The sequence below is a fragment of the Oncorhynchus tshawytscha genome, linkage group LG16 (assembly GCF_018296145.1).
Source record: "Oncorhynchus tshawytscha isolate Ot180627B linkage group LG16, Otsh_v2.0, whole genome shotgun sequence".
Lineage (NCBI taxonomy): Eukaryota > Metazoa > Chordata > Actinopteri > Salmoniformes > Salmonidae > Oncorhynchus > Oncorhynchus tshawytscha.
The window spans coordinates 20,798,409-20,858,804 of NC_056444.1; the positions used below are offsets into that span (position 1 = coordinate 20,798,409).

General features: G+C 43.4%; 3 protein-coding genes and 1 long non-coding RNA gene across 4 annotated transcripts in view; 3 read left to right on the top strand and 1 right to left on the bottom strand.

Moving 5' to 3' along the window:
* Window positions 1–581: 581 nt before the first annotated feature.
* LOC112234915 (chondrolectin) lies at window positions 582–15,511 on the top strand. The gene is made up of 8 exons (XM_024403232.2): window positions 582–1,065; window positions 9,038–9,213; window positions 9,377–9,570; window positions 9,674–9,831; window positions 10,427–10,477; window positions 10,609–10,695; window positions 10,883–10,979; window positions 13,841–15,511. Exons 1-8 carry the CDS (start codon window positions 966–968, stop codon window positions 13,923–13,925), a joined length of 948 nt encoding a protein of 315 aa, XP_024259000.1. The 5' UTR covers window positions 582–965; the 3' UTR covers window positions 13,926–15,511.
* On the bottom strand, window positions 15,511–29,786 carry abcc13 (ATP-binding cassette, sub-family C (CFTR/MRP), member 13). The gene is made up of 20 exons (XM_042298948.1): window positions 29,328–29,786; window positions 28,836–28,894; window positions 28,390–28,710; window positions 27,952–28,129; window positions 27,552–27,806; window positions 27,401–27,466; window positions 27,112–27,249; window positions 26,217–26,363; window positions 25,970–26,030; window positions 25,527–25,587; window positions 24,645–24,705; window positions 24,274–24,493; window positions 23,982–24,136; window positions 23,725–23,880; window positions 21,834–22,024; window positions 21,506–21,728; window positions 18,021–18,152; window positions 17,592–17,917; window positions 16,994–17,188; window positions 15,511–16,846 (listed from the first exon to the last, which is right to left on the bottom strand). The coding sequence occupies exons 1-20, from the start codon at window positions 29,364–29,366 to the stop codon at window positions 16,720–16,722; spliced, it is 3,111 nt and encodes a 1,036-aa protein (XP_042154882.1). The 5' UTR covers window positions 29,367–29,786; the 3' UTR covers window positions 15,511–16,719.
* A 15,396-nt stretch (window positions 29,787–45,182) lies between these two features.
* On the top strand, window positions 45,183–47,367 carry LOC121839547. The gene is made up of 4 exons (XR_006078995.1): window positions 45,183–45,350; window positions 45,731–45,829; window positions 45,931–46,057; window positions 46,238–47,367. It is a non-coding gene; the product is annotated as an uncharacterized LOC121839547 (long non-coding RNA).
* A 5,912-nt stretch (window positions 47,368–53,279) lies between these two features.
* plcxd2 (phosphatidylinositol-specific phospholipase C, X domain containing 2) overlaps window positions 53,280–60,396 on the top strand; it is a 9,432-nt gene continuing 2,315 nt past the window's right edge. Inside the window, exons 1-4 of the mRNA XM_042298949.1 lie at window positions 53,280–53,400; window positions 55,425–55,561; window positions 55,653–55,772; window positions 55,886–56,095. Coding sequence (XP_042154883.1) covers window positions 53,298–53,400; window positions 55,425–55,561; window positions 55,653–55,772; window positions 55,886–56,095 — 570 coding nt within the window. The 5' untranslated portion in view covers window positions 53,280–53,297. The remainder of the gene's footprint in view (window positions 53,401–55,424; window positions 55,562–55,652; window positions 55,773–55,885; window positions 56,096–60,396) is intronic.

Consider the following 60,396-nt stretch of genomic DNA (forward strand, 5'->3'; position numbering starts at 1 on the left):
AAATAACTAGGGCTTTACAATGATGGTGTAAACCTGGAGACGTTGGGTTGAAATCTTCCTAGAAGTGACAGGAATGACTGAGGGACATGTCAAAATGCTGAATTTATTCATATAAAAACAAATCTGATTTATATAATTACCCATGTGGTCTATATTAAAGCATCATTCATTTAATATGCAGGCTTTTAAAATTCAATATGGGTGCACAATTTCTAATTAAAGGGACAAAAAAGGCACTCATTTAATGGAACAACCCATTTACCTCTGGTCTCAGGCCTGGCATGCTCTGGTCTCTGGCCTGGCATATTAGTATGCGTTTTTATTTTATTACTCTCCCAAGGCTCTGGTGTTTAGAGATAGTTTCCATCTATTTTGATTGGATTTAACAGTTCAAAGGGGGGGGGGGCTTAATCCTAATATTAGTTTATAGTTTGACACATTTGCTTAAAGTGTTCATGCAATTATATTCCATCTAATCTCAAGCATGCTATCAATGGATTTCGCACATATAGATTGGGGAGGGGTGCGTGGCACGTGTCACGAGGCTAATTAAAAAGTCGGTGGGGCGCGAGGTGACAGCTGTGTGTGGTCGATCAGTTGCAGAGGGACTCAGCAACGAGAGAAGGAAAGGGAAGGGGATCAATAAACGCGCCTGTGGGAGCCACTTTCGCTGTTTCACTGTCTCTGGTGGGCTGTCTTCACGAGGCGAGCCCCCGTTTTTAGAACATTTTCCGGTCCTCGAGCGCGTGAGGGTGCCGGTACGAATCCCATTAGAGCATCTCGCTCACTGAAAAGTAAAAACCGGAAATTTGGGTGGAAACCATGACAACAGCAGAGACCGGAGACTGAGAGCAGAGTCGCAGTCAACAAACTGGCAGTAGACCGGTGAACTCTGATGTGAGAGAAGGAGCTTTTTTATTTTTACAATACCATTTTTATTTCAAAGCTCTTTTTCTCTGTCAAGTATGAAATCATCGAAGAAGAGCGCGGAGCAGAATATCCTGAGAGTTCTATGCGGAGTGATGGTCATGGCCTCCAGCGGTCACGGCGCAAGAGTTGTCAGTGGTAAGTTGATGATGTGATAACTTTTACGGTCAGTTTTTCACATATTGGTCCACTTTCAATGATCGTATAAAACAAATAAGCGTTATATAATAATAACATTTGAATATTGGTTGTATTTCTGTTATCTTCAAGATAAGAATAATCAAATAATAATTCCTTAACCATTCTCATCAAACAATAATCTCAACCATAAACTACCAGTAAAATGTTACCTTTTGTGACTAGGTTAAAGTTATAGGCCTATGGCTCATCATCATCATCATCATCATCATAACCACCACCACCATCATCATCATCATTAAAATTTGATGGACATTTGTGAATTTTGTTAGGATTGGAAAATATAAATCAATCTATAAGATTAGGTTATCTGAGACAAAAAAACATTTTCTCCACATGGAATCATGTTTTCTATTCCTTCATGTCAAAAATGTAATTACATGTTAACTGCTTCAGTTGAGCTTTTATTGCCTTGCTACAGTTACAGATGATGAGGTGTGTCACATGTGTGCATGTGCTTGCTTTCATACATGTGTATGAATGTGTGTGAGCCTGTTAGAGTTTGTTTACCCTGGAAACTGGATTTATTGGTTTTATTGACTGTAAAGATTGAGTCTATTTTTTTGTTCCTTCCCTCTGTGACTAAATGTAGGAATATCTATGATTTACATCAGACTGCTATTCTACATGTGTCAGGGCCATCGGTGTCATAGGGCAGGCAGCTGACTTAATATGTTTGCATTCAAATCTGTTACATACTGTAGAGAGAGAGCGAAGAGAGAGAGAGAGAGTTTTAAAGTTGACAGATGACAGATGGAGAGAGTGAGGGGAGAGTGGACAACTTTTATTTCATTAGTGGTGAGATATGCCCCTCTTTAACCTAAAATGTCTTTACTATGTGATTTAGTCTAAATAAACTGAAAAAGTGGCACAGAGGAGGGAGAAGACAGTGACAGAGGGAGAATCAGTGAGAGAGAGGGGTTGATGTTCCAAGATATAGGGAAAGTGCAGAGGATGAAAAGGGGATGGGGGATGAAGGAGAGAAACAGAGGAAGAGGTGAAGGCAGGTAAAGGAAGAGGTGAAGGCGGTGAAGGAAGAGGTGAAGGAGGAGGTGAAGGAAGAGGTGAAGGAGGAGGTGAAGGAGGAGGTGAAGGAGGAGGTGAAGGAGGAGGTGAAGGACGAGGTGAAGGAAGAGGTGAAGGAGGAGGTGAAGGAGGAGGTGAAGGAGGAGGTGAAGGAAGAGGTGAAGGAAGAGGTGAAGGAAGAGGTGAAGGAAGAGGTGAAGGAAGAGGTGAAGGAGGAGGTGAAGGAAGCGGTGAAGGAAGAGGTGAAGGAGGAGGTGAAGGAGGGGGTGAAGGAGGAGGTGAAGGAAAAGGTGAAGGAGGAGGTGAAGGAAGAGGTGAAGGAGGAGGTGAAAGAAGGGGTGAAGGAGGAGGTGAAGGAAGAGGTGAAGGAGGAGGTGAAGGAAGAGGAGGCTGTTAGAGGAAAAGAAAGGGAAGAACTGATGAAAATGTGGATCTGAGGAATCAGAGCAGAGGAGGCCGGATAGAGGGAACAAATGAATGAAGGAGAGAGAGAGAGAGGAAGAAAGAAAGGGAGAAAGGAAAACGATGACGCTTTGGGTTGAGAAGAATAATTTTGAGGTATCAGAACAGGAAGATGAGGCAGGATGGATGGAGGGAATGAACAAAGAGAGGAAGAAAGAGAGAAAGGAGGTGAAAATGCTGAGTCTGTTGGTCGTCTGTGCGCCACGGTACCATTACTGGGTTCCAAAGTGATGATAGTGCAGATCTGATCTAGACCAGGCAGCCAATCATTTAAAGTACCTCCTGGCCACACTGCTAATGTTATTATTAGGCCTCTTTAACTGCCTGTGTATTAATCACTGGTATTATTCACTGATGCACGCATGCATGCATCACACTCACACTCACACACACACACACACACACACACACACACACACACACACACACACACACACACACACACACACACACACACACACACACACACACACACACACACACACACACACAGACACACACACACACACATTCGTGTACACACACACATGGTTTTTATGAGTCAGTCCAGAATCTTGGCCAGATCCTCCACTTTTCACCTACTTAACTGCCATCATAGAGCACAGCTTTATAATGCTGGATATTGTGTGCTGCATGTGTGAGATTATATTCGTGTGTATGTGTGTACCTGTGTGCGTGCATACTTGTGAAAGTACACATGTCTACTCTGTGTTTGTGGGTGTGTCTACTCTGTGTTTGTGTATAAGTACAGTACAGCATGACTGCTGCTTACTGTAAATGTCATATCAGTGTGTGAACACATCCAGTAAAAGTCTGTTTGTGAGCGGTAACAAGGCTGTTCTAGAAGTGGGCCTCCAGCCTACAGTGTGATCAGCAGCCCTGTTACTACAGTCAGTTAGCTAGAGACACTTCCTGATTGACAGAGGATATTGACCACACTAGGAAAGTTTGATGGTAAATTCTAAGGGACTGAGAGGATGCGAATGCGATGACCACATCCTTTTGGCGGGAAGCCAAGAGTCGTTAAGGGTGTGTGTGTGGGAGGGGGTCGAGGGATTGTGTACAACTGATAAGTTCAATGGAGATGTTTGCATTCACTGAAGACCTTCAAACCGCTTCTTAAGATCAACAGAGAGTCACTGAGGTGTAGTTATCACTAATATGAACTGATTTATAGATTGATAAATCAGTTGTTTGGTGAGGTGGTTGATTGACAGGTGTGTTGGTTGATTTGTGGACTGGTTGATTGACAGGTGGGTTGGTTAATTTGTGGACTGGTTGATGGATGTACTGACCGGCGGAGGGGCTGATTGGGTGTAGATACAGTAGTATGGTGGATTTAATGATCACTGATTAGATGATGGATGGTTTGTCAGATAGATGGAGGGAGGAAAAGACAAACACAGCCACGGCCACAGGAATGAGAAGAGAGTTCAAGGAAGTAACTTGATTTTGAAACGGTGGTGGCACCATTACTTGATGGCATTGGCTGTATTACTGGCATACTGAACTGAAAATCTCACGTAAATTACTACCATATATGTTACGTAGTCTGTCCACATTAGATTACCGGCATACAGTAGATGCTTAAATTGACTCCTATTGCATACAACTGACACAGATGGATTTGACATAATTGTTCATTGATTAATTAATCAAACCTTATGTAAATTGTCTACTTACAATTAGGGCTGTGACGGTGATGGAATTTAGTATGACGGTAATTGGTCAGCCAAGTGACTGCGGTCACTGTAATAATCGTTTGAATATACTTATTTTTTGAAGACGCACATTTTCGGCTCTCCTCCAAGTCCTGACTGCATGTGCTGCCATAGGAATAGAAGGAACGGAACGGGCGTCCCCATTCGAGTCAGTGATAGCATAGTGAGTGGACTGGTGGCCATTGCGTTGAGCAGAGTAGGAAGTAAAAGCAGGAAGAAAAAGCAGGAAGTGTACCCATCAATATGTGCTGTGATTTGTTGATTCAACTCAAGTAACATTACAAAAAATACATTCTATGGCCTGTGCCACATACGTTAACATCATCTGAATAAACATTCTAGGGCTGTTGCGGTGACAGTATTACCACCACGCCAGCGGTCATGAGTCATGACGGCAGTCAAATTCCATGTGACCGTTTAGTCACGGTAATTTGGCTTCTCCAAGCTCTGATGCTGCTGAAGGTCTTTTATAGCCTATCAAACTTGCTAACTGCCTGGTACTCAGCACTCTATTATCCTTCTAATCACTCGGGCATATACCTGGCTGAAATGAAAATAAACCACAGAAAAAGCATCCTCCATTCACTATTTAAATGCTTATATGACATGTATTTTTCCCCCTTCCCGTTTTGAGACAGGTGCATGATAATGGTCCATTCTAAATCTCTGCTGTTTCCTGAAGTCCACAATCATCTCCTTAGTTTTGTTGACGTTGAGTGTGAGGTTATTTTCCTGACACCACACTTATTTTCCTACCACTGTTGTGTCGTCCGCAAACTTGATGATTGAGTTTGAGGCGTGCATGGCCACGCAGTCGTGGGTGAACAGGGAGTACAGGAGAGGGCTCAGAACGCACCCTTGTGGGGCCCCAGTGTTGAGGATCAGCGGGGAGGAGATGTTGTTGCCTACCCTCACCACCTGGGGCGGCCCGTCAGGAAGTTCAGAACCCAGTTGCACAGGGCGGGGTCGAGACCCAGGGTCTCGAGCTTGATGACGAGCTTGGAGGGTACTATGGTGTTGAATGCCGAGCTGTAGTCGATGAACAGCATTCTCACATAGGTATTCCTCTTGTCCAGATGGGTTAGGGCAGTGTGCAGTGTGGTTGAGATTGCATCGTCTGTGGACCTATTTGGGCGGTAAGCAAATTGGAGTGGGTCAAGGGTGTCAGGTAGGGTGGAGGTGATATGGTCCTTGACTAGTCTCTCAAAGCACTTCATGATGACGGATGTGAGTGCTACGGGCGGTAGTCGTTTAGCTCAGTTACCTTAGCTTTCTTGGGAACAGGAACAATGGTGGCCCTCTTGAAGCATGTGGGAACAGCAGACTGGTATAGGGATTGATTGAATATGTCCGTAAACACACCGGCCAGCTGGTCTGCGCATGCTCTGAGGGCGCGGCTGGGGATGCCGTCTGGGCCTGCAGCCTTGCGAGGGTTAACACGTTTAAATGTCTTACTCACTTCGGCTGCAGTGAAGGAGAGACCGCATGTTTTCGTTGCAGGCTGTGTCAGTGGCACTGTATTGTCCTCAAAGCGGGCAAAAAGTTATTTAGTCTGCCTGGGAGCAAGACATCCTGGTCCGTGACTGGGCTGGGTTTCTTCCTGTAGTCCGTGATTGACTGTAGACCCTGCCACATGCCTCTTGTGTCTGAGCCGTTGAATTGAGATTCTACTTTGTCTCTGTACTGGCGCTTAGCTTGTTTGATAGCCTTGCGGAGGGAATAGCTGCACTGTTTGTATTCAGTCATGTTACCAGACACCTTGCCCTGATTAAAAGCAGTGGTTCGTGCCTTCAGTTTCACACGAATGCTGCCATCAATCCAAGGTTTCTGGTTAGGGAATGTTTTAATCGTTGCTATGGGAACGACATCTTCAACGCACGTTCTAATGAACTCGCACACCGAATCAGCGTATTCGTCAATGTTGTTGTCTGACGCAATACGAAACATCTCCCAGTCCACGTGATGGAAGCAGTCTTGGAGTGTGGAGTCAGCTTGGTCGGACCAGCGTTGGACAGACCTCAGCTTGGGAGCTTCTTGTTTTAGTTTCTGTCTGTAGGCAGGGATCAACAAAATGGAGTCGTGGTCAGCTTTTCCGAAAGGGGGGCGGGGCAGGGCCTTATATGTGTCGCGGAAGTTAGAGTAACAATGATCCTGGGTCTTTCCACCCCTGGTTGCGCAATCGATATGCTGATAAAATTTAGGGAGTCTTGTTTTCAGATTATCCTTGTTAAAATCCCCAGCTACAATGAATGCAGCCTCCGGATAAATCAAAACTAATTTCACACATATACTATTTAATATATGTGTATATAGTATATTATTTAGTATATATTAAAACAAGAATAGTCTGATGGGTGACAATATTAGCCTATCACTTGTGAATGATGCCCAGTTTGTGTGCAGTAAGACAAAAAACAGTGCATCACCCCCCTATATGTTTTGTTTGTGTATTTAAAATGTTTTACCCCCTTTTTCTCCCCAATTTCGTGGCATCCAATTGTTAGTAGTTACTGTCTTGTCTCATCGCTACAACTCCCGTACGACCTCCAAAACACAACCCAACCAAGCCGCACTGCTTCTTAACACCGTGTGCATCCAACCCGGAAGCCAGCCGCACCAATGTGTCGGAGGAAACACCGTACACCTGGCCAACTGGTCAGCGTGCACTGTGCCTTGCCTGCCACAGGAGTCGCTAGTGCGCAATGAGACAAGGATATCCCTACCGGCCAAACCCTCCCTAACCCTTGACGACGCTGGGCCAATTTTGCGTTGCCCCATAGACCTCCCGGTCGCGGCCGGCTGCGTCAGAGCCTGGGCTCGAATCCAGAGTCTCTGGTGGCTCAGCTAGCACTGTGATGCAGTGCCTTAGAACGGGCGTCACCCAGGAGGTCAGGCCTATATGTTTTGAAAAGGTTTGTATCACAACTAAAGTGGCCAAACAACTTCTTAAAATTAAGCACATTAATCCGCTTTACAAGGGGCGTGAGTTTCAAGTTTGGGGAAGATCATTTTCACCATAAAAATACATCTTTATAATAAAAGCCTTACATGCATAATCGCATTTGCGGTCACTTTTGAGATTTGTGTTTTCCCGCTAATTGATTGCATTTTGGAACATTTGAGCTTTCCTGTATGCACATTGCTGCATTTATAATCTGAAGAAATAGCCTCATAGTTTATGAACATTTTAAGCTAATAGTTCTGATCCGTTGCATCAGCCTCATTGCTTTTAAAATGTTTTTTGATGCTAGTGATTGTATTAATTTGGGATCTCTCCCATCCCACAACTGTCCCAGACTATGCTTGGAATATTTATTTCTCGCACAGAATAGAATAGGTCAACTCTTTGTACTACGGTGGATAGTAGATTGACATAGGCTAGTGCTTTTGGTGTCTGTTAGGCCTACTCATCTTGTTGGCTGACAAAGGAAATGTGGACAGTTCTTCCAATATCTTCAATATGCGCCTCGGAATTGGCCAAAAAAACGCACACATGTGCGTCTTCACTTGTAGCCCGTGAGAAGGACCCGATCATGTGATGGGCATTGGCTAATAAGAATAAGAATCTCAGACAGCCATGTGAGTGAGAGCTGCTTCGGAGCACGCAGCCGGGAGAAGGGAATTATAATTATTAGATTTGGCCCAAGGGCACAATGGCTACTGGCCGCAAAAGGCATATATTTTTTTAGGGGGCATTACGGCCAAGCAAACGGGATGCAGCCGGGAAATTCTAGGCATTATCAAGTGTTTGTCTAAATGTGAATGAGAGACTGATGAAGTGTGTACAGGCTGCACAAAAAAAACAAAGCAAAGCTCATGCCTTTCATGCAACTTTTTTCAAATCATCATTAGAGTCACATCATGCAGCCTTAGAATGTATTCAAATCTAAACATATAGCCCAGCGTAACTCTAAATTAAGCAGATAGGAGAACCTGTTTCTTTTTTAACTGCTCCACAAAGAATAGCCGCATGTGTGCACTCCCTCAAATCCTTTGGAGAAAATATTATTTTTATTTTATTCAGCTATTGTATTCTTCGTACTATAAAATAATATAAAACAATGCCACGGAATTCTAAGCAAATCTTGTTTACTAAATGAACTAGTGTAGCCCACAGCCATATGGCATAGCCAGATTAGGGCCTAACATAAGGACAACTCAGAGTATGCTATTCTGTTAATCTGAAATAGACTACATTTTCTTAATGTCTTATTTTTTTTAGACCTGTCTAAAATAAGTCATGGATTTATTGTGATGGTGTAGGCTATTTTAAATGGATTTATTATACTTTTTTTTTTAAATGTAGATGTTCCAACGGTCTGCATCAGTGGCTTGTAGGCTTGTAGGCATGGAAGTAAGGAGATGCTAAATGTATTTATGTCAATTACCTTGAGACCGGCAGTTATTTGCTTGACAATCACCGGCTAACAAAGTTTCATGACCGTCACAGCCTTATAACATTCCCATGAAAATTTTTGCATCACAATACCAGGCAGCAATTTCGAGTGTAACCATGATTTTACCAGTCAATTAGCCAGAGGTTCCAAGACCCTTCTATTCATTATATTTCTATGTGTGCTGCTGATGCAGGGGGGGGTGGCATTCCGATCTTCATCCATAACCGTCGGTTACATGGTTAGAAGGTAATTGTGCGAGCCCTACATGCAATCAATGGATAGATTGATGATCTCATTTGCCTCCAGGTCAGACGGTGTGTCAGGGAGGGGAGGAGCATCCATGCTATAAGATCGCCTACTTCCGGGAAATGACCAGCCGGATTGCATTCAGCGAGGCCAGAAAGGCATGTGAGATGGACGGAGGGTCGTTGTTGAGTGTAGAGAGCGCTGCGGAGCAGAGACACATAGAACACCTGCTACAGGTCAGTGTGTGTGTGTGTGTGTGTGTGTGTGCGTTTGCACTAGTGTGTGTGACAGTACAAACAACAACACCAAAAACACCTCAAAGTGCTCCAATCATGAACTTGCTAATATATTTCTTATTTACTTATAATATACTTACAATATATATATTATTTCTTACAGGAGCTTCGGACCTCCTCAACAGGAGCAGGGACAGAAACTGGGGAAGGAGCAGGTACCGGTAATGGAGGAATAGCAGACGGTGATTTCTGGATCGGGCTGATGAGGACAGAAGGAGAACACACACAGGAAAATGGCGGCTTCGCCTCCTGTCCTGACCTCTACCTCTGGACTGATGGGAGTGTGTCCCAATTCAGGTGTGTATGTTTCACACAGCAACTGTTACTTTGGTGAGGCTTTTGTGTATGTCTGTGTTTTAATTTGAATATGTGTATTATTGTGTGTGATTGTGTGTGTTAGGAACTGGTATTTTGACGAGCCGTCGTGCGGAGGGGAGGCGTGTGTAGTGATGTACCACCAGCCTACAGCGCTCCACGGGCTGGGCGGGGCCTACATGTACCAGTGGAATGATGACAGGTGCAACATGAAGCACAACTTCATCTGCAAGTACGAACCAGGTACGTAGCATCACACAGGTACACAGCATCACACAGGTACGCAGCATCACACAGGTACTCAGCATCACACAGGTACGCAGCATCACACAGTTACACAGCATCACACAGGTAATCAGCATCACACAGGTAGGCAGCATCACACAGGTACGCAGCATCACACGGGTACGCAGGATCACACAGGTACACAGCATCACACAGGTACGCAGCATCACACAGGTACTCAGCATCACACAGGTACGCAGCATCACACAGGTAATCAGCATCACACAGGTACGCAGCATCACACAGGTACGCAGCATCACACAGGTACGCAGCATCACACAGGTACGCAGCATCACACAGGTACACAAATGTCACGGCAGATGAGATGAGTTCTGTGTGTTTTGTGGAGTGTTCTATACGTTTCCCTTTTAAAAGGTTGTTATATATATATATTTTTAAATTATTATTATTATTATGTATGTATTTTTTTCTCCCAATTTTGTGATATCCAATTGCGATCCAATTGTGTTTTAGCCTGGTAAAACATTACACTAACAGAAATGCATATCAGTTTTGTTTAATCAAGTTTTTTCTAATTCTGATGTTGATCCAGAGAGCCGTCTGGGGAAGGAGCAGGGGGACAGGCCTGGAGCTCGTGACCCAGGTGAGGAGGCACACACTGGGGCATAGCCTGGCCACATCAGCCCCACTCCTGGAGGTCAGCATGGTTGACTGCATGAGGGTATCAGTTAGTACATCTCTTTTTGATTTAGTATCTTTGTGTGTCCGTCCCAGATGTGGCGGTGGTGCAGGCAGATGAGGTCAAACAATCCGGACCAAGTGAGGACGACGCCCCACACGTAGTCATAGCTGGATCCTCAGGTGAGAGGTGGAGGTGAGACAGGTGGAGGTGAGACAGGGAGTTGAGACAAGTAAATGGTATGGCAGGACACCAGAAAGTGAGACGTGGTGTAGCGATGATATGGAATGTAAGACAGTGTTTAAATAGAGTGTAATTACTGAAATAGCCTCTCTGGAGCTCCATCTCTGCTCTATCCTCCTTCTATAGGTATGCTGCTGGTTTATGTAATCATCCCCACCATCCCTCTGCTGCTGCTCATCCTGGTGGCTTCTGGGACTTGCTGTTTCCAGATGTTTAGTAAGAGGTGAGACACGACATACCACTGCAACAACAAAAACTACAACTCCCTATGTTTACAACACAACTGAACACACTAAGTCCCCGGAGTCCCCAGTACTGCCTTACTGATAACAACTTCACTAAAATATCAATCTATGATCCTCATACAAACCAATCGTATAATATTCTCTTATACTGTATACTCCTCTTTCTCTCATTTTCAATCACACTTACACTCCCATCAACTCTCTTTTTTAAATTCCTTGAATTGGCATACTCAAAATTAATCAGAGAAACAGCTCAATCTCTGAACCCTACCCCCCCTGTTCATCCACTAATGGATGGGTCCAGTCCCCCCGTCCCTGTGCTGTGATGGATGGGTCTGGGCTGTAATTGTTTGGTAAGAACAGTGCTTACTCAGTCATAATCACTGGCATAACACAAGGACGCCTTGTTAGCAAAGAGTCATTTAGCATAACAGCCCTGGCCACTGGCTCAGCCCTCTGTCATTAATTATTATTGTGATTGTGTGTAGGCGATGTGTGTGTGTGTGCGTGTGTTACCCTACTCTGGCAACAGATAGGGTAACAAAGTCTATGATTACTGGGTCGATAGCTGGGCCCGTCGATGGTGTTCCTACAATAACCAAAGTGCAACTCCAGCACATTGTATGCCAACCAACCTCCCTACCCCACTACTGTGACTTTACATCTCCTATATAGACACTCCCAGCTCTCCTCTGCCTTGATTGGGCAGCAACTTATTTTTTTATTATTTATCCAGTTTAGTATCGCTGTCCGTCTGATTTGATGTGTATTTAAAAGTGGTGTAAAGTACTTGAAGTAAAAGTACTTGAAAGAACTACTTCAGTCATTTTTGGGGGTATCTGTACTTTACTATTTATATTTTTGCCAACTTAATTTTTTTACTTCACTACATCCAAATGTTGAATTTTTTTTACACCCAAAAGTACTTACATTTTGAATGCTTAGAAGGACAGGACAATTGTCTAATTGACACACTTATCAAGAGAACTTCCTTGGTCATCCCTACTTCCTTGGTCATCCCTACTTCCTTGGTCATCCCTACTTCCTTGGTCATCCCTACTTCCTTGGTCATCCCTACTGCCTCTGATCTGGCGGACTCATTAAACACAAACGCTCATTAAACACAATTCTTCATTTGCAAATTAATGTCTGAGTGTTGGAGTGTGCCTCTGGCCATCTGTAAATGATGTCTGAGTGTTGGAGTGTGCCTCTGGCTGTCTGTAAATTAATGTCTGAGTGTTGGAGTGATCCCCTGGCCATCTGTAAATGATGTCTGAGTGTTGGAGTGTGCCTCTGGCCATCTGTAAATGATGTCTGAGTGTTGGAGTGTTCCTCTGGCTGTCTGTAAATGATGTCTGAGTGTTGGAGTGATCCCTGGCCATCTGTAAATGATGTCTGAGTGTTGGAGTGTGCCTCTGGCTATCTGTAAATGATGTCTGAGTGTTGGAGTGTGCCTCTGGCTATCTGTAAATGATGTCTGAGTGTTGGAGTGTGCCTCTGGCCATCTGTAAATGATGTCTGAGTGTTGGAGTGTGCCTCTGGCTGTCTGTAAATTAATGTCTGAGTGTTGGAGTGATCCCCTGGCCATCTGTAAATGATGTCTGAGTGTTGGAGTGTGCCTCTGGCTATCTGTAAATGATGTCTGAGTGTTGGAGTGTGCCTCTGGCTATCTGTAAATGATGTCTGAGTGTTGGAGTGTGCCTCTGGCTATCTGTAAATGATGTCTGAGTGTTGGAGTGTGCCTCTGGCTATCTGTAAATGATGTCTGAGTGATGGAGTGTTCCTCTGGCTATCTGTAAATGATGTCTGAGTGATGGAGTGTTCCTCTGGCTATCTGTAAATGATGTCTGAGTGTTGGAGTGTTCCTCTGGCTATCTGTAAATGATGTCTGAGTGTTGGAGTGTTCCCCTGGCTATCTGTAAATGATGTCTGAGTGTTGGAGTGTGCCTCTGGCTATCCGTAAATTAAAACAAGAAAATTGTGCTGTCTTGTTTGCTTAATATAAGGAATTTGAATTGATTTATACTTTTACTTTTGATACTTATGTATATTTTAGCAATTACATTTACATTTGATACTTAAGTATATTTAAACCAAATACTTTAGATTTTTACTCAAGTAGTATTTTACTGGGTGACTTTCACTTTTACTTGAGTCATTTTCTTTTAAGGTGTCTTTACTTTTACTCAACTATGACAATTGGGTACTTTTTCCACCAGTGGTTTTTAACATATTTCCGATATCTGGGGAACTGAGAGGGAATCTACACGCCTCTGACTCCTGCCCGCCGCAGTAGAATTCTTCCTGAAACAATCCCAAAGCCCTAACACGGCTAGAAGGGATCAAGTCAAAAGTTGAAATGTTTTGCATTTAACCTAATTCTCCTAACCTGCTACATTAAATTCTCCTAACCTGCTATGTTAATTATTCTAACCTGCTTCGTTAATTATTCTAACCTGCTCCGTAAATGTTTCTAACCTGCTACAAAAAAGTCCAATCTGATGTTAATCTGATTTGACGCTAGGGTCATGGCCCTTCTAGCCATGACCCTAGCACGTGCGAGGTCTCTCCTTTACAACAGGCGACACACTTGAACTTACAACACAACAAACGCGATCGGAGGAAATATGAGTTATGAGGAGTTATGAGTAGGCAAGGATCCAGAGTTTTATCGCTGGGTATGGCTGGCACAGAAGTGTTTGTGTGAGCAACAGCTCTCGTGTTTAACACACACACGTACACACAGTCTTGTTTTACGATTCATCTGTGGTTCTACTGTTCTAATTTAGTTTTGTTCTACTATTGTTCATTCTGTTTCCATTGTTTTTATTTCATAAAGCAAACCACGGACCAAAACCAGTGTTAACCACCAATCAACGCTCTGGATCTCCAAGACACCCAAGACAGACAGCATGGAAGTATGAATGGCAGGTTACATCACAAACAAGATAAACAGATTAGGCAGAAGTAACTGAATGTTACCTCTCTTTCCCTCATACTATCCTTGTTCCAAATACATCTTACTATCCACCTCAACCAATGACCTGCTCTCCTCTTCTGCATTTCCTTTGTTCAATTTGTTCATGTCTCCACCACTGTTTAGTTTTTCCTTATTTCCTTTCTCCTCCCCTCCACCCCTCCTGTCCTGTCCTCCTGTTAATGTGTTCCTGCAAACAAAAATGAAACGACTTAATGGATAATTTGGCAATCCTCGTCTGATATCTGATATCAAGGTAAACCTACTGCTGCTGATATCAAGGTATACCTGCTGCTGTTGCCAGGGAGTTTCTGCTGGAATCCCAGTGTCTGTACGCATGTGTGAGTGTGAGCATGCTACCTTGTGTGTACACTAATGTGTGTGTGTGTGTGTTACACTAATTGGTTCCAAACAGAGGAAGTAATTAACTATCAGTAATTAAGGGTGGTGCGAGGGGGACCCTGATAAAACAAGGAATTGAACCATCCCCTGTGACCAGGAATAGGGTCAGAGCCACTTAACACATCACACAGATTCACTCCTGAAGAGCAGCACACAGCGAGGCGTAAGAGAGGAGGGAGAGCGGGGAGGGGAGGGAGTGGGGGAAAAGAGGAACATTTAAGGGAAAGTGAATAAAAGATAAAAAGAGAGAGGGAAAGAGGCAGGGAGGGGGAAAATAGGGAAATAGGACTTTAAAATGGAAATTGAAGTGTGTTGTTTGATCTGCTTCCCGTTGTTCAGGGTTTAGTACTAGCTTAACTCTCTGTTCTCTCACCGGGGAGCTATGTCTCAGACAGATCAGTCAGCTAAATGACTTTCCTAAATGTCCTGAAAAAAAAAACGATTTCCATGATCCAATCTAATTGAATGCCAGTAAATATCTCATGGATGAAACAGTCAGTATTTATCCAATATTTATCACCGCCTGATATGAATACTGTAAGTGCAGTTTTGTGCATGTTACATGGTCTACAATGTTATATTTTATATTCCGTATAAGCATTGTCTAATGTGAGAGATTATCCACCTGGCTAAATATTGATACATGCCATACATCTCAACTTATCCTCCGATGTCCCATGTTATTGCTTTTATATGATGGAATATATGAGTGTACTCCATGTGTTTTCTTTCAAAGGCAAACACACGTGTAGCACGCTCAACCATTGAACAAGGTCTTAATAAGGGATTTGTGTATATTTCAGTGTGTATGTGTTGGATGGAGTGTTGTACATTATACATTAGGTTCTAGAGGTTCTAGAAACACATACAGTAGATCAGTGGTACATATATGAGACTAGGTTCTGGTGATGGTGTGGTACGTTTTGGAGCCTGTGTGTGAATGTGTTGTTAAGAAGTGGCGTGTTTTGTACTCAGCGTTGTGATGCAGTCACTGTCCTGCTAGCATGTCTACCCACAGCCAGAGATGAAAACAGAGTTTATAAAGAGCCTTGTAGAAACTGAAAGATACCTTTTTCACCCATATCTGGTTTTGTGATGAGATAACTCAATAAAAAAGCTTTATGTGATTCATTGACGTCTGTGTTTATTGTGCATTTTCGATGATGAGACATGACACGCACGCACACACTGAAGAGTGTGTGTGGGTTACCCCAGTCAGTTATCAGTCGTACTTTGTTAAAGTGATTAGCCTGCCAATTAAACTTATCAGTCCTGTGCTTCAACAAGAGCACACACACACGGAGGTTCTGGTAATTATAGATATGAGTAATCACTGCATTTTAAAGCTCAGGGTAGAATTAAGAAAATAGAACCTTCAACATTTGATGTTCATTAGAAACACACACACACACACACCGATGATCAGTTACAATTGATCATGTATCATCAGAATGAGTTCAAAAGGACACAATACATTTTGTATACATTGTACAGATTTTGTATGGCCAGTACTGGCCAAGCCTGAATGTACCCGTAACAGTAGATACAGAGCTGGACAGATAATCCTGGTCAATAAAAGCCCTCTTCAATCAGAACAGATTTATGCCTAACCGGGAGCGAGAGATCAAACAAATTAAGAGAAGGGCAGTTGGGAGAGGGAGAGAGAGACAGAGAGAGAGACAGAGAGAGAGACAGAGAGAGAGAGAGAAATGAAAGATAAATTAAGAGAAGGGGGTTGGAAGAGAGACACAGAGAGAGAGTCTGTAGTCCAGGCAGTAGTTTGATGTGCTGGTGTCAGTCATTGAGATAAACTTGCTGTATGTATTGAGTGCTGTGCTTACTGTGCTGTATTTGTTGTACTTTTAGTATTGATCCTGTATCACCACATAGTCTGAGTACACTTAAAGCCCTGGCCACAGTCCATGCGGTTCCTCTATAACTCAGTTTCACATTGACCATATTGCAAAAGCATCACAGTCACGGCAACCAGATAGCCCCATTGAGCCAAGATGGACGCTGCTGGTAGAGGATGAGGTAAGTAACCTCATCACAATGTATAGCCCTTTAGGATCCTCTTACGAGGGGCACTTAACACATGGTAATATAATAATATGGTCATTTAGCAGATGCTTTTATCCAGAGTGTCACACAACTCTGGTGTTATTACTCTGGTGTTGAAACCCACAACTCTGGTGTTATTACTCTGGTGTTATTACTCTGGTGTTGAAACCCCATGCTTCAAACAACTGAGCAAACTCAAACAGCTAGTCCAGCATCATTATGATCATGGGTAAAATGATCCTAGTTCTGTTCCTAATACCAACTTCCACCCTCATTCTTCACTCTTCTTCTGTGTCTTGGTTTCTATGTGTCTCAGAGAGCAGCTGGGAGAACAGTGCCTCCCCCCGGAGGAGAGCAGAGGCGCAGTCAAACTCAGCCACACGTCCCCCATCTAACACCAACACCCTGGAGAGGCAGGGAGAGAAGGAGGGGGAAAGAGAAATACGACTGGTCAAGCATATGGAAAAAAGTGAGCAACATTAATCTCTTCTTATAAGATGAAATGACAGAACACAAATCCCACAGAGGAACACAGATCTCAGTAACCTTCACCTGTCAGTGTGTGTGACGTTCCCAGGGTTCTGTGTTAGATACAGCCCGGTGCAGTGGGAGAAGTGTGTGTGTATGATGCTCTGGAGCAGCCTCTCAGTGTGGACGTCTACAGGGGGAACAGGGTCCTCCACTACCAGGACAACACAGCCCTTCAACAGGGCACGACACACGCACAGCAGCCTCCTCTCACTGGAGCTGGAGAGGGAGAGGGAGTTGCAGACGTTGCAGAGGTTTACGGACTGAGGCTGGTGGGAGGAGCTATAGGAGGACAGGCACATTGTAATGGCTGGAATGGAATAAATGGAACTTATCAAACATATGGAAACCACATTTGATTCCATTCCAGCCATTACTATTTTAGTCTACACCCCTCTCTCTCTCTCTCTCTCTCTCTCTCTCTCTCTCTCTCTCTCTCTCTCTCTCTCTCTCTCTCTCACTCTCTCTCTCTCTCTCTCTCTCTCACCTCTCTCTCTCTCTCTCTCTCTCTCTCTCTCACACCTGTACCTGTCTCTCTCTCACACCTGTACCTGTCTCTCTCTCACACCTGTACCTGTCTCTCTCTCACACCTGTACCTGTCTACAGCTGTCTGATACCTACCTGAGCCCGGCCCCTCCGTGTTGTAGTGGGTAGAGGAGCTGTCCTGGCAGCAAGCTGACCCTTTCCTTCAGGTGGCACCTCTCCAGTGCCTGCCACACCTGGGCATCCCCATGGCAACCCCAGGGGTCCAGGTTGGAGCGCAGTGAACAGGAGAACAGAGTTGGAACCCGAGCTATGACCGCCAACCGGCTGCGAAGGTCATGGAGTCCCACACTAGAGATGTCCACCCCGTCAATCATCAACACGCCCCTTCGGCCTTCCACCAATCGGAAGAGAGAACTGGTTATGGCGTCCAGCTCTGCTCCTGATCTGCTCACCACACCAACCTGTAGAGTAACATAAACATAGTAGTATATACATGTACACATTCACACACCTACAGCAAAGTACACACAAACACACACAGAGAATCAAGGCTCACACACAAACCTTCTCTCTGGTCCGGGTGCAAAAAGACAGTTCAGCGGGTGATGGGTTAAGCTCCGTCTCATAGCTCCTGAACTCCACCACTCCCTCCTTTGGCCAGCTAGGGGGTGCTCTACAGGGCACAGACCAGGGGGGCTGAGAGAGGAAGAGAAGAGAGGGAGTGATATACAGTACTTGTCAAAAGTTTGGACACACCTACTCATTCAAGGGTTTTTCTTTGTTTGTACTATTTTCTACATTGTAGAATAACAGTTAAGACATCAACTATGAAATAACACATGGAATCATGTATAACCAAAAAAAATGTTAATCAAAATATATTTTATATTTGAGATTCTTCAAAGCAGCCACCCTTTGCCTTGATGACAGCTATTTCAATTAACAGCTGTGCCTTGTAAAAGTTAATTTGTGGAATTTCTTTCCTTCTTAATGCATTTGAGCCAATCAGTTGTGTTGTGACAAGGTAGGGGTGGTATACAGAAGATAGCCCTGTTTGGTAAATACCAAGTCCATATTATGGCAAGAACAGCTCAAATAAGCAAAGAGGAATGACAGTTCATCATTACTTTAAGACATGTAGGTCAGTAAATGCGAAAAATGTCAAGAACTTTGAACATTTCTTCGCTATGATGAAACTGTCTCTCATGAGGACCGCCGCAGGAAAGGAAGACCCAGAGGTACCTCTGCTGCAGGTAGAGGATATGTCCATTAGAGCATTATGCAGTGATACACCATCCCATCTGGTTTGCGATTAGTGGTACTATCATTTGTTTTTCAAGACGTCAATGACCCAACACACTTCCAGTCTGTGTCAGGGCTATTTGACCAATACATAGAGTGATGGAGTGCTGCATCAGATGACCTGGCCTCCACAATCACCAGACCTCAACCCAGTTGAGATGGTTTGGGATGAGTTGGACCGCAGAGTGAAGGAAAAGCAGCCAACAAGTGCTCAGCATATGTGGGAACTCCTTCAAGACTGTTGCATTCCAGGTGAAGCTGTTTGAGAGAATGCCAAGAGTATGCAAAGCTGCCATCAAGGCAAAGGGTGGCTACTTTGAAGACTATAAAATATATTTTGATTTGTTTAACACTTTTTTGGTTACTACATGATTCCAATGTAGAAAATAGTAAAAATAAAGAAAAACCTTTGAATGAGTAGGTGTGTCCAAACTCTTGACTGGTACTGAATATCTGTATCTGTGTCCTCTCTCTACTCTGTTTAATACCATAACAGTGCTGTATCTGTGTCCTCTCTCTACTCTGTTTAATACCATAACAGTGCTGTATCTGTGTCCTCTCTCTACTCTGTTTAATACCATAACAGTGCTGTATCTGTGTCCTCTCTCTACTCTGTTTAATACCATAACAGTGCTGTATCTGTGTCCTCTCTCTACTCTGTTTAATACCATAACAGTGCTGTATCTGTGTCCTCTCTCTACTCTGTTTAATACCATAACAGTGCTGTATCTGTGTCCTCTCTCTACTCTGTTTAATACCATAACCGTGCTGTATCTGTGTCCTCTCTCTACTCTGTTTAATACCATAACAGTGCTGTATCTGTGTCCTCTCTCTACTCTGTTTAATACCATAACAGTGCTGTATCTGTGTCCTCTCTCTACTCTGTTTAATACCATAACAGTGCTGTATCTGTGTCCTCCCTCTACTCTGTTTAATACCATAACAGTGCTGTATCTGTGACAGTTAACTAACAGTGCTGTATCTGCCTACCTCCATAACAGTGCTGTATCTGTGTCCTCTCTCTACTCTGTTTAATCCATAACTCTGCTGTATCTGTGTCTCTCTCTCTACTCTGTTTAGCCTACCATCTTTCTCTACTCTGTAGCCTACTGTGTCTCTCTCTCTTTACCCTAACAGTGCCTATCTTTCTCTCTCTCTCTACCCATAACAGTGCCTACCTCTGTCCTCTCTACTCTGTTTAGCCTACAGTGCTGTATCTCTCTGTAGCCTACCTCTTTCTCTCTACTCTGTAGCCTACCTCTTTCTCTCTCTCTCTATCCTGTAGCCTACCTCTTTCTCTCTCTCCTACTCGGTAGCCTACCTCTTTCTCTCTCTCTACCCTGTAGCCTACCTCTTTCTCTCTCTCTACTCGGTAGCCTACCTCTTTCTCTCTCTTTACCCTGTAGCCTACCTCTTTCTCTCTCTTTCTCTCTCTACTCGGTAGCCTACCTTTCTCTCTCTCTCTACTCTGTAGCCTACCTCTCTCTCTCTCTCTACTCTGTAGCCTACCTCTCTCTCTCTACCCGGTAGCCTACCTCTTTCTCTCTCTCTACTACTCTGTAGCCTACCTCTCTCCCTCTCTCTCTCTCTACTCTGTAGCCTACCTCTCTCTCTCTACCTCTCTCTCTCTACCCGGTAGCCTACCTCTTTCTCTCTCTCTCTGTACTCTTTAGCCTACCTCTCTCTCTCTCTCTCTACTCTGTAGCCTACCTCTCTCTCTCTCTCTCTACTCTGTAGCCTACCTCTCTCTCTCTCTCTACTCTGTAGCCTACCTCTTTCTCTCTCTACTCTGTAGCCTACCTCTTTCTCTCTCTCTACTCTGTAGCCTACCTCTTTCTCTCTCTCTACTCTGTAGCCTACCTCTCTCTCTCTCTCTACTCTGTAGCCTACCTCTCTCTCTCTCTACTCTGTAGCCTACCTCTTTCTCTCTCTCTACTCTGTAGCCTACCTCTTTCTCTCTCTCTACTCTGTAGCCTACCTCTCTCTCTCTCTCTACTCTGTTGCCTACCTCTCTCTCTCTCTCTACTCTGTAGCCTACCTCTTTCTCTCTCTCTCTACTCTGTAGCCTACCTCTCTCTCTCTCTCTACTCTTTAGCCTACCTCTCTCTCTCTCTCTACTCTGTAGCCTACCTCTCTCTCTCTCTCTACTCTGTAGCCTACCTCTCTCTCTCTCTCTACTCTTTAGCCTACCTCTCTCTCTCTCTCTACTCTGTAGCCTACCTCTCTCTCTCTCTCTACTCTTTAGCCTACCTCTCTCTCTCTCTACTCTGTAGCCTACCTCTCTCTCTCTCTCTACTCTGTAGCCTACCTCTCTCTCTCTCTCTACCTGTAGCCTACCTCTTTCTCTCTCTCTCTCTACTCTGTAGCCTACCTCTCTCTCTCTCTCTCTCTCTTTAGCCTACCTCTCTCTCTCTCTCTACTCTGTAGCCTACCTCTCTCTCTCTCTCTCTCTCTGTAGCCTACCTCTCTCTCTCTCTCTCTCCCTGTAGCCTACCTCTCTCTCTACCCTGTAGCCTACCTCTCTCTCTCTACTCTGTAGCCTACCTCTCTCTCTCTCTACTCTCTCTCTCTAGCCTGTAGCCTACTCTCTCTCTCTCTCTACCCTGTAGCCTACCTCTCTCTCTCTCTCTCTCTGTAGCCTACCTCTCTCTCTCTCTCTCTACTCTGTAGCCTACCTCTCTCTCTACTCTGTAGCCTACCTCTCTCTCTACTCTGTAGCCTACCTCTCTCTCTACTCTGTAGCCTACCTCTCTCTCCATGTGTGCATGTTGGTCCATCTTCTGGATGGCACCAGCACTGCTCTCTACGCCACAGCTTGCTTGGACCAGGAGATGAAGAACCTCTCTCAGGCTGAGGGTGTAAGTCAGGACCAGTCCTACAGTACTGGGGTCTACCTCAGAGTCCAGTAGAGTCACAGAGACCAGGAACAGAACCAGTCCTGCAAAGGCATCCAACCACACTGATACCCACCTAGAGAGAGAGAGATAACATTTTATTAACACACACTTTTTCTGTGTTTGTAATATGTATGAGTTATGTGGATGTGTTTGTGTGTAAAGGGTCCTGTCCTCTAACCTGTCCAATAAAATGCAGTTGTAGCGACACACCAGGTGCTCGTTGAGGGCACCATAGCAACGGGTCAAGGGGTCATCATGACTACCACTGGTGACCTCATCCCTGTGTGACTCAGAAAGGAGGGATGAGAGAGAGGAGGCAGAGTCTGAAACCATCCTCCTCACCTGACCCGAGACTGACCTGTAGTATGACTGAGAGAGAGAGAGAGAGAGGATAGATAGATAGATAGATAGATAGATAGATAGATAGATAGATAGATAGATGGAGGAGAGAAATGGAAGAACAGAAGGCGAGTATAAGAGAAAAATGCAGTTTGCCGAGTAACATAACTCTGTCTCCATGTGTTTCTTACAGAAACTAAAGCAGATCAGTGAGTCAGTGATGTGATTACTCCATCTAGTGGACAGGAATGTACTTACAGCATATAGACAGACGAAAGGCATCAAAAACATTTTATACCATACCATTACATGTTATACCATACAATTACATGTAATACCATACCATTACATGTTATACCATTACATGTTATGTAATACCATTACATGTTATATCATACCATTACATTTTATATCATACCGTTACATGTAATACCATACCATTACATGTTATACCATTACATGTTATTTTTATTTTTTATTTCACCTTTATTTAACCAGGTAGGCTAGTTGAGAACAAGTTCTCATTTGCAACTGCGACCTGGCCAAGATAAAACGTAGCAAATCGACACATAACAACAACACAGAGTTACACATGGAATAAACAAAACATATAGTCAATAATACAGTAGAACAAATTCTACCATTACATGTTATAAATTATACCATTACATACCATTACAAATTATACCATTACATGTTATATCATACCATTACATGTAATACCATACCATTACATGTTATATAATACCATTACATGTTATACCATTACATGTTATATAATACCATTACATGTTATACCATACCATTACATGTTATATAATACCATTACATGTAATACCATTACATGTTATATCATACCGTTACATTTTATACCATACAATTACATGTTATACCATTACATGTTATACCATTACATTTTATATCATACCATTCGTTACATTTTATACCATACCATTACATGTTATACCATACCATTACATGTTATATAATACCATTACATGTAATACCATTACATGTTATATCATACCGTTACATTTTATACCATACCATTACATGTTATACCATACCATTACATGTTATACCATACCATTACATGTTATATAATACCATTACATGTTATACCATACCATTACATGTTATATAATACCATTACATGTAATACCATTACATGTTATATCATACCGTTACATTTTATATCATACCATTACATGTAATACCATGTTATACCATTACATGTTATACCATTACATGTTATACCATACCATGGTATATCATACCATTACATGTTATATCATACCATTACATGTAATACCATGTTATACCATTACATGTTATACCATTACATGTTATACCATTACATGTTATACCATACCATTACATGTTATACCATTACATTTTATATCATACCGTTCGTTACATTTTATACCATTACATGTTATACCATACCATTACATGTTATACCATGTTATACCATTACATGTTATACCATTACATGTTATACCATTACATGTTATACCATACCATTACATGTTATACCATTACATTTTATATCATACCGTTCGTTACATTTTATACCATTACATGTTATACCATACCATTACATGTTATACCATTACATGTTATACTATACCATTACATGTTATACCATACCATTACATGTTATACCATACCATTACATGTTATACCATACCATTACATTTTATACCATACCATTACATGCTATACTGTACCTGTATTGTGAGGAAGAGGTAAGTCAGCACCGGGACTATCAGGATGAAGAGAGGGGAGATGTAGCCAATCAGCAGCACTGTCACAAACACCTGCAGCCAACAGGAGAGCCAGGAGAGGAGGTTGGCGGGGACAAGCTCGTCAATCACGTACATCTCCTTCAGAGAGAGAGACAGACAGAGATACATTTTAACCTATTTTCTATACATTTTTATAAAAATTAGGGCCATAATGTCATTGCTTATAGATCCTCTCTCACCTGTGATAGGCTGCGCAGGACCAGAGAAGAGGGCGTGATCTGGTAGAATCTGAGAGGAAGGCGGAGCTGAGCAAAGAGCAGCTCAGAGTGGAGACTGGCAGACGCCTTCAGAGAACCACCAGTGACTGCTAATGCTACACAGCACACGGACAGAGCTGAAATACACACGCTCTCGAGTTAGACAGTAGGCACACACACACACACACACACACACACACACACACACACACACACACACACACACACACACACACACACACACACACACACACACACACACACACACACACACCTTGCAGCAGCCCCAGTACAGCGTAGACAGATAGTCGTGAGTCTCGTAGTTCTCTCCACTCCTCCAGCCCCTGTAGTTCTTTAGCCTGTCTGGTCCACACGGCTAACAGACCGGTCTGACACACACCCACCACACAAACACACACCTGGGATAATACAGTCAACAACACCCAGCCCAAGCCACACACATGCAGATACAGCCGAATACACACACTGCTCACCTGCAGGGAGAATACACACACGATTATTCTGTCACTTTGTAAACTGCAAGGTTGGGATTAGAAGAGGAAAATACTGTGTTATAACAGCTGACCTCGGGACAGATTCTGTTTGTATTCTATGTGTAGATTGATCCTAGATCTGTGTACTCACACCATGTTTGGGCAGAGGTACAGTGTTTGCTTCTGTCTCTCTCAAGGTCTCATTACTGCACCTGTTAATGAGAGGGGACATTTTATGTATTTGTGTGTGTGTGTGTGTGTGTGTGTGTGTGTGTGTGTGTGTGAGAGAGAGAGAGAGAGAGAGAGAGAGAGAGATGGATTGGGGGAAGGGTTAGTGAAGGAAACGATGTATGTGTGTATGTCTATGTCTCAGCATGCATGACCACAGATCAGATATGATGAGAGGGAAGTAATACGGTGAGGACCAAGTCAGGGCTCTGCTCTGTGTGTCTAAGGCTCTTATCTCTGTGAGGGGGTTAATGTTGTGGATTAGAAAGCTTTGTAATTTAGCCTTTCTAACCCCCTCAAACACACCATGACTCGCGTGCACACACACACACACACACACACACACACACACACACACACACACTCATCTATCTTAGCCTCTGCACAAACCTCCACTCCCTTTACACTCTCTCGCACACACCAACCTCAACCCATCTCACCCTCATCTTTGTACTCACCTCGACCTGACCTTGCTGACATAATCTAAAATGTTCCCCTGCATAAACCCACCCCTAGCCCTATCTGACCAATCAGACCAGCACAGATGAAAGACCCTTGTCCAATCAGAGGGCAGAGATTAGTTTGGGGATGAGCCTCGGTCAGTCCCTTGATGTTGCATGGCCAGAGAAACTGAGTCATCTGTGTGTGTGTGTGTGTGTGTGTGTGTGTGTGTGTGTGTGTGTGTGTATAATCCAAGCCTTCTCATTATTGTGTAAGCAGGTTAGGTAATAACATAACACACTACAGCTTAGGGATGACAGGGAACATGCTTTCTAGTTAAGAAACAGAAAAAACACACACACACCGATCTGAGTGCTCCTCGAGACAGCTTTTCTTGACCCCATTTTCTGAAAGAGTGCCATTCTCTAAAAAAGAGATTCATAAAGATTTAGAAAAAGGATTCTGGTACACACACAGAGGGTAGAGGGTTGGATCAGGTCAGATTTGTACAGTATCATGCTAATGCTAGGTAAGTGTGTGTGTGTGTGTTACACTCTACACAGGTGTGCTCCCGAGTGGCGCAGGAACTGCAACTCAGTGCTAGAGGCGTCACTACAGACCCTGGTTCGATTCCGGGCTGTTTCACAATCGGCCGTGATTGAGAGTCCTATAGAGCAGCCACAATTGGCCCAGCGTCATCCGGGTTTGGGTTTGGCTGGGGTAGGCCGTCATTGTAAATAAGAATTTATTCTTAACTGACTTGCCTAGTTAAATAAAGGTTCAAAATAAATACCTGTAGTTAGTTACCTGTGTGAGAGACTTCCTGTGAGAAGAGGAAGTGGTCCAGATGACAGAGGGAGTGCCATGTCTGTCAATCAAAAAGAAAGAGAGCGGGGTTAGGCTGAAGTCTTTAGTGTGTGTGTGTGTGTGTGTGTGTGTGTGTGTGTGTGTGTGTGTGTGTGTGTGTGTGTGTGTGTGTGTGTGTGTGTGTGTGTGTGTGTGTGTGTGTGTGTGTGTGTGTGTGTGTGTGTGTGTGTGTGTGTGTGTGTGTTACCTGTGTGAGGTGCAGTGCCAGGGAGGGCAGTAGGTTAAAAGGTGAGCGTAGCAGTGTGAACAGACACACACAGGTGAACACCTGAGACGCTGTCAGAACGTTACCATCATCCACCAGCACATACACACCCAAACTGGACACACACACCTGTAGAGACACAGAAAGGGGAGTGTGTGTGTGTTAGTACATGTTAATCATCCATCACCATCTATCAGTCCTCATCTACAGTATCCATCAGTCCACAATAACAATCACAGACCAAACTATCCGATCCCAGATCCATTCATCGATAATCACTGATCCTCATCTGTGATCCGGTCAGATTAGGGTTGATCTCTGCACATTATTGAAACATCTAATATCCTTTCCAGTGCTGTATGTGCGTGTTAGGTTTGTCTCTCCAGGGCTCAGGTAGGCGGACACCAGTCTGTACAGAAAGCTGTGATTGGATGCTGATTGGATCCCTCAGATTGCATATCAGCTTCTGGGTCAGAGAGGTGGTAGGAAGATTACGACTGAAAAATGAAACGCACGCAATGTCCCAGACTGTCCACAACGCTGAGTCTGTATTAGTGATCAGCTTAGGACAGGGCTAAGCAACTACCCTCTCTATCTGGCCAGAGGGACCATGGGACTCACTAAAGTAGGGGGCTTTTTAAACACAAATCCCAATTCATTAACAAGGCTTATGTAGGTCTACTTTCTCATCATTGTTGATGATATTGACACTTTTGTACTGTTTAGTGACTGAACTAGGCAGCCTTGGTCCTGGAGAGCTACAGTGTCTCAGCTGGTGTCCCAGTCCAACACTGACCTTCAAACTCTACTGCACCTGTCTGTTAGGGTATTTCTGAGGGAGAGAGATGTCAGGAGAGGTCAGCGGTCAAAGACGGACCAGGAAAGGCACACAGACGCGGTCCAATAGGGAGAAGGCCGTCAGGAATCCCAGAATCCTCAGCGTCTCCAGCTCCTTCTCTCTGGCAATGCCCACTCTGCACTGGAACCACGCCTCCAAGACCAACAACTTCACCGTCTAGAAGGATAGAGGGAGGAAGATAGAGAGGAAGTGGGAATAGAGAGAGTTGAGTACAACAGATATTAGATCACTTAGAAAAAGAGAAAGAGACAGGACCCAAGAAGTCTTGAGGTTACTAAGAAATTGAAAAAGAGTGTGAGAGACAGACTTTGATTCCGTTCAGCATCTCCTGCATGAGCTGCTGTCTTTCTCCCCTCACGCTCTCCTGGCTTCTCTGAGGGGGAAAAGACATTGTTACACACATACACAGGTCTGCGCCACGCAGCCACACACACCCACAAACACACTCTCTCTGTTACCTGTAATAGCCTTGCCCTGAGTTGTACAGCAGAGGTGAGCGGTACCAGCAGTAACAATACAGCTAGTCCCGCCAGAGAAGAGGGACCCAGCTCTCTCCACAGCAGACACACACACACTGTCCCCTGCACCCAGGAAGACCACAGGGCAGACAGGGAGACTGGGAGCTCTGCTAACCGTCCAACGTCAGCCCGGAGTGGGGTTAACGATGGGGCAGGGGAGGGTAGACACCCAGGAATACTGCACCGGGACAGGGCCTACAGTAGAAAAGAGAGAGGAAGGGTGGAGAGGTGAAGGGAAGGGGGGGGGGTGTAAGGACAAGGAAGGCAAGCATTTAACAGTGTTCTTTTATTTTCTTGAATGTATGTTCACTGAGAGAGAGAGAGGTGGATGTCTCTGTACCTGTTTATACAAGGCTCCAGTCAGCGCTGTCTGAACTCTGACCTCAGTCATCCTGCTGTGACGCTCACACACCTGCTGGACCAGGGCGTGGCACACTACAGCAGCCAATAGTGCCAGGGCATGGGTAAGCCCAGACCAATCAAAGACAGGCTGGTTCTCACAGTAGAGAATACCACACCTGGGGGATAGGTGAGGCAGTGCAGTGTAAGGAAGAGGGTATCTATCACCTGTGTATATTCTTGCTGAATCTAGACGTTCTGTGCTCTTACACTTTTATAAATGCTTTATTACATTTTTTACAGATTCCTTCAGCAATATGGGAACAATATGCATTTGAAGATAACGCCACAGGAAATGTGTACCTGGGTGTGTTTATGTGTGTGTGTGTGTGTGTGTGTGTCTGTGTCTGTGTGTACATGTGTGTTTGTGTGTGTGTACCTGAGGGCCTGAGGGGGCAGGAGGGCCAGTAGGTCAGAGGTCATCCTCAGCAGGGTTACCTGGAGCAGTGAGGGGTGGAGCCACCCATACAGATGACACAGCAGGGCGGGGCCAGACAGGTGAACACCTGGGTGGGAGGTGTTTCCACCCAGTGACTCCTCCTCTCCTGACTCTTGGCTATGACTCCGTCCCTCTGTCGTCCGGTGCTGCTGCTGCTGCTGCTGCTGGAGGGCTGAGCATAAACTCTGGGCTGAGTCCTCATCGCCAAGGCAACACAAGTCCGACAGCTGTAGCCCCCTCCTATGGCCCGCTGACACGACTCTGACAGCAACCACAGCACAAAGGACATCATCAATCAAAAAAATCTGCCAGTTATGTAACATACATCAGATACATTATGTTTAATGATAATGATGCATCTAATGTGAAAATGTTAATATTGTTACCTGTAAATCCACCAGTAGGACAAACGGCTGAGGAAGGAAACATCCCTCTCCAGAGGCGTCTGTCCCATGCAGAGAGGGAGGAGAGGAAAAAAGAGAGTGGCAAACTCATTCAACTTTAACATAGACCTACTCTTCTTTTGTTTTCTTTCATTTTGGGTGAAGGGAATAAACAATGAGTCTTTAATACATTGTATTATTATAGGCTATAGCTTCTGCTTTTATTGATTGCTGTATACATCAAATGTATCATAATTAACACATTGTTTAATTTCTGCGGAGATCAGCTGTGGACAGTCTGTCAGTCTTATTTAAATAATGTTTATGAACCATCCTTTTAAAACCTGTGACCTCTTAATTAAAGCTTAGGCTACTTGTATATGGCCTCCCTCGTCGGTAGCAAAAACTCCGAACAGACACTATAAACTCCACAGAAACAACAAAAGAACAAGAAAAGAAAGAACATAAAAATAGAAGAAAAAAAATGGAACTCACCTGTTTTCCGCCCCATCTGGCGGAGAGACGGAGAGACATACCCGGGGAGGGACGCACACGCCAGTTTGGCCCCGAGAGAGGGGATGGAGTGGAAGAGGATGGAGGGGACAATATCTCGCGGGGTGAATGGCCTAATGTACTAGTATGTCCACATCTGCACGCGGCCACAGCAGCAGCAGACTGACAGCAGCACGCGACATTAGCCTATGATCTGGTCCATTTCATAACAGAAAACAACCTGAAAGCACGATATAAGCCCCAATTTGTCAATTTACGCCTGGTGGCCTCTTTTCTTTGTTGTTTGCCTTTGCAGTTTTTAAATATCCGTTCCCATTGTCGTTGCATGGCTATGACTGAGTGAATGAATTGATGGATGTTGAAGGAGCGTAAAGCGTGTTGTAGAATCCCGCTGACGGCCTGCGGGAGAGGTGCGCGGCTAGGGGCGTGTTTTATGGCTGTCAAAATTCTGACGGAGTTCATGGGCTGCGTTTACTTAGGCAACCCAATTCTGATATTTTTTTCTCCACTAATTGGTCTTTTTGCCAATTACATCAGAAATGTTTCAGTGCTGATCTGATTGGTCAAAATACTAATTAGTGGAAAAAAATATCAGAATTGTGCTGCCTATTAAGACCGAGCTCATAAAAACGGTTTCCATTAGATAACACAGCCACAAAGACAGATTCCACAGCCACAAAGTATACATTGGCACACACAAAAAAGGGCATAATTTAATGCAGGGCTGCCAACCTTTGAAGAATGGTTGGAGTGAGATTTTGCCCAGATGGGGTCTCGGGGCCCTCCCCCAAGAACATTTTACTGTTTTAAAGCAAATTTCCTGGAATTCAATGTATTTTGGCATGGCTTCTGACCAGGGTGAAAAACACACAGGTCAGGTGTATTCAGAAGGCTTTGAATATTACATGAACACTCAAATTTGACGACATTGTTGTTTTGAGATTTTTGGTGGGTAAAAATTTTTGTAACATATTTTCTCAGTGATGACATCACAGCTATCACAAACTGGCAGAGTGTTTAGTTCATTACCATGTGCAGCTCGCCACATCTATCTTGTAAAGATAAATTGACAGTTAATTGGATAATCACGGCTGAATGAGATGGCACAGAATCGCAAATATTGTTAATCTCCAATCAACATTAAAGAACCCTAAACTGAAGAAGTGTCTCTCTCACCGTCTCTCTAATAAGAGTACAAACTCCATAACTTCACCTACTCTATCAGTGTATAAATTCCAGAGTCATCAACCTCTAATTCATGTTCTTTCAGAGTCGGATTGAGTAAACCATCCGAAGAGATTGATCCAACACATACGGGCGCACCTGACCCATCCGTGCGGCCCCGTTTACAGAGAGAAAGATATCCCCAAGCTCACCTGGGTGATTATGCTGTTGAATATCTCCCTCGCCAGGAACAACGCCTATCCACAACTCAGGCACCTCCATCATTAGGACGAAGGCGTAGTCGAGTGGACATCCGATCAGAGAGGAGTGATACCAGCTCCAGATATAGTGCCCACTCATCGGTGAGCCGCTTCCCAGATCTATCCCACTTCCAAGCAGCTATGTGGAGGAAGGAATGACCTACAATGCCAGCTAGAGCAAGATCACAACGTCGACGTAGAGTGTTGATGCATAGCAGCCCGAAGCCAGTGAAGCTCAGCGACAACAGGAAGAAGCTCAGCATCTACAGCAGGAAGCTCACCGGGCCCGAGGAGCATCTACAGAAGGTATCTAATGAGCTAGATCTAGCCAAGCTTGTCACGTCTTTTCTTAAAGAAAGAGATGAAGGTGTTGATGCAGCCAGAACCCAGGTGACTCAGTCAGAGGAGAGGAGCCCCTCGCCAGCGCCGTCTGATGAATTATGTGACAGCTTTGAGTCTATCCCACTGACACAACCACACCACGCCAACCTAGGAGAAAGAGGCGGAGCTTCACATCATCTCAATCTCTGCGTTGCGCCAAAGAAGCAGCTGTCGATGCCACGCTTGGAGCTGTGTGCTGCACTCACTGGGGCTCAGCTGGCCAGTGTACCTCATGGAGAAATTCACCCTGCCTAACGGACAAGTCATCCTCTGGGCCGATTCCACCACAGTCCTTCATTGGCTTAAGTCAGAATCTTGTAGATAGAAGGTTTTTGTAGGAACTCATGTTACATAGATTCAGTACCTTACGGATGTAGTCAACTGGAGGTATGTGGATACCACGAACAAGCCGGCAGATGACATCACTCTGGGCATGACCTTGAAAGAGCTGGCCCAACCACATCGATGGCACCAAGTCCCTGAGGTCTTCCAAACACTCAGAAGATCAGTGGCCTTCAATGCCTTCTGCTGACCCGGCGCATGATGACAGCGAACTGAAGAAATTAGCCTTCTGCGGACATGTGTCTGTCAGTTCCAGTCCTCAGTTCCCAGATATCAGCAGTTCTGATACATAGAAAGACCTCATGAAGGCAGCAACTAGATCCTTACACAGGGCGGCCGATCCACGCTCCAGTTCACCCAGCGATGCAGTTGACTACATAGCCGCAGCGAACCAAGCAGGCTCAGATGGAATCATTTCCTGAAGAGGTCAACGCCATCATGTCAAACCAGTCTATACCTTCTAACAGTCATCTGGGTCCCTTGTCTACTGAGTATGATAAGGATTCCAAAGATTCCAACTCCCAAAGATTCCTTGATGTCCTTCCAGATTCCCTCTGCCTACCCAAGGACGCCAGAGGACAAAAATCAGTTAACCACCTAACTGAGGAACTCAATTTAACCTTGCGCAATACACTAGATGCAGTTGCACCCCTAAAAACTAAAAACATTTCTCATAAGAAACTAGCTCCCTGGTACACAGAAAATACCCGAGCTCTGAAGCAAGCTTCCAGAAAATTGGAACGGAAATGGCGCCACACCAAACTGGAAGTCTTCCGACTAGCTTGGAAAGACAGTACCATGCAGTACCGAAGAGCCCTTACTGCTGCTCGATCATCCTATTTTTCTAACTTAATTGAGGAAAATAAGAACAATCCGAAATTCCTTTTTGATACTGTCGCAAAGCTAACTAAAAAGCAGCATTCCCCAAGAGAGGATGACTTTCACTTTAGCAGTGATAAATTCATGAACTTCTTTGAGGAAAAGATTATGATTATTAGAAAGCAAATTACGGACTCCTCTTTAAATCTGCGTATTCCTTCAAAGCTCAGTTGTCCTGAGTCTGCACAACTCTCCCAGGACCTAGGATCAAGAGAGACGCTCAAGTGTTTTAGTACTATATCTCTTGACACAATGATGAAAATAATCTAAACCTCTAAACCTTCAAGCTGCATACTGGACCCTATTCCAACTAAACTACTGAAAGAGCTGCTTCCTGTGCTTGGCCCTCCTATGTTGAAGATAATAAACGGCTCTCTATCCACCGGATGTGTACCAAACTCACTAAAAGTGGCAGTAATAAAGCCTCTCTTGAAAAAGCCAAACCTTGACCCAGAAAATATAAAAAACTATCGGCCTATATCGAATCTTCCATTCCTCTCAAAAATTTTAGAAAAGGCTGTTGCGCAGCAACTTACTGCCTTCCTGAAGACAAACAATGTATACGAAATGCTTCAGTCTGGTTTTAGACCCCATCATAGCACTGAGACGGCACTTGTGAAGGTGGTAAATGACATTTTAATGGCATCGGACCGAGGCTCTGCATCTGTCCTCGTGCTCCTAGACCTTAGTGCTGCTTTTGATACCATCGATTACCACATTCTTTTGGAGAGAATGGAAACCCAAATTGGTCTACACGGACAAGTTCTGGCCTGGTTTAGATCTTATCTGTCGGAAAGATATCAGTTTGTCTCTGTGAATGGTTTGTCCTCTGACAAATCAACTGTAAATTTCGGTGTTCCTCAAGGTTCCGTTTTAGGACCACTATTGTTTTCACTATATATTTTACCTCTTGGGGATGTTATTCGAAAACATAATGTTAACTTTCACTGCTATGCGGATGACACACAGCTGTACATTTCAATGAAACATGGTGAAGCCCCAAAATTGCCCTTGCTAGAAGCATGTGTTTCAGACATAAGGAAGTGGATGGCTGCAAACTTTCTACTTTTAAACTCAGACAAAACAGAGATGCTTGTTCTAGGTCCCAAGAAACAAAGAGATCTTCTGTTGAATCTGACAATTAATCTTAATGGTTGTACAGTCGTCTCAAATAAAACTGTAAAGGACCTCTGCGTTACTCTGGACCATGATCTCTCTTTTGAAGAACATATCAAGACCATTTCAAGGACAGCTTTTTTCCATCTACGTAACATTGCAAAAATCAGAAACTTTCTGTCCAAAAATGATGCAGAAAAATTAATCCATGCTTTTGTCACTTCTAGGTTAGACTACTGCAATGCTCTACTTTCCGGCTACCCGGATAAAGCCCTAAATAAACTTCAGTTGGTGCTAAATACGGCTGCTAGAATCCTGACTAGAACCAAAAAATTTGATCATATTACTCCAGTGCTAGCCTCTCTACACTGGCTTCCTGTCAAAGCAAGGGCTGATTTCAAGGTTTTACTGCTAACCTACAAAGCATTACATGGGCTTGCTCCTACCTATCTCTCTGATTTGGTCCTGCCGTACATACCTACACGTACGCTACGGTCACAAGACGCAGGCCTCCTAATTGTCCCTAGAATTTCTAAGCAAACAGCTGGAGGCAGGGCTTTCTCCTATAGAACTCCATTTTTATGGAACGGTCTGCCTACCCATGTCAGAGACGCAAACTCGGTCTCAACCTTTAAGTCTTTACTGAAGACTCATCTTTTCAGTGGATCATATGATTGAGTGTAGTCTGGCCCAGGAGTGGGAAGGTGAACGGAAAGGCTCTGGAGCAACGAACCGCCCTTGCTGTCTCTGCCTGGCCGGTTCCCCTCTTTCCACTGGGATTCTCTGCCTCTAACCCTATTACAGGGGCTGAGTCACTGGCTTACTGGGGCTCTCTCATGCCGTCCCTGGAAGGGGTGCGTCACCTGAGTGGGTTGATTCACTGATGTGGTCATCCTGTCTGGGTTGGCGGCCCCTTCCTTGGGTTGTGCCATGGCAGAGATCTTTGTGGGTTATACTCAGCCTTGTCTCAGGATGGTAAGTTGGTGGTTGAAGATATCCCTCTAGTGGTGTGGGGGCTGTGCTTTGGCAAAGTGGGTGGGGTTATATCCTTCCTGTTTGGCCCTGTCCGGGGGTGTCCTCGGATGGGGCCACAGTGTCTCCTGACCCCTCCTGTCTCAGCCTCCAGTATTTATGCTGCAGTAGTTTATGTGTTGGGGGGCTAGGGTCAGTTTGTTATATCTGGAGTACTTCAAATCAAATCAAATCAAATTTATTTATATAGCCCTTCGTACATCAGCTGATATCTCAAAGTGCTGTACAGAAACCCAGCCTAAAACCCCAAACAGCAAGCAATGCAGGTGTAGAAGCACGGTGGCTAGGAAAAACTCCCTAGAAAGGCCAAAACCTAGGAAGAAACCTAGAGAGGAACCAGGCTATGTGGGGTGGCCAGTCCTCTTCTGGCTGTGCCGGGTGGAGATTATAACAGAACATGGCCAAGATATTCAAATGTTCATAAATGACCAGCATGGTCGTATAATAATAAGGCAGAACAGTTGAAACTGGAGCAGCAGCACGGTCAGATGGACTGGGGACAGCAAGGAGTCATCATGTCAGGTAGTCCTGGGGCATGATCCTAGGGCTCAGGTCCTCCGAGAGAGAGAAAGAAAGAGAGAATTAGAGAGAGCATATGTGGGGTGGCCAGTCCTCTTCTGGCAGTGCCGGGTGGAGATTTTAACAGAACATTGCCAAGATGTTCAAATGTTCATAAATGACCAGCATGGTCGAATAATAATAAGGCAGAACAGTTGAAACTGGAGCAGCAGCACGGCCAGGTGGACTGGGGACAGCAAGGAGTCATCATGTCAGGTAGTCCTGGGGCATGGTCCATTGGCTCAGGTCCTCCGAGAGAGAGAAAGAAAGAGAGAAGGAGAGAATTAGAGAACGCACACTTAGATTCACACAGGACACCGAATAGGACAGGAGAAGTACTCCAGATATAACAAACTGACCCTAGCCCCCCGACACATAAACTACTGCAGCATAAATACTGGAGGCTGAGAGAGGAGGGGTTCATTCGCTATTACTTGCCAAGTCTACAGGAAAGACAGAAGTGGAGGAAGGATGGAAGAGAAATTACTATGGATCAAGTGGTTCTCATCATGGACCCTCAGCTCCCTTGAGCTCTCTGGTCTGTTGGGATGGCGACTCATACTCACCCCGGAGCTGATGGACATATTAGGACTGCTGCTATCCTGAGGAAGTGTCTCTCTCACCGTCTCTCTAATAGGAGTACAATCTCCATAACTGTAAGGAATGATGCTTGAGAAGAGAAGCAGGTACGGGGAGTTGACATTTAATTTGGAACGGACATGCAACAGGACAGGAACAGCATCAGAACTGGGAAACACAAAGAGAGACGACAATCAATCCCGAAGCAGGGAACAGAGCTAGGAAACAGACAGATATAGGGAAGGAAATTACACAAGTAATTGAGTCCACGTGAGTCCAATGAGCGCCGATGCGCGTAACGGGGAAAGGCAGGTGTGCGTACTGAAGGTGGCTTGAGTGTGTAATGTTGGGGAGTCTGGCGCCCTCGAGTGCCAGAGGGAGGAAGAGTGGTAGCAGGCGTGACAATAACTTCACCTACTCAATCACTGTATACATTCCAGAGGCATCATCCTCTAATTCAGTTTGACACTTTATTCAGACAGCAATGGAATTGGATGGGCAGATAGGCAAATGGGAGAAACAGTGGGAAGGTCAGTGGGAATGCTCTGCACAGGAAATACTAATATTAATGGCTGATGGCAGTGGGTCTCATTGTCCATAGACTGCTTTCAAAGTAAGGACTCAAACGTGTTGTATTTTGTCATTTTTGTCAACTATCTCTTTCAAACAGGTCTGGAAGAAAATTCTGCTAGCTCTCCAGGAGGGTTGGCCAACCCTGATCTATGTTTCCCAAGTGCTGGGTGTTTGAAAATGTTCTTGTTATAACAATTAATTCTCAAAATCACTCAATGTTCAAGAAAAATTGAATGCATATCAATACTCCTGTGGTTCATGCCTACTAGTTGAAGATCCTTGCCATCATCTGACTCTACATAGAACAAATATGATGTGTTTATGAGTCGTGAGTCCCTCTACCATCTCTGCCTAGCATGTGCACAGTACTTAAATCTAAAAAATGACATTCTAGCCCTGGAGCATTTAATAGCCATTGCTCATTTGTAGGACTTATTTAAAACCGTCCACGAATGGCTGCAAAACTACATAGCCTTATATAATTCATTTTCAAAGACACAAGTAGGCATATCAGACACTGGGTAAATTGGGGAGAAGTGGAATAATAAAATACTGTAAATGTGGGGAATAATGGTAGGGTTCTTGCTGGCAAGCACGAAAATGTCCCTTTATTTTAACCCTTTGTTAATAATGAGAATTGTACAACTGATCAGACTTAATAAAGTAAATTGATAATAAAATCTCCTGAAGACAAGATGACATAAATCTTCCCCTACACCTAACCAAATGATTTGTATATTTATTGTCCCCCTTCTAGAATGAAATTTAGACTTTTGGGTTCACAATATGTTTGACAAAATTATTTCCATAGTCACAAATAAGGTCATCCTACCAAACTTCGCTGTTGTCTGCTGCCTTTTCATTGTCACAGCCTAAAAACCAATCTCGAAACGAGGGGACTAATGCGAGCGTGGATTAAATCGACTTTTGTACATGCTGTCAAAAGGCTGCATTCTGCAATAGGGACGGGAGTAACAGCAACCTAATTTTGTTGACAACATTGTACATAAAACAACGCTACCGTGCTGCTCTTTTTACGGTCTTATAAACTCTCTCTCCATTCAGTTCCACTCTAATCTTGAGGGGCCTTTCTTTAAAATGTGCATCCAATTTCCTTGATCCCTTACATAACTACACCAATCACAGTGTTGTGGCAAGACAGGACAATAATAGAGGTTTCGTGCGTGATGTCAAATTGCTGTTGCAGATGCTCCGATTTCAAAACGATTTGGAGCACAGTTCAAAGGTTACCGCACTATATGCAATGGACTAATTAGAAAAATAAAAGCAGTAATTTCCAACACGTCAGATATAAGAGGTGTGTGTGGCGTGTGAGCGTGAGAAGAGGGTCAAATGCGTGTGCTTCATGGACAATGCGTGAGAGTTGGCAGCTCTGTTAAGGTTTAGGCATTAGGTTAGCAGTGTGGTTAAGGTTAGGTTTAGTTTTCAAATCAGATTTTATGAAGATAAATTGTATAAATGGGTAGGTTTAGCCATAATTATGACGTTGTGGCTGTGTTAACAAGTGACAACCCATTGAGACCGTGGCCAGCCAGCTGTGCATACTGGTGGGATGGGGGTGGGGGAGAGAGATAAACTGAATAAAGTAGGCTAGTAATCAAAATTTACATTGACAGTCCGTTTTCTTTTTGGTCAGTTGGATAAAAAAACATGGTATCTCTTTTGAAGTTAAGAGACATTTTTATGGGGCAGTGTCTCTGCTTCTTTGTGAATTTCCCAAATGACCATATGGACAAAATGCAGTCAGTGCCCAATGAAAATAACTGTCAATTTAATTAATCCTACCCATGGGTGATTTTCAACAATCAAGTAAGAATAGCCTAAATGGGACTTTATGTAAACAGTTTCTCAGAATTGAGATGAGGTTAATCAATGTTGTTAAAAAGCTGCAGGAAAAACAACAACTTGTATCTAAATCATGCAAAACTTTTGATATGCCAAGAGGTCTGGACCATTATGGCACAGGCTGTTGAGCACTTGGCCTGTGGGTTAATTATCTGCAGGCTCCTTATGAAATAGATCCACCTGCAGATTCACTTCTCTCTCTATGGCAGTGGTTCCCAAACTAGGGGTCGCGACCCCTAGTGGGTCACCTGATATGAAAATGGGGTCGCTTGAGAATTTCCAAAATACGGAGAAAAAAATATGTATATACAAAAATATATAATATCGTTTCTGTATTCCAAATTGATTGTAATGTGGCTAACCTTAAAAATCTAAAAGAAAATTATTGAAATTGAAAAGAAAAAAGTCAACCAGAGAGCGCCCTTAGATCATGGGAAAAGGTAGCACTTGACCATTGCAATTGAATAATTCCCATGGTGAATGGCTAGGCCTGCTATCCTATGGAACCACACACTATTGCAGAGACTTTGATATTACCGGCTGCAATTGATATGGTGAAAACAATGTGTCGGGAGGCAGAGGCACAGAAACTCGCATTAATACCTTTGTCAGATAACACTGTTAACTGAAGAATTCATCCTAGCAATCAAGAGTCAATTCTGACTGAATGACTCAAAAACTCCCCAGCTTATACTCTCCCAATGGACGTTAGCTGTGAGGGCCGAGATGCCCATGCATTGACTTTTGTTCACTATACATGTCGGCGGGATGCTATTCACGAGGACATATTGTTCTGTCTCACGATCCCCGAGCATCAAATGGCACAGGGGATGTTCAATGTGCTGCATGACTATATTGACGAAAAACAGATGTGTCACTGCGGAGGAGTTTTGGTTCCTGACTCAAAGGGAATAATACCCTTCTGCATTCAAAACAACTAGAAACTCGAACTGGGAACTCAGAAATCTCTGACTTCCGACTTCAGTTTATTCAAGACAACTGGGAACTCTGAAAAAAACGAGCTATGACAGGGAAAAAGAGTTTTGAACGGTCATCCAACACGGAATTCCAATTCCCAGAACTCGGACCTCTTTCCAGCGCTCTGACTTTCTGACCTGATGTCATGATTTGACCTTGTATTTTTCAGAGTTCCCAGTTGTCTTAGGAAGAGCACCATCAGTGCTCTCGTCTGCATTAAAACAAAATATTGATCCAGGTTGAATGTTGGTGGAGTGGAAGGGTGTGAAAGATGGCGGAAGTGGATGCTGAGTTCTAATGAAGCAGCGCTTCAAGTAAATTCAATTGTGTGATTCATTCAATTGTGTGATTGCCAATATACCATAGAAGAAGAAGAAGAAAATTGTATGTGACAGCAGAGATGAGGCGCGCTCTGTCCACCACGCCTCCCATCTCATTAGTGGTAGTGAGATAAGACACATTATGTCAAACTAATTTGCAATTGACTGTCATAGACGAGGGATGCAATGTCGGAAGCATTGTGCGATTCTCTTGGCGCGAGTACAGTTGGTGAGAATGAGTGGACGATGGTGAAGAAGAGTGGAGTAAAGTTGAAAATGAACAGCAGTTTATGGTTGGAGTGAGATTCACGATTCACGTTTTTTTGGGTGACCCGTTTGCGGTCTCGAAGATGGTGAAGGACGAATTGGGTAAAGTGGAATCGGTCAGAGTGACCAGGATCGGTATGATGTTGATTTCGTGTGTGCCAAAAGAGCAAAAGGAGAAAGATCTGTGTCTTTACAAGATTGCGACGTATGATGTGGAAAGCTATGATTTTCAGAGTAGAGCACTGGTTAAAGATGTCATCTCTGGTGCCTCGTTGGACAAAGAGTGTGTGGTTTAGGGATAACATTCCAGGAGTGGTAGACGCACGTCACTTGAATCAAATGATAGATCGGAAAGAAGGAGCTAAAGCCTATCGGTTTTACTGTCGTTTGACGAAGTGGTTCTCCCAACTTATGTAAAACTTGGGTATGTGAGATATGTGGTGAGACCGTTTGTACAGTGTTACAATTGTAAAAGGTTTGGACACATGGCAAGGGTTTTTCGAATGAATAAATATGTCGTAGTTGAAGAGTCCGATGAAACACGTTGTTGTGATGGGAATCACAAATCCAAATTCCCTGATTTCCCTGTAAGGATGAAGGAGGTCGCAGTAGTTAGGATTAGGGCCATCCAGCAAGTCTGCTATGTGGAGGCAGTGAAAATAGCTGAAGGAGTGAGTAGAGAGGAGATGGTAGTGGATGTCCCACAGTCTGCAGTGAATGCCAAGCAGGAGAAGGATCCCGACACACTAATAGTGAAGAAGGTGGACTTTATCAATTGCACCAGTCAAACTAATACAAAATCAAAGAAACTAGATGTCATTGTGAAGGCGGAAAATAGATTTCTGGATCTCCAGGACTTTACAGCCGAAACGTTACAGGGAGTACTGAGTGGAGAGGTTCCCCCCTCCCATGTTCCCAAGCCTGTGTAGGGATCTGATTTCAATCCTGCTGAAGGAGTACAGTGTTTTTTTATTCAGGGTATTAGTGTGAATTTTGTGAATTTGGTTAGTGTTTTTGGTAATTAGTATGAATTTGTTCATCCAAAACATATTTCGTTTTTGGGGTATTTTTTACTACCCCGTACAGTAGGTGGCGGCAATACACCTTATGAGTGTAGTCTGCCAATAAGACTCAAAGAAGAAAAAGACAGTCATAGCCCCACATTAAAAGTATGTGATGGTGAGTTGAGAAATCAACCAGAAATACTGTTAGAATGTTTTCAATCGACTGCTACAGCCCCAAATAAAAACGTTAACTTTGGCTTTTAATTACTTAATTTTTTTCCCGCAAGGTTGGGGTCAAGAGGATTTTCAGATATCAAAATTGGGTCGTGGGCCAAAAAAGATAGGGAACCCCTGCTCTATGATAAGGATCTGATATTGTGATTTGATAGTAGAGGCGAGCTGAGTCATAGTGTCTAGAATTAGGATCCAAAAGAAATATACATTGATAATAAACAAGAGGTTATTCAAGAGTTTGAAAGCAGTTTCATCATATAAGAGACAATGACAGTCACACACAGTATTTTCCGCCAGTCCACCTATTATGCCATCATTCATTGACTTGGATGATGCCTGTTCTATTCATTCTATTTCTGTGGCAGCACATGCAGTCAGGAGCAGAGGAGAGGAGAAAAGGTGAGTCTTCATTTTTTGATTATACATTTTTTGGGCTATTCAAATGGTTATTACGGTGACCGCGGTCATTTGGCTGGTCTCTAACTGTCATTCAAAATTCCATGACCATCACAACCCTACGAGGCAGCATGGTTGTTTTTCTTTCAACAGTCTTTTAATATTCTCATAGAAATAATACTCACCGCATGCTCCGGATAAATGGATGGGACAGCGTCTGTCTTCAGCTTCAGCCATCGGTGATGACCCAGCGTAACTTGTAATGCATTTGAAAAGCTGTCGCTGTCAAAGTGAGCAGCGCAAATCCTGGGATTTGACGGTTATCCGGGGCTGTGAAGCTACACTCTTACTGTCCACAGAAAGGGGCTGAGGGGCAGTTTGTTGTAGTTGCACACCTTTTTGGTGCCCACTGATAACTCTGCCATGGTTTAATTTTCCTCAAGTCTCTCCTCAGCGAGCACACTGTATGGCTGCCTTCAGCAGGGGGAGGTAGTCTGGTGTTTGTCCAGGTCCTTGAACTGCCTCTGTGGAGGACAAGGTGCTGGGAGGACAGCGGTCACCAAGAAGACACACCAGCGGACGTACTACTTGCGGCAGCTTAAAAAACTCAATCTCCCAGTCAATCCTGATCCCGTTTTATGCATCAATCATTGAGTCCATCCTCACCTCCTCCATCACCGTTTGGGTCTGTGTCTGCCAACTGCAAGGGCAAACTGCAATGCAATTTCCATCAGCTGCCTCATGGCCTCCATCGAGGTCCTGCACGACTCCAGGGCAAGGAACCGTGTAGGAAAGATCATCGCTGACCCCTCTCACCCCAGTCATCCTCAGTGGTGTAAAGTACTAAATTAAAAATACTTTAAAGTACTACTTAAGTCATTTTTGGGGGGTATCTGTACTTTACTTTCCTATTTATATTTTTGACTACTTTTACTTCACTACATTCCTAAAGAAAATAATGTACTTTTTACTTCATACATTTTCCCAGACAGCCAAAAGTACATTTTGACAGGAAAATAGTCAAATTCACGCACTTATCAAGAGAACATCCCTGGTCATCCCTACTGCCTCTGATCTTTGCGGACTACCTAAACACAAATTCTTCATTTGCAAATGAATGTCTGAGTGTGCCCCTGGCTATCCGTAAATTAAAAAAAATATACAAATTGTGCCGTCTGGTTTGCATAATATAAGGAATTCGAAATTATTAATACTTTTACTTTTGATACTTAAGTATATTTAAAACCAAATACTTTTAGACTTTTACTCAAGTAGTATTTTACTGTGTGACTTTCACTTTTACTTGAGTCATTTTCTATTAAGGTATCTTTACTTTTACTCAAGTATGGCAATTGGGTACTTTTTCCACCACTGGTCACCCCCTCCTCCAAAAATGTGCTTCTTGCAGGCGGTTCATGTCACTCATGAACAAAACCTCCCACCACCTGAAAAGTTTCTTTCCCTGGGCTGTGGCCCTCACCAACCAGCCATCTGGCACATAGAGCTATTAGCCTTCACAACAACAACAAAATAAGAAAAACCTCCACCCCTTTCCACAATTAAACCTTATCTAATCCTACTCCAGGCCAACAGAACACTACCACTCAACACCCCGTGCAAATCTTCTGCAGTAAAGCCTTGCAAGCCCAAGAACTTCACTGCAGCTGCCACCATAACCTCTATTTCCTATGACTTACGTTCTATTGTTGCAGTACAGTTGATAACCATGTCTATGAATGCTAAGACGCCCACCTTACTGAAGCACATAGAATTCCCATTCCTCTTTATTGGTCTCTGCCTAGTTACAGGAATCCTCTCAGGATCCGTCACCTGTACCCACCTTCCTCACCTGTACCCATCTTCCAACCACTCTGTCGTCCGCCTTCAAAGTCAAACCACACTCGGGAAATCAATCAGTGTTTTCTCCTATCACAGCCATTAAACTCTGTAACTGTTTTAAAGTCACCATTGGCCTCATGATGAAATGCCTGAGTGGTTTCCTTTCTTTCTGGCAAATGAGTTAGGAAGGACACCTGTGTCTTTGTAGTGACTAGGTGTACTGATACACCATCCAAAATGTCATTAAGAACTTCACCATGCTCAAAAGTACAGTACCAGTCAAAAGTTTGGACACACCTACTCATTCAAGGGTTTTTCTTTATTTTGACTAGTTTTTACATTGTAGAATAATAGTGAAGACATGAAAACTATGAAATAACACATATGGATTTATGGTGCTTTCAAGACAACTGGGAACTCTGAAAAAATAAGGTTGAGTCATGACATCAGTAATCTTCAGGTCGGAGCTCTAGAAAGAGGCCCGAGTTCCCGACTTGGATTTCCGAGTTGGGTGACTCGTTTTTTTCCTGAGTTCCCAGTTGTCTTGAAAGTCATGCCGGATTGACAGCATGGCCAATGTATTCAACATTTTTTGGTCCATGGTGTTGCATGTGAATGTTTATCCTGGAAAAGAAACCCTTAAACCCAGACTTGAACCATACACTCTCTCCACTGAATAGCAGGCTAGTGATTGCTTTGCAATGCTTGCAGTTAGCCACTGATTCCTTCCAAACCACTCATTGTTGAATTTTCAACTTGTTGTGTTATGTGTATCTCCAATGGTGTTATGTTTATCTCCAATTTTTTCTATAATTTTTCAACTTGATTCATGATGATGACTGCTTGTCTAGCTTGCTAGCTAAGATTTTGAAAGTATGATGTTGACATGATCAGTCCAATCAAAGCTTCGGTAGATAACGTGATTTGACGTCATTTTATCTGTGGCCAATGACCTAAGAGCCTTCTTGGATGGGCCCTTCTAATGTAAATATATGGCAGCACCCAAGGGGCTTGAACTTTTGAGTTCTCCCTGTAGATTTTGCAGTGATGTAGTGACCCAATGAGTAACAAAACACCAAGCCAGTCACTGCGCAACTAGAGAAGATTACCAACCCCTACGCTCTGTATTTTCCGCTGGCTGCCCCACCACCACTGAGCTAGGCTGAAACACCTACATTTTGGAGCTGCCTTTCTCAATAAAGCAAAAAAGAGACCATGTGTGTACTGTATGTGGCTTTATTAATTTAAGGATCCGCCCCTTGTTTTTCCCAATTTTCGCCTAAAATGACATACCCAAATCTTACTGCCTGTAGCTCAGGACATGAAGCAAGGATATGCATATTCTTGATATGTGGAAATGTGAAATTAATGTAGGAGAATATAACACATTAGATCTGGTAAAAGATAATACATATATACATTTTTTTGTATATATTTTTTTGCATCTTTGAAATGCAAGAGAAAGGCCATAATGTAATTATTAGGCGCAATTTAGATTTTGGCCACTAGATGGGAGCAGTGTATATGCAAAGTTTTAGACTGATCCATTGAACCATTGTATTTATGTTCAAAATGTTCTATCAAGACTGCCCAAGTGTGCCTAATTGGTTTATTAATAACTTTTCAAATTCATAACTATACACTCTCCTCAAACAATAGCATGGTATTCTTTCACTGTAATAGCTACTGTAAATTGGACAGTGCAGTTAGATTAACAAGAATTTCTGCTAATATCAGATATGTCCATGTTCTGGGAAATGTTCTTGTTACTTACAACTTCATTCTAATCGCATTGGCGCACATTAGCTCAACCGTCCTGCGGGTGGGACACCGGATCTGAAGAGATCATTTTTATTTTTGTTTACATTGTTTGCTAACTGATATGGGACATGTATTAATGCCATAATAACATGCAAAACAGGCAACAAACATTTTTTTATTTTTAGCTAAACAGGCGGGGCTCAAAAGGACCCACCTGCCCTGAATGACTGGTTGCCACTGATCACTAGCAGCACCATATAACCATGTAAAATTCGGAGTATGTGTAAATGTACTTGGCGAATAGGTCATTATCAAAAACGTCATGAAGACAATATTCTATTTTTTTGCTGGTGGGCAGCTTCAAACTACATTTCAATGGAAGCTAATGTTGCTAGATATGGTAGAGATGGCGGTGTCAGAATACTTAAAAAGGGCTCAATACGAGGAAAGAGACAGGTACTTGGACAAAATCCAGCTGTGCGATGAGTGTGATCCTTTTACGATAAATCCCGGGGGTGTTATCAAACAACAGATTTGCCCAGCCTCCAGTTTCCAGCAATTATTTACTGTAGCTAGCTAATTTATCTACTGCACCAGATAAGCTACTACAGCAAAGACCAGGTTGCAACCCAGCTCAGAATGAAGAAATATAATGTGATACATTAAAGTTTTGTCAGGCTACTTGTTAGCATTACGTTTCTGTAGCACGATAGCTAGCTAACGTTAACTATTTAGCTAATCCCCTGGATTGATTGAAAAATGATCATGCACCTCCCACAGTTTGACTTGATCTATGTATATATTTCTCACGTTGTTATCCTTTTTGTTTTGGTCAGGTGAACCAATAGCAGCAAATGTCAGGCCCTGCTTTGAGGACCTAGGTGATGGTGAAGGCAGATGGAGAGGTGATGTGGCAGGCTAAGGTGTATGGCAGGGTAAGAGCAGTGAATCTGATGAAAGCCTCACAGGCTGATTGTAACAAACTCATGCTTTCAATTTAAGAAATATAAACAATTTATAGATTTAACTGATGCAGGTTGGCAGAGTCATGTTACCATGTTGGAGCCCTGTTATACGCAGTGGAGGAAGGCGACCCCATGCGAGAATCGGTCACATGCACGATGGAACGGAGCAGCTGGCTGATGCTTGCACATGTAAAAAAGGTAGATATATTAATAATAATTTTCCCTCAACATTCAGCCACGGTGTACCACAATTACAATTCCCACCAAGTGAGTTAACCCTATTGGAACGATGCATAGGGTGTCTAACTTTCACACCAGCGACCTGGGCTCGCACCCTACCCTGCCGTTTACTATATTGAACTTCTATCCTATCCACAGATACCAGCAGCCCCTGTAGCCAACATCGATTTCTTATCTGCAAGGGCTAAGAAGAGGAGGATGGACCAGGCAGGTTGTACAATGGAGCAGGCAACATCATCTCTGTCTTGGCCTCCCATTGTGAGTGGATCGACAATACTAGGATTTTTTTTTAAAACGAAACCAAAATGCTCCAAAAAACGTTGCTCTGATGTTATGCAGGTGTGTTATTCTTTTTGATTCTTTCTATTATTTTGAATTGAACTTTGTCGGCAGGGGACATATTTTCCCATTCTAATTGTCCTTTGAGGCCAGAATTTACGGATTATATAACAAAATGTACATTACACAGGCTTTGTGCCCAAGTCAACAACAAAAGCACTGCCACCCTCCATCATGGGCTGTGCAGTTGACTCCACAACTGTGGACGACCTATGCACAATGACTGAAAGCCAAATAGAGACAGTGGAGGAGGAGACAAGAAGCCAGTCTAAATCCAAGATCTGGTTCAGACAGCGAGCCGGACAAATCATTACCTCCTGCACACTGATCCTAACAACCCTTCCAATAGTCTTTCAAACAGCATCAGCTACCCAGAGAAAATTAGGTGGGAAGTATCAATTGATAGATTTATCTCCTGAATGTACTGATTTGAAGTTAAATAAATCCCAAGATCAATTGCATTCGTTACAATATGTCCCTGGAAGTCCCTTTATAAAAGTGAATGAATTAGAAAAGATAGCTTTTTATGTTGTGGAGACCTTTATAATATCTGTGTTGTGTTTGTTGTAGTCATGGTTACAGGTTATAGACATGAAGCTGATGCCAAACAGTATGCAGAGGTCATGTCCCTTGAACATGAGAACTTTGTGGTCCATGGCAGTGGCCTTCAGCTGATGCCAATTAGTCATACATAGGTGCCACACCTGATGGGTTCCCTCATTGTTACTCCTGGTGCAGGAGTCTGTGAGATTAAGGTAAGAACGTATACCATACTCAAGGTATGGTAGTGAACCACACTTAAATGGGCAATCAGAAGATGAAACTATAATAAATAGTTATCCAACCCACAAAAGTTTAACTAAGCTCATGAGGCATTTATAAGTTGCAGTATATTCTTCAATGATCAATGGTTACTAGGGTTGAGTATTTCCCAGGCATTTTACAAATGTTCCACCCTGAGAATAAATCACTTTTAAAAACCAGAAGTGTCATTCAAAAGCATTATAAAGCATACAAACATATCTGGATTTGATTAGAGATTTGATCAGCATGAAAATTCAAATCTGATGCTATCAGAGCCTGATGAGACCTGTATTAAATACATTTTATGAGCCCTATATTAATGATATTTAATGAGTCCAAGACCAAAAAATCCCAAATGATTGTACCGTTATCCATTGCATAGGCTACATGATATACTGTAGGCTACTGCACATTACGTATGACAGAAAAACATAAAAGCCCATAGATGTGGCTAGCTATATGCTCTCTTGGGTAACTAAATGAAACTAGCTCAAGTAGGCTAATCTTTTTGAGTGTGAACTGTATTACTGTACTGTATTGTATTATATAGACTGGAATTATACACATCGTTCAAAACATGATAAAGCAAATCAAATTTATTTATATAGCCCTTCGTACATCAGCTGATATCTCGAAGTGCTGTACAGAAACCCAGCCTAAAACCCCAAACAGCAAGCAATGCAGGTGTAGAAGCACGGTGGCTAGGAAAAACTCCCTAGAAAGGCCAAAACCTAGGAAGAAACCTAGAGAGGAACCAGGCTATGTGGGGTGGCCAGTCCTCTTCTGGCTGTGCCGGGTGGAGATTATAACAGAACATGGTCAAGATGTTCAAATGTTCATAAATGACCAGCATGGTCGAATAATAATAAGGCAGAACAGTTGAAACTGGAGCAGCAGCACAGTCAGGTGGACTGGGGACAGCAAGGAGTCATCATGTCAGGTATTCCTGGGGCATGGTCCTAGGGCTCAGGTCCTCCGAGAGAGAGAAAGAAAGAGAGAATTAGAGAGAGCATATGTGGGATGGCCAGTCCTCTTCTGGCTTTGCCGGGTGGAGATTATAACAGAACATGGCCAAGATGTTCAAATGTTCATAAATGCATGGTCGAATAATAATAAGGCAGAACAGTTGAAACTGGAGCAGCAGCACGGCCAGGTGGACTGGGGACAGCAAGGAGTCATCATGTCAGGTAGTCCTGGGGCATGGTCCTAGGGCTCAGGTCCTCCGAGAGAGAGAAAGAGAGAAGGGGAGAATTAGAGAACGCACACTTAGATTCACACAGGACACCAAATAGGACAGGAGAAGTACTCCAGATATAACAAACTGACCCTAGCCCCCCCCGACACAAACTACTGCAGCATAAATACTGGAGGCTGAGACAGGAGGGGTCAGGAGACACTGTGGCCCCATCCGAGGACACCCCAGGACAGGGCCAAACAGGAAGGATATAACCCCACCCACTTTGCCAAAGCACAGCCCCCACACCACTAGAGGGATATCTTCAACCACCAACTTACCATCCTGAGACAAGGCTGAGTATAGCCCACAAAGACCTCCGCCACGGCACAACCCAAGGGGGGGGTGCCAACCCAGACAGGATGACCACATCAGTGAATCAACCCACTCAGGTGACGCAGTAAGCCAGTGACTCAGCCCCTGTAATAGGGTTAAGAGGCAGAGAATCCCAGTGGAAAGAGGGGAACCGGCCAGGCAGAGACAGCAAGGGCGGTTCGTTGCTCCAGAGCCTTTCCGTTCACCCTCCCACTCCTGGGCCAGACTACACTCAATCATATGACCCACTGAAGAGATGAGTCTTCAGTAAGGACTTAAAGGTTGAGACCGAGTTTGCGTCTCTGACATGGGTAGGCAGACCGTTCCATAAAAATGGAGCTCTATAGGAGAAAGCCCTGCCTCCAGCTGTTTGCTTAGAAATTCTAGGGACAATTAGGAGGCCTGCGTCTTGTGACCGTAGCGTACGTGTAGGTATGTACGGCAGGACCAAATCAGAGAGATAGGTAGTAGCAAGCCCATGTAATGCTTTGTAGGTTAGCAGTAAAACCTTGAAATCAGCCCTTGCTTTGACAGGAAGCCAGTGTAGAGAGGCTAGCACTGGAGTAATATGATCAAATTTTTTGGTTCTAGTCAGGATTCTAGCAGCCGTATTTAGCACTAACTGAAGTTTATTTAGTGCTTTATCCGGGTAGCCGGAAAGTAGAGCATTGCAGTAGTCTAACCTAGAAGTGACAAAAGCATGGATTAATTTTTCTGCATCATTTTGGACAGAAAGTTTCTGATTTTTGCAATGTTACGTAGATGGAAAAAAGCTGTCCTTGAAATGGTCTTGATATGTTCTTCAAAAGAGAGATCAGGGTCCAGAGTAACGCCGAGGTCCTTCACAGTTTTATTTGAGACGACTGTACAACCATTAAGATTAATTGTCAGATTCAACAGAAGATCTCTTTGTTTCTTGGGACCTAGAACAAGCATCTCTGTTTTGTCCGAGTTTAAAAGTAGAACGTTTGCAGCCATCCACTTCCTTATGTCTGAAACACATTCTTCTAGCAAGGGCAATTTTGGGGCTTCACCATGTTTCATTGAAATGTACAGCTGTGTGTCATCCGCATAGCAGTGAAAGTTAACATTATGTTTTCGAATAACATCCCCAAGAGGTAAAATATATAGTGAAAACAATAGTGGTCCTAAAACGGAACCTTGAGGAACACCGAAATTTACAGTTGATTTGTCAGAGGACAAACCATTCACAGAGACAAACTGATATCTTTCCGACAGATAAGATCTAAACCAGGCCAGAACTTGTCCGTGTAGACCAATTTGGGTTTCCAATCTCTCCAAAAGAATGTGGTGATCGATGGTATCAAAAGCAGCACTAAGGTCTAGGAGCACGAGGACAGATGCAGAGCCTCGGTCCGATGCCATTAAAATGTCATTTACCACCTTCACAAGTGCCGTCTCAGTGCTATGATGGGGTCTAAAACCAGATTGAAGCATTTCGTATACATTGTTTGTCTTCAGGAAGGCAGTGAGTTGTTGCGCAACAGCCTTTTCTAAAATTTTTGAGAGGAATGGAAGATTCGATATAGGCCGATAGTTTTTATATTTTCTGGGTCAAGGTTTGGCTTCTTCAAGAGAGGCTTTATTACTGCCACTTTTAGTGAGTTTGGTACACATCCGGTGGATAGAGAGCCGTTTATTATGTTCAACATAGGAGGGCCAAGCACAGGAAGCAGCTCTTTCAGTAGTTTAGTTGGAATAGGGTCCAGTATGCAGCTTGAAGGTTTAGAGGCCATGATTATTTTCATCATTGTGTCAAGAGATATAGTACTAAAACACTTGAGCGTCTCTCTTGATCCTAGGTCCTGGCAAAGTTGTGCAGACTCAGGACAACTGAGCTTTGAAGGAATACGCAGATTTAAAGAGGAGTCCGTAATTTGCTTTCTAATAATCATAATCTTTTCCTTAAAGCAGAAGAGAACATGCGATTTTGGTGCAACACATGCTGCCTACAAAGTTACAAGTATAGGCTAACAAATTTGATTTTAATTTTGAAATATAATTTGTATAATTAGTAGGTATATATATATATATATATATATATATATATATATATATATATATATATATATATATATATATATATATATAGTGCATTTAGAAAGTATTCAAACCCCTTGACTTTTCCCACATTTTGTTACATTACAGCTTTGTTCTAAAATGAATTAAATCAAGTTACCATGATGTGATGATACTATAGGTCTACATGCATTGTGAACTGCGCTCCATGCTGAGATGGGCTGTATGTCCCCACTCTGAGCGTTGATTCATCATGCAGAGGCTGTAGAGAAGACAGATTTAGACATCACATATAATTTAACAGTTCCATTTCGCGGCACGCTGTTCATATAAATCATTTATTATAATTTACCGGTTTGTCGCAGTTATTTATCCCGGGAAAAGGGAGTGATTTTTGGTGGTAAATGTCGGTAAATGTCGGTAACTGGTTTCCTGCAATTCAACCCTAAGGGGTACATAATATGAATTTATATTTGTCAAAAAATGTATGTAGCAACTGTAGATTGGCATTTTAAGAGAATAGCTTAAATCAGTCAATCAACCAACAAATCAACTGTTCAATCAATAAAACAATCATTCAATCGATAGATCAATACTGTTTCATCATTGTTGGTTCAATCAATCATTGTAATGTACAGGGTCTATTTTGTATACAGTTGTAATGTGTCTAAGATTTTTTGTTCTCCCTCTGGGACTTTTAAAGTTCATCCTATCCTAACTTCTAGTCATCCATCGAATGCACCATATTGTATTTAATAATCAATTACCCAATTATATTCAATCAATCATTCCACCAACCAAACAATCAATAACTCAACCAACAATAAAGCAATCAATTAATCTAATTATCTCAAAATCGACATCTTATTCCAGTGTCCTTACTGCCACCAGGAGGACATCTTTGTTCAGAGAGTTGGAAAGAAAGAGTTCTGTCTCATAGAATTGGAGATCTCCAGCTGCGTAGAGACCATGCCTACTACTATCAAGTTCAGGAGCAGCTTAATATTACAGACATTACACACATTACTGCAATTTTGTTGTTTGGAATAAAAAATACATTTTGAGAGAGGCAGTTGCAAAAGCCAAGATTTTTTAAGCAATACATTCTGACAAAAATGTTGACCGGGAACAATTAAATTGAGCTCTGGTCTTGGTCTATCTTTCAAGTTTATTACATTAGGCCTAATGTGCAGTAGAACTCTGGCTGCCTGTTCCTCATGCACATCCACAAGTTCACAACTGAGCCCAAAATGAGATTGTTATTTTCAAATACACAATCATTTCATACCTTGATTACATTGAGACACAATCACATCCCACCGGGCAAAAATTGGGTGAATTAATGTTGTTTCCGATTCATTGATGACATTGAATCAACATGGAACACTGATTCAATTTGAAAAAAGTCATCAATGTAAGGGAATCTTTTTTCACCCAACTTTGAACCTAAATCCAATGACATGGTGACATGTGTTGTTGATTTCAAATTGAATTCACATTAGTTGACAACATAACCAAATGTAAATAAAAACTAGACTTTGAACTGACGTCTGTTCCCAGTGGGATATGTCTCTTGTTTTGTTGTTGGTGGGAATACTTGGGAACAGATTTCCAAAATTATTTGTTTAGCTGTTTCCTGGTTATTTATTTATTTATTTATTCTCCAAAAACGAACATCCCTTTTCTAAAAAAATGTTTAACTTGGGGGGGCAAAGAAAATATAACTCTCGGGCTGTTTTTTGCCAGTGGTCCGCCTGTTGCTGACCCCTGTTCTATGCTAAAATATTTAGCAGTGATACATGAAACTTCATAGTAGACTATGTGCACTATGCTGTGGGCCATTTGTACAGGCAGGCCTTTGTGCTTGCCATGGAACCACAAGGTCACTTGTGTAGGCGATTAGGCCCACTCCTAGTGCCACCTCTCTCCTACTCTCTCCAGTCACATACAGTATATTCTGCAGTGAAATTTTGTCACTTTAATGATGGATGGTCACTCAAGCATTTTTATGGCCATTTAAGATTTTGCCCCCAGGATGGACAGAGACCCCCGACCAAGCCGTTGTCCATCTGTCACTGTTTCCGGTGGTGAGTAGGGTGAGCCTGAGTAGGCTAATGCACTGCACGCATCGAGGGAAGCCCTGCTGGTTTAAACCTGCACGCAGGGAGTGAGGGAAGAAGGGAGGGGGGATAACGAGTGTAATTTCGGTCTAAGAAGATTAGTCAAGTCATTAGCCCGTTGGAGGCATTTCGGCTGCCTTGGTGGGCTCCGCACCACTGGTAAAGAGCCAGGTAGATACACAGGTGGCTCGAGGAGGCATGAAAGGCGCTCTTGCTCCTCACCTCAGGATGATTTATTTTACTGTGAGTCTCATGGGGGTGGCGAGGATACTGGCATTACAACGGCAGCAGGTATACCAGATTTGACGGTTAACGTTTTTAAGGGGGGTGAGATCAGAGAGGTGCCATGAAGACGCGGCCCACGGGTATCGGTGCCTCAAACGCCAACTGGATGAGCTCACTCTCCCCCGAGCTCACAGCTATGCCCCTGAAGCACCTTGCAGTGCCCGGTAAGCGCGCGTTAACCATATCTGTTATTTACAGAGCCTTCACAAAGTATTCACCCCTTGACTTTTTCCACATTTTGTTGTGTTACATAGTGGAATTAAAATGGATGTAATTGTCATTTTTTGTCGATGATCTACACAAAATACTGGAAGAAAATTCTAACATTTGTAAAAAAACAAACAAACAAAAATATCTTGATTGGGTTTATTCAACCCCCTGAGTCAATACATGTTAGAATCACCTTTGGCAGTGATTACAGCTGTGAGTCTTTCTGGGTAAATCTCTAAGAGCTTTGCACACCTGGATTGTACAGTATTTTATTATTTTTTAAATTCTTCAAGCTCTGTCAAGTTGGTTGTTAATCAGTGCTAGATAGTCTTGCCATAGATTTTCAAAACTGTAACTAGGGCGCTCAGGAACATTTTATGTCGTCTTGGTAAGCAACTCCAGTGTAACATAACCTTATGTTTTAGGTTATTGTCCTGCTGAAAGGTGAATTTGTCTCCCAGTGTCTGTTGGAAAGTAGACTGAACCAGGTTTTCCTCTAGGATTTTGGCTGGTCTTTGTGGTATAATCTGTGTTTTAAATTCACTACTTGACTGAGGGACCTTGAAAATCATGTTCAACACTATTATTGCACACATAGTGAGTGAGTTCATGCAATTTCATTATGCGACTTGTTAAACACCTTTTACTCCTGAACCTATTTAGGCTTGCCAATAACAAAGGTGTTGAATACTTATTTACTCAAAACATTAAAGTTTTTCATTTTTTATTAATTTGTAAAAATTTCAAAAAACACAATTCCACTTTGACATTATGGGGTATTGTGTGTAGGCCAGAGACACACACATCTCAATTTTATCAATTTTAATTCAGGATGTAACACATAAAAATGTAGAAAAAGTAATGGGGTGTGAATAATTTCTGACGGCACTTTACATGTGTATGTATGTGTGTGTGTGTGTGTTGTAGGGGTGTCATATGTCGGTCGACATGAGGCGTATAATGATGACTGTTGGCTCTGACTTGGTTTATGACCTCCCACTGGTAAAGTCTATCTGGGGTTATATGGTTTTAACAGCAAAGCCACACTTTAGCTAAATTAAGTTGCACCTTCTCTGTCTGAGAACAGCGTAGGCTACTGTTGGGCTAGAGAGAAAAACAGTGATGCAACACCTGTGGGTCTGGGGAACTGGGGTGTGACTGATTTTCTGAGTGACGTGTATGTGAGACTGATGTGGCATGCATGTGTTTGTTTTGTTTACAATGTAGTGAGGCTATCCTAATGGATTCAGAGAGGGTTCTTGGTGTTAATCTGTACTACCTGCATGAGACCTGAGTTTGTGTGTTTGATGGAGAGAGAAACAGAGAGAGAGAGAGGGAGAGAGAATGCACAAAAGTAGATGGTTAGCCCACTCAGAAGAAGAAGGACCTTCACTTCCTTTTCCAGACTGAAAAGGCATATCTTTCTCTATCTCACTTGATCTGTCTTTTCCCCTCTTCCTCCCTCTCTCCCCTCCTCCTCCATCTCTCCCCTCCTCATCCTTCTCTCCCATCTTCCTCTCTCTCCCTCCCTCCCCCTCCTCCCTCTCCTCCCTCTCTCCACTCCTCTTCCCTCTCTCCCATCTTCCTCCCTCTCTCCCATCTTCCTCCCCCTCCTCCTCCCTCTCCCCTCCTCCCTTCTCTTCCTCCCTCCTCCCTCCTCCTTCTCCCTCTCTCCACTCCTTCTCCCTCTCTCCCCTCCTCCCTCTCCCTCCTCCCTCCTCGTCCTTCTCCCATCTTCCTCCCTCTCTCCCCTCCTCGTCCCTCTCTCCCGTCCTCGTCCCTCTCTCCCATCTTCCTCCCTCTCTCCCCTCCTCGTCCCTCTCTCCTGTCCTCGTCCCTCTCTCCCATCTTCCTCCCTCTCTCCCCTCCTCGTCCCTCTCTCCCCTCCTCGTCCCTCTCTCTCCTCCTCATCCCTCTCAACCCTCCTCATTCCTCTCTCCCCTCCTTCTCCCAATCTCCCCTCATCCCTCTCTCTCAGGGTCCCATGACTCGTTTAGTTTCTGGGTAGATGTGAAGGCCCCGGTGGGCCCTGACCAGAAGGCCATAGTCAAATACCTGGCCACAGCCTTCCGTTTCGTTTCCAAGAAAGTCATGAAGAAGTGGTCCATGACACAGGTGAGGGTTCAACTGGTTCAGATGATTAACCAATACTCTATTGAAAAGATGGGATCCTCAGTCTTTGTCAGCATATGACTTTTATCACCAGAACCTGACGTTTAAGGAGCAGCTGGATGCAGGGATTCGTTACTTTGACCTGCGTGTGTCATCCAAACCTGGAGAGTCTGGTACTGAGATCTACTTCATCCATGGCCTGTTTGGACACAAGGTGGATGTACTGACCCCATAGCCAGACACCTAGAAGATCAATAAACATGTTATTACACGAAAACCTAGAGTAAACGTCTCCTCCTACTATTGACTTCTCTCACTCTCTCTCAGGTGCGTGACGGTCTGTCGGACATTAACTCTTTCCTGGACGCCCATGGTAAGGAGATGGTGTTCCTGGACTTTAACCATCACTACGCCATGGGGATGGAGCATCACACCTACCTCATCAACATGCTCCAGGAAGTGTTCGGACCTAAACTCTGCAAGATCGGCGTTGTTGAGGAGATCACTCTGGACTATCTCTGGGAGAACAAGTACCAGGTGAGACAGACAGGGTGAGGTCAGAAAGTGTGAACACTCCTCCACGTCCTCCACTTACAGATATAGTTGAACCTCTGATAGTAAGACCCAGTCATCTATAAGTTGAGTGTGTGTGACACCTTAGAGTAATAGTGGAGTCAGGATTTCAGTAGAAGCTAAAGTGGATTGCTTACTAAATGCTGCTGCAGCTATTTCAACCTGTCAATCAGGGATCTCATCTCACAGACATTGATTCTCTTTGTCTCTCTCGCTCGCTCTCTTTCTCACACACACACACACACACACACACACACACACACACACACACACAAACACACAGCTATTTCCGTCTGTAAGCGGCCAGTAAGTCTTAATGGATGACAGAAGATTAAGTCAGGAGGCAGTTGGTGTGTGTGTTTGCACTTGTGTTTGAGAGTGCTTGGGAAAGAATAGTGTTGGTATTTGTATCCCTCTGTGTGCGTGTCTGTGTGAGTGTGTGTGTGTGTGGGGGGGGGAGCAGTGGTGGCTATTCAGCATGATAAATGTGACTTGTTTCAGGAAACTAGGTGTATGTCACACATCACTACTTCACAGGAGAGGCATTTAACAATAGCTGCAGTATGTGTAGGTAACCTTTTCTAACGCGGCGTTTTTGAAAGATATCACGAAGAACTGCAAGTGTTGCTAAGGCTCTCCACTTTCTGGAGGATCGAGCTTTGAAGTTAGTGAAATGCCGAGTATGATAGCTAAGGAGACTGAGAAAATTCAGACGTGATTGCAAGTGAGAATTGAGTTGAGAACAAATAAGACTAATATACAAAACACCTGTCTCCGGATTCCATCTTCAAACTATGGGCAACCATGGCATCTGTGACAGAGGGAGAAGCATTCATCCTTGTATACGGGCAAGAGAGTGTAGCTAGCTACATTTGCAGATATTATACGTTTCATATTTTGTCAGAAAGTTGTTTTTATTGCAAGTTAAAGTGTACTTTTAGCTAGCTAGCTAACATTGAGCCTATACTGAACAAAATATAAATGCAACAATTTCAAAGATTTTGCGGAGTTAGTTCATGTAAGAAAATCTGTCAATTGAAATAAATTAGGCCCTAATTCATGGATTTCACATGACTAGGAGGGGTGCAGCCATGGTTAACCCACTGTAGAGCCAGGCCCAGCCTGTCACGTTCGTTGTATGGAGGAGACCAAGGCGTAGCGTTGTACGCGTACATACTTCTTTTAATGAAGAAAGAACACTGAACAAACTAACAAAATAACAAAATGAATGTGAAGCTATATAAACGAGTGCTGACAGGCAACTACACATAGACAAGAAGCCACAAAATACCCAAGGGAATATGGCTACCTAAATATGGTCCCCAATCAGAGACAACGATAAACAGCTGCCTCTGATTGGGAACCAATTCAGGCCACCATAGACATACAAATACCTAGACTTACAAAAAACCCTTGATATACAAAAACCTCTAGACAATACAAAAACTAACATACCCACCCTAGTCACGCCCTGACCTAACCAAAAGAAAACAAAGATAATTAAGGTCAGGGCGTGACACCAGCTAATCAGAATTAGTTTTCCCCACAAAAGGGAAAACAGCAATACTCCTCAGCACCCCGCTTATGTGGAGGTCCTGAGCTAACGCGGTCTGCGGTTGGACGTACTGCCAAATTCTCTAAAACGACATTGGAGGCGGCTTATGGTTGAGAAATTAACATAAAATTATCTGGCAAAGGCTCTGGTGGACATTCCTGCAGTCAGCATGCCAGTTGCACACTCCCTCAAAACTTGAGACATCTGTGGCATTGTGTTGCATGACAAAACAACACATTTTAGAGTGGCCTTTTACTGTCCCCATCACAAGGTGCACCTGTATAATAATCATGCTGTTTAATCAGCTTCTTGATATGCCACACCTATCAGGTGGATGGATTATCTTGACAAAGGATAAAATGTTCACTAACGGTGATGTAAACAAATTTGTGCACAAAAATTGAGAGAAATACGCTTTTTACGAGTATGGAACATTTCTGGGATCTTTTAATGCAGCTCTTTACATTTTGTGTTTATATTTTTGTTCAGTGTAGTTGGTTAGCTTTAGCTACCTGTAGATTCATGCAGTGTAGATACGTTATGAGTTGGGATTATGGTTAGTTGTTTAGCTAGCTAGCTACATGTCTAGTAACCATTTCACTGTACTGTTTACATCTTCTGTATCCTGTGCATGTGACAAATAAACATAGACTTTGTTTGATATAGTGTGTGTTTACCAGAGATGGTAATGTGAAGAACAACATGACCTGCACCAAAGTCAAATTAGGATATAAAGTTAGGCCAATGAGACAGTGTACAAGTTCAAAAATTCTCTGGTAGAATGCCTGCTTTTATTTCGTCACACTCACAACCGTAAGCTATTTTCTGTAATTAGCTTTCCATTAACTTGTAAATAATGATCTTGTTGTAAATTTATATTCCTGTAATAATGAATACAAATGAGCTAAAGTTAAGGAGTTGTCAGCTATATGATATGGTCATTATTTGAACTGGCTGGCCAGCTAACTTAACGTTATCTAGCTAGCTAGCAAACTAGAAACTAACCAAAACATTGTTTAGAAAGTTGTTTTTAGTTGCCTGGTTCGCTAGATTGACATATTTTTAAACGGGTGGGTTTATTGCTGTTAAAATACACCAGTTATGCTATTTTGGACCACCAGGCTGCTGTCGTTTTTGGGTTTATAATTGTTCATAACGACAACGACAAGTTTGATGTTGGATGACAATAGAATGTTCATGATGTCACTGCGACAACTGTATACAGACATGTCGATAGACGTAATATAAACCAGCCTTTAGTCTTGGGTTGTTTAAAACACTACCGTACTCACTGTTTAGCACATGGCAGCACATGTGAATCCTTAAAGAGATGGGTGGGGCTAAGTTTAAGGGGGTGTGAACGATGTTGAATGGATGTAGACAAAGAAGAGCTCTTCAGTAGTTGTACCAAAACATTCAAGGGACATTTTTCTCAAAATAATTACTATTCCATTGTTCCTCAACTGTAGTGTATGATATGCAATGATAGTGTATGATAACATGATATCCAATGTTAAAAACACAAAGTTTGCTACATAAGACTGAATTGAGCCAATCGGTCACAAATTTCCATTGGGGTGGGGCCAGGGTAGATGGCTGTTGAGGGGGTGGGGAGGATATCACATCATTTTATGAATCCGGTGACTGGGTCCGCTTATTCATTGATATTATCGCCAGAAATAACCCAGAACATATTCCAGTCCACGTGATGAAAACAGTTGGAACCTGGATTCTGATTGGTCAGACCAGCATGTACAGACCTGACCACTGGAACTTTCCTTGAGTCTTTGTTTATAGGCGGGAAGGAGCAAAATGGAGTCATGGTCAGATTTGCCGAAAGGAGGACGGGAGATGGCCTTATACCCGTGTCGAAAAGGTGTGTAGCAGTGGTCCAGCGTTGAATCTCTATGAGTTGGAAAGTCAATGTGTTTATATTAATTTGGGAACACGGTTCTCAAATTACTTTTGCTAAAGTCCTCTGCAACAATGAACGCTGCAGATACGCGGTCTCCAGCTTGTCCAGGGTCCAATAAAGATCTTTGAGTGCATTTTTGGTGTCGGCTTGGGGCTGGATGTACACAGCCGTGTGTCGGCTTGGGGCGGGATGTACACAGCCGTGTGTTGGCTTGGGGCGGGATGTACACAGCCTTGTGTCGGCTTGGGGAAGGATGTACACAGCCGTGTGTCGGCTTGGGGCGGGATGTACACAGCCATGTATCGGCTTGGGGAAGGATGTACATAGCCGTGTGTCGGCTTGGGGCGGGATGTACACAGCCGTGTGTCGGCTTGGGGAAGGATGTACACAGCCATGGTGATAATCCCTTAGAACTCTCTCGGAAGGTAAAAAGGACAACATTTGAGGACGGAGTATTCCAAGTTGGGTGAGCAAAATCTTGTAAATTCCTGTACGTTTCCCCATCGCACCACTTGTTATTGGTCATAAACCAGAACTCTCCGCCTTTGTTCTTGTGTGTGTGTGTGTGTGTGTGTGTGTGTTCAGAAACATCTCATTTAGAGATGTGGTCAGGTGAGTTTCTATGTTCTGTGACCCTAATCTCGATTCTAGAGCCAGATTACCTGGCAGGTGACAGGTGTGTAGTAATTAGACAGGCGACGAGACCGGTACAATAGGTGAGTCATAATAATTAGCAGATAGACAGATTAAGGGTTAAGGTGTGAAAACGAAATGTTCTGAGAGTGAGTCTGAGTC

What these genes read in the sequence shown, in the direction of transcription:
- abcc13 (XM_042298948.1), bottom strand. Translation starts at nt 29,366, where the DNA reads ATGTCTCTCCGTCTCTCCGCCAGATGGGGCGGAAAACAG. An exon ending in TGGCACTGCACCTCACACAG is followed by an intron (nt 26,031 to 26,216) that starts GTAACACACACA and finishes TTTGATTGACAG; the next exon opens with ACATGGCACTCCCTCTGTCA. An exon ending in TCCTGCGCAGCCTATCACAG is followed by an intron (nt 23,881 to 23,981) that starts GTGAGAGAGGAT and finishes CTCTCTCTGAAG; the next exon opens with GAGATGTACGTGATTGACGA.
- LOC112234915 (XM_024403232.2), top strand. Translation starts at nt 966, where the DNA reads ATGAAATCATCGAAGAAGAGCGCGGAGCAGAATATCCTGAGAGTTCTA. An exon ending in GCCTGGAGCTCGTGACCCAG is followed by an intron (nt 10,478 to 10,608) that starts GTGAGGAGGCAC and finishes TGTCCGTCCCAG; the next exon opens with ATGTGGCGGTGGTGCAGGCA. An exon ending in TTCCAGATGTTTAGTAAGAG is followed by an intron (nt 10,980 to 13,840) that starts GTGAGACACGAC and finishes TATTTCATAAAG; the next exon opens with CAAACCACGGACCAAAACCA.